The sequence below is a fragment of the Magnolia sinica genome, chromosome 11, assembly GCF_029962835.1.
Source record: "Magnolia sinica isolate HGM2019 chromosome 11, MsV1, whole genome shotgun sequence".
In the NCBI taxonomy this organism is placed as follows: domain Eukaryota; kingdom Viridiplantae; phylum Streptophyta; class Magnoliopsida; order Magnoliales; family Magnoliaceae; genus Magnolia; species Magnolia sinica.
The window spans coordinates 36,417,406-36,489,494 of NC_080583.1; the positions used below are offsets into that span (position 1 = coordinate 36,417,406).

At 40.6% G+C, this 72,089-nt stretch overlaps 1 protein-coding gene across 1 annotated transcript; it reads left to right on the forward strand.

The window, feature by feature from the left end:
- Window positions 1-24,864: 24,864 nt before the first annotated feature.
- On the forward strand, window positions 24,865-28,229 carry LOC131219036 (classical arabinogalactan protein 9-like). The gene is made up of 2 exons (XM_058214002.1): window positions 24,865-25,576; window positions 27,998-28,229. Exons 1-2 carry the CDS (start codon window positions 24,956-24,958, stop codon window positions 28,088-28,090), a joined length of 714 nt encoding a protein of 237 aa, XP_058069985.1. The 5' UTR covers window positions 24,865-24,955; the 3' UTR covers window positions 28,091-28,229.
- Window positions 28,230-72,089: the final 43,860 nt, after the last annotated feature.

Consider the following 72,089-nt stretch of genomic DNA (forward strand, 5'->3'; position numbering starts at 1 on the left):
AAAGGAAACTGCCAATCATACTACGGAATAATTTAGGATCTACATTTTTACCTGTAGAGGCCTTTGAGAGTCTTAAAGTTGTACTCATAGGAGTATCAAAATTCTTACCGTTCTCAAATCCGAACTTTTTGATTAAGTTCAAAGCATATTTGGTTTGAAAAATAAAAATACCATCAGATTGTTTTTTCACTTACAATCCTAGGAAATAATTCAATTCCCCAACCATGCTCATTTCAAACCTAGATTTCATTAAATCTGCAAACTCAACAGTCATGTTAGAATAAGTAGATCCATAAATAATATCATTAACGTAGATCTACACTATTAGGATGTGATCATTAAGTTTCTTAACAAAGAGAGTCTTATCTACACTTCCCATTTGAAAATCATGACTTAGTAAAAACTTAGTCAATTTCTCGTACCATGCCCTGGGAGCTTGTTTTAAACCATAGAGAGCCTTTTTAAGGCGATAGACATAATCAGTGTTTCGGTCTTCAAAACCCATTGGTTGTTCAACATATACTTCTTCATGCAGATCACCATTAAAGAAGGCACTCTTCACATCCATTTAATAAATTTTGAATTTTCTAAAGGAAGCAATAGATATAAATAGACTGATTGACTCAAGACGAGCTACTAGGGCAAAAGTTTCATCATAATCAATACCCTCAATTTGAGTGTACCCTTGTACAACCAGTCTAGCCATGTTTTGAATTATATTACCAAGTTCGTCAGACTTATTTTTGAAAATCCACTTAATTCTTATAATATGTTTATCTTTAGGTCTAGGAACAAGATACCAAACATCATTTCTCATAAATTGGTTAAGCTCTTCTTGCATCGCAACAATCCAATTTTCATCAGTGAGAGCTTCTTTTAAATTTGCCGGTTCAATATGGGATGTAAAACATACGTAATTACATGTCTTTTAGTTGTCTACGAGTACGTACACCAGTGAGAGGGTTTCCAAGAATCTGAGTGGTTGGATGATTTTTAACAGTCCTCAGTTTAGAGTCAGTTTGATTTGATGAAGTATTTGATTTGTCAATTAAAAGAACTTTATCATTATCTGAACTTGGGTAGGTGTATTCAAGTGATCGTCTATGACCACATTAATAGATTCTTGAATAACACCGGTCCTTTTGTTCAGTACACGATATGCGTGACTATTTAAAGAATATCTTAAAAAGATCCCTTCATTACTTTTAGTGTCAAACTTTTCCAGATTTTCACGGTCACGTAAAATATAGCACTTGCTGCCAAAAACTCGAAAGTATTTGATAATAGGCTTCTTATCAAACCACAGTTCATAAGCAGATTTATTATTTGACTTACTTGTATAAACTTGGTTGATAATATAGCATGCAGTTTTTACGGCTTCAGCCCAAAGATTTTTAGGGAGCTTTATACTATTTAACATTATATTAGCCATTTCTTGAAGCACTCTATTTTTTCCTTCAACAATTCCATTTTGTTGTGGAGTTTTAGGTGTAGAGAATTCATATAATATCCCCTGATCACTACAGAATTTCTCAAAACTGCTATTTTCAAACTCAAATCCATGATCACTATGGATTTTACTAACTTGAGAACCTTTTTCAGTTTGGATCCGTTTGATAATCCTCTTTACTTCATCAAGGGTTTCTGATTTATCCCCTGGGAAGACTACCCAAGTGAATCTGGTAAAATCATTTACAATTACTAATATATATTTTTTGCCACCTCGACTCTCCATCATGTTGGTCCTACAAGATCCATGTGGAGAAGTTCGAGAGGTTTAGATATGGCATTAGAGTCCACCTTTTTGTGAGCACTCCTAGTTTGTTTGCCAATCTAGCATTCGCCACATATTTTATCTACTTTTTACAATTTAAGTAGACCTCTTATTAGTTCTCTTTTGCTCTATCTATAGAGATTGCAGTAGTGTACATGTCCAAGGCGTTTATGCCATAACTCGGTCTCATCGGAATGGACCATGTAACACAGTTGATTAGATGAGCTAGAATCACTTACGATGTAGCAGTTTTCAGACGTTCTACGACTAGTTAATATTACTGAACATTTTTGTTTAAAACTTCACACCCTAGGTTAGAAAATTTAATACTATGATTTTTATCACATATTTGAGAAATGCTTAACAAGTTATGTTTAACCCTTCAACGTACAAAACATTCTCAAATAAGGGGAGGTTAGAAAGTTAAACAGTACCTGGCCAATAATCCTGCAGTTGCTGCCATCATCGAATGTGACTGAACCATCAGCCATGTTTTTGAGATCGGTGAATAAACCTTTATCACCAGTCATATGCCTTGAACATCTACTGTCTAAGTACTACTTTGAATGGCTTGATGCTCTGAAAGTCGTGTGAGCAACCAAGCAAGTAACCTTAGGAACCCATTTCATAACTGTTTTGGGTTTAAGAGTATAGTTGGTCTTCTTGTATTTGTAATTGTTGTAGAAATGACCCACTGAGTTAGATTTTAAGAGCTTCCTAAGAAAATCAACTATCTTTTCAACTAAAGGGTTTTTTATAGTTGATATAATTACTTTTAGGTTTGAAAGATTGAAAAGTTTTAACATTTTTAGAAAACTTTTAATTTGAACTATTTCCTTTTGAGTTTGAAGATTCTCCTTTCACAAACTTAGGAAAAGTATTCTTCTGTATAGGAGGAACACTTTTATTGTAGCCCAAACCAGATCAGTTGCCACATTTTCTTGATCCAAATAAAAGTTTTTCTAACTTTGGATCATCATGGGCATATCTCCATGTATCCTTTAAACTCAAAAGTGAATAGAATTCAAGTTTAAGTTTTTCATTTTCAGATTTTAGGTTTTCAATCAGGGAAGTTTTGAACTCTAAATCACAGTTTAATTTTTCAAAACAATCTGAAATATGGGATTTTCTATAACAAGTGATTCAAAATTTTCATTAAGTTTTAAAAACTTTTCTTTTTAAAGTTTTAGTTTTATGGCAATTTTACAACTTTCCTTGTATAGGGAATTATAAGCACCTTGAAGATCTTCTTCATTTTCACAATCACTGTTCAGATTTTATTCACTTGTTGAATCATCGTTATCTAAAAAAGTGAATTTGGCTAGAGTCACAAGGGCTTTAACTTCACTGCCCGACTCAGTTTCAGAATCTTCTGATTCAGAAGAGGCTTCAGAATCAGAGGATTCATCCCAAGTATCCAACATACTCTTCTTTTTGAATTTTTCCTTTTTAGGACACTTGTTTGCTAAATGCCTATATTCTTGGCAGTTGTAACAATGACTATCTTTTAAAGATTTTCAAGTTCTGATTTTTGATCTTTTCTTATCATTTGATTTTTGAAAGTCAACCCTCTTTTTACTTTTGAAAATCTTGTAAAACTTTTTCGCTAAAAGAGCCATATCGTCTTTAGAATTTTCTAAATCAGAATTTTCTTGAAAAATACATTTAAAAGATTTAAGAGCGATAGATTTACCTTTATGAGCTTTAAAGTTTAACTCATAGGTTTTTAAAGAACCAACTAGTTCTTCTACCCTCATATGGTCCGTATCACGAAGTTCCTGGATCGCGGTTACATTAGAATTGAACCGTTCAGGAAATGAGTGTAGTATTTTTGCACACACTTTACTTTCTGGGATTTTATCGCCAAGACCCCACATAGAGTTTACAATGTCATTTAATCTTATATAAAAGTCTAAAAACATTTCATTTTCTTCCAAATGAATTTCCTCAAACTTGGTTGTGAGGATTTGGACTTTAGATTTCTTGACAATTGAAGTACCCTCATGTGTCATTTCTAAAATATCTCAAGCTTGCTTTGCAGTATCACTGGATATAATTCTTTTGAATTCATCCGGTAATAGTGCGCAAGTGATTGCATTTAGTGCTTTTGTATTGGCACTACTCTCACTTTTCTGAACTGTGTTCCAAGTGAAATATGGTGAAACTTTTATTGATTTTGAACCATCGATACCAGTTACTTCAGTGGTAGGCGGTTCCATTCAGTCACTGTGGCTTGCCACACACTCTTATCCATGGATTTAAGGAAAATCCTTATCCTAGTTTTCTAATAGGCATAATTGGAGTCATCAAATGGTGGAGGCCTAGTGACTGGGAGGTCAAAATTTAACATCTTACCAATAGCTTAGATCGATTAACTCAGGAAATAAATCCAAATATAAAGAATTAGAACGAGCTATTAGACTTTAATATCACTTGAAAATGCCTAGCTATATGTCATAGAGGGGGGAGGGGGGGGGGGGGGGTGAATAGGACTATACCAAATTTAAAATAATAACAGCGGAATAAAACAATAAGATAGCCAAGAACAGGAAAGATAATAATTCACAATATAGAATGTAAAGCAATCACAAAATCTAGTTGTTCTAAAGACAACCTTTCACCATAAAAACCAAGGGTTTATGGTTGGACAACCTTACTAGAACAATTAGAAAATTAAAAGCTAAAACTATAAAGGAACATAAAGGAAATACCAAGAATTGAAATCTAAACTATTACAACATTCCCCACAGTGCTTGAAATGTAAATATTACAACATTCACATCCACACATACATCCCACAATTTTGAATGATAAATGATATAGAAATCAACAAAACATTCAAACCACAATACACAAAGAATTATAGTGGTTCACCTGTGTGTTCACCAACTATTAAACAACAGCCACACAGATTGCTACTCCACTCCTAATATCCTCACATAGGGGATATCAGCGTTTACTATGAAAATAGGTTTCACAGGTTCACCTAAAACCTTCACAATTGTGTCTTTCAATGGGCTTTCACAATTCAAAAACCCCACTTCTGAGTTTTCCTGTCTCTCCTCAGATAACCAATAGATTGAGATTTTTCTGGCTTAATCTCAAACAAAAACCAAAATAAAGGAAATTTACAATACGGTAAAATACCTGGATTTCTCCTTTTGTAGCAACCCGGAAGAATCAATCGGAGTAGAAGTTCAAATGTGGAATTTCAATGTCCACTACTCACTTTGAAATGATTCTAAGTTTTAATTGATTTTAAATTAAATCCAATTAGGGCTAGCTCTATTTGATTTTGATTCCAAGAAGTGGAATATCCAATTCCTCTTTCAAATTAGATTGGAATGCAGAAACAAAATCAAATAAGAAAAAGCTAACAAAAGAGAATATTAAATATGCACAAATTAGTTTAAAATGAACACAAACTTATCTCAAAGTGATGCCTTGATTTTACTTAAATTGTCTTGTAAAACTCTAAAATTCGTGTTCTATTTATAATTGCAAAAATCGCACCTACAATTAGTCTTGAGGACACTATGATTGGTCGTAGACCGAACAGATTTTTAAAATTTTAAGCGTGATTAGATAAAACCGTTTCATGACTGGTCGTAGGGTGTCCACGACTGGTCGTGAGCCCTCCACGACTGGTCGTGAGCATCCTATGACTGGTCGTGAGGCGCCTAATTTAATCATTGTAGTTTGAGTCGAAGGTGCACGACTGGTCCTAGAACGAGTTGACACTGTTCCTACGACTGGTTGAGAAGTCTCCAGGACTGGTCGTAGCTCAACCAAAAAATTCTGAAAAATTGCAACAACTTAGGACTGGTCTAGAAATTTTTTGAACTGGTCAAGCCAGAGCTAGGACTAGTCGAACAAAGTTCAGGACTGGTCTTAGAACAGACCAAACATCTATAAAATGATTCAATTTGAATTATATATACAAAATGACCTACCCTAAGGTCAATCTAAGGTCAATCATACCTTGAAAGTGAGGTATGAACATTGAGACTTCATTTCTTCAGATGATAGTTGACCTTTGAAGATTGTGAAGCTTTAGATCTTTCTACTTGATGTAACCTTAAGCTTGAGATCTTCTAGAGCTTGAATTACAATTCATCTTGCATTGTACACTAACTTGAGTCTTTGAACAAGATCACTTCATTTGTTGTATCTTGTACTTGCATTTCTTGAAATGGTTTGAAGTAGTTCTTCGTTCTTGACTTGAAGCAAAGTGTTTAGAGAGGTGATATAATGTCTTGAACATATATACCTATAAGCTACACAAGACATAGATTGAGGTTTTGGCACCAGAAAATTTGACAACCAAAGGAGCAGGAAACCATAGCACTTACAAGACTCTTGATAATCATCATATACATAAGTAGTTATCTCGACCATGTCATAGGGGCTCACATGTTAAAGACAGGCAGAAAATAGTTCCCTAATTCCCATCATCAGGAGAGGATATCCTCTATGCTGGGCATTGACTATAAAGAAGTCTACACCTAGTTCAAGTTCATGGTTGTGTGAGAGGTCTATTGTGGGCTATCTGCACCATAGCTCTTTAGTAGGCTAAATGAGAACTTTGCACCTAGATGAGCATGTTGTGATAGGTCTACGCCTAGGTCTAAAGCTTGATCTAATACTACCTAGTGCATGTCGTTAGAGCTTGTGTTAGAGAGGCGTTAACACGTGGCACAAAGTACTTTTCATTTTTTGGAGTCCCTATTGCATAGTGTAGGGTCATCCTAGTGGAGAAATGTTCAAACAAGTGAGGGTCTACACCTAAAGGTCTAAAAGTCCAAGTCCTCATTCATCCATGTACTTGTCTCTGTTTCTGTTTACCTCTAGCTATCCTCGTATGTATCTCTCTTCAAAATGAGTGTTGGAGGTATTTATATGCCTAGGGGCTCGATTTTTCTGGCACCTTGAGGCGAGGGCCTCTGTGCTTACCTTAGAAGTACTATGGTGTAAAGATAAGAGCCTTTTGTTGATTTTCTAATTATTCATCATGACATGATGATGTTGCGTAGCACGCCAACAACGCTAGTGAACCGAGATCCAATCTCCAATCTCACCCACAAACGATAAACAGAAAGAAATATAATTTAGAAGAAGAATCAAAGCATTCCAAACAAACCACAAGACAATATATGTGGAAAAACCCCAACAAGGGTAAAAAACCACAGATGCAAACTTCCACTATGAAGAAAACGAGATTACAAGCAATACACTAACCTCTTACCCTTGGATGTATAGAAAAAACCCTTTGCATACACCTTAAAATAATTCTCATTCCCTTAGAAAAGCTCTAGGGACCTTTATTTATAGTTTAAGCAACTTCTCATTCGCACCTCTGCGAAAACCACCTCAAAATTATGCAGTCCGTGCAAAATCCAGAAACGAATCTGCATAACCTTAACTGGTCGAGTAGGCTCCTCGATTGGTCAAGCAAACCCTCGACTGGTTAAGCATGGGCCTCAACCATTGAACACCTCAAACCCAAAAAACTGCTACTCACTGGACTTTGAATCAAGCTAGCCCTCTACCTGTCCATATGTGGCACCACATCTCAAAAGATGACACTATTGTTTGCTACTGGAGCTAAGATGATGTGGCATATATATGCTATTAGATGTGTGGGGGCCTATTTTGGCTAAGTATCAAAATAAATGTGTCAACAAAGATGTATCGTAACATGTGTATCTTATGAAATCCTAATTCCTTCATAAATATAAATGTTATCCTTGTAATAGAGAGCCCTAGGAGAGAGTTTGGATGTCTTGACCCCCGGGACATCACCCGTATAGAGAAGAAAAGAGTAAAGAGAGAGTGGGGGCATCTCGTCTTTCCCATCTTCCACATCCACATTCCACACGTGTGGGGTCTACTTATGTGGATGACTCTCCTTTAGCACACCCACTTTTTCATTCATCTGAGGTTGGGGAGAAATCACATCCTTTAGAGAATCAACATTGGCCTTTTTACATCATGAATTATAGATACCCTATCCAAAACAAGGTGATTGATCACTCCAGATCTGGATTGCACTAAAAAAATCTAGAACCTAGAAACCAAAACCTTAAAACACGGGAACCAAAATCCTAGAATTCAAAAACCTGAGACTTCAGCTTTGTAAAAAAAAAAAAAAAAAACATAAGAGGCACCATGGTAGGAAAATAATTTAAAATTACTCCAAAAACCTCCAAGTTCATCTAGTGTGATCTACTAGAATTTTGAACAAAAGCTGAGTTTTGCATTATATTCCTATTAGCCATTACATGATGAATGGATACGATGAAATATGCACACCACTAATTTGATAAAATATATACACCATAGGACTTGCATGCAAACCTATGGTTTGCATTCTTTCCTTGAGGTGTAGCCCACTTGAGTAGAGAATTTGGTTGATATTGGGTTCTAGGGCCTAGCATCGGGGAGAGCATAAGATGGATAGAATAGATATTTCCCAGACAATATGTTGGGCTAGCAAAGCTTTAGGGGTCGTTTGGATGTCTGTAAAGTCCTTAAGTTGTAAAGGGATTGCAGGTAATCTGATTGTAAAGGCTGTTTGGATGCATGTATTAGCCTGCAAAGGCTTTATAGGTTGTAAACATATTACAACTTTTAATTGTAATATGAAACATGGAGAATAGCCATGTTTCATATTACAAGTAAAGTCTTAATAGCTAAAAATGCATTATGCATGTTAGAACACAATGGCTGATATACATTCATGATATGTGGGGGCCATTGTAATGTGTATGGTATATCCAATCTATCCATCATGTACTTCTCTTGATGCTGCCCTATGGCCCTAAAAAAATAGCTCGTTGATTATCAAATAGATCACATGAGGAAAGGTTGGGACATCCACCATTAAAAACTTTCAGATTGCATTTGGGGCCCATTATGATGAGTGACATCCAATTTATTTAGTGTGTGCAAGCTTTAATGCTCTTTTATCTACCCCACAAAATAATAATAATAATAATAATAATAATAATAAAATCAAGTCCTTCTGTGATTTGCGGATTTTGGAAGGTTCATTGTTCAAGTGCGAGATGGATGAAGGGCTTGAACATAAAACATGAGTGCGGATCTCAGCGTTAAGGGCACAAGAAAATTCAGTGACATGGTTTTTTGTTGGTCCACATCATTGCCAATGACTATGGCTAACCAAATAAGGAGATTTCTCTCTCCCAAATAGATTGGGTGCTACATATCATGACTCTTGATGTGTAGAACTTCTCTGGCTCCACAATGATTTATGTTTTAGATCCACACCGACCATCTACTTTTACAGATCATTTTAGAGCATGAGCCCAAAAATGATGCACATCCAAAGCTCAATTGGACCACACCAAATAAAGAAGCTGAGATTGAACCACTATCGTTGAAACCTTCTTAGGGTCCACTATTAGGTTTATATGTTGTCTAACCTCTTCATAAGGTTACACAGACCTGAATGAAGGGAAACACAAATATCAACTTCATCAGAGCCTTATGTCACTTCAAGAAAACTTCAACAGTGAGCATCCAATTCTCACCGTTTCTATAGTGTGGCCCATTTGAGCCTTGGATCTACCTTGGTTTTTGTCTCATTCCATAAATTGGTATGAAAAAATGAATGGACGGTGTGGATATGATACATACATCATAACGCATACGAAAGCTTCGCATGTCAACACGTACGATTTTATTCTCTAACCTGGAATGTGCTGCATGCCTGCACCACCCGAGCGGATTAAGTGAGACCCCAGCCTCACCCAAGACAGTGTGGCACTTACCATGGTGCCCACCTTTACATATATATTATGTATCCACTCCATCCATTCATCCGTTTTTTTCATGTAATTGTAGAGCATTATCTAAAAAATGAAGCAGATCCAGTTATCAAGTAGACCATACCATAGGGAACATGGGTGATTGACCATTAATAGACCACAAAAGTTTTGTATCAAGCCGATATGTTTTTAATTCTTCATCCAGGAACTTATCAATAGATTTGATGAAAATTTTACTGAAACATTAAGGTGAGCCCTTTGAAGTTTTAATGATAGGATGTTCAATCACCACTGTCATGGAACATGGTCCACTTGATAATTGGATCTTCTTAAATTTTGGTATCATCCTTTAAAATGATCTGAGGAAAAGGATGGACAGAATGTATACATTATACAGAAACCAAGGTATTCCCGTGTGGTAAGGGCTGCACCATTTGGGTGAGGCCGGGTCTCACCTAATCTGCTCCCTGCACCACAGGGCTAGCAACGGAATGGCTTGGGGTGTGAAATTTACGTGGCCTCATGATGACGTATTTACTAAATCCATACCTTTTATTCATTTTTTAGTTCATTAATTCTAGAATGCTGACAAAAAAAAATAAAATGCAGATTAAAAGCAAAAGTGAACCACACCGCTAAAGACAATAAGAATTGACGCTGCTTTTGAAAACTTGTTGGGATTATAAAACGTTCTAACCAAGATGATATTATATTTTAACTTCATTCATGTATGTGTGATATCGTGAACAGGTCCGATGGAAAATAAGCCTCACGGTTCGCCTTAGGAAAGTTTCAGCAGTAGTTTATTCAATCGTGATGGACTTGAGCTTTGGATGTACCTCATTTTTAACGTGATGGACTTGAGCTTTGGATGTACCTCATCTTTAAGATTATGCTTTAGATTTATCTGAAAAATTGATTTATGGTGTAGATCTAACACAAAAATCATAGTGCGACTCAGAAAAAGTTTTACACGTTACAAGTGTCACGTGGTTAGCAATGAGATAGAAATCCGGCCTATCTTGTTAGCAGAGTCATGGGAAATGACGTGGACGAATAACAAGCAACCACACTGGAATTGCTGCCTTCAACCTAGACAATCCGCACTCATGAAAGAGAAACTTCCTACTGTACAACCCATTTATGGCCCACGAACCTTTTCAAGCCCACTTATTTTTAGCTCCCGAGAATTAGCCCAGCTGTACGGACTCATATTTACTGGACCAAAATGCCCATGGTTTTTCAGAATCTGTGCTCTCTATGGCTACGGATTATAACCGTAGCCATTAAAATTGTACTGCTCCAAAGAAACTTATTCCACCTACATTTTTCTCTAATACATATTTATATAAATATGTGTATATAAGCATATAAAATTTTTTCCCCTCATTTTTTCATTTCTTTCTTTATTCGTTTAACAAGAATATCTTCTAAACTAAAATTAGTTAATTAACATACCATATATGATTTTAGGGTAGGAGAAGCTACTTTAGCCAACCAATTTGGTCATTTTCCAAGATTCCATCAGGTCAATGGTTGAAAATTCATTTCATTCACTTCGTGGTCAATTTCAATCAGTTCGCAGTCAATTTCATTCACTTCGTGTTCAATTTCATTCACTTCGCGGTCAATTTCAATCAGTTCATGGTGAATTTCATTAAGTATGTGGTCAATTTCATTCACTTCACAGTCAATTTCAATCACTTCACGGTCAATTCCATGCATTTCATGGTCAATTCCGGCGATTCCCCTTCACTTCGCAGTTAATTCAATTCACTTCACGGTCAATTCCCTTCACTTCACGGTCAATTCCATGCATTTCATGGTCAATCCCGGCAATTCCCCTTCACTTCACAGTCAATTCCATGCATTTCACGGTCAATTCCCTTCACTTCACGGTCAATTCTGTGCATTTCACGGTCAAATCCCTTCATTTCACGGTCAATTCCATGCATTTCACGGTCAATTTCGGCGATTCCCCTTCACTTCACAATCAATTCAATTCAATTCACAGTCAATTCCCTTCACTTCACAGTCAATTCCATGCATTTCACGGTCAATTCCCTTCACTTCACGGTCAATTCCATGCATTTCACTCCATTCACTCCCTTACACTTAAATACACGTTTGAACTCATCTCTGTCCCTATTCCCTCAAATACACGTCCGAACTCATATCTTCCATCCCTATTCCTTCTTTTCACTCATTTTCTTCATTAAATCTCCATTCTACTATCACATTACATCTTCAATTTTTCATTCTACTCAAGGCTACATGCATTCGTTTTCTGAGAGGACGTGAATGCATTGATAAACATGAAATGTTGTAGGCTTTTCTCCGAAGAACGTGTTTCACATCAATGCACTCTTATTCTTTTTCTCGAACACGGATTTTACTGATACGGCAGCTGTGGGAGGTAAGGACGTTTAAATTCTAAAGAAATTACCTAGAAGTTTGTGGTCAATTTCACGTAGTCAATTTTTTGCATTGCTAAATCAATTTTACGTGGTTATCTAATAAACTTCAAGAAGTTCGCCAGGATTGACCGTGAAATGTATGGAATTGACCGTGAAGTGAAGGGAATTGACAGTGAAATGAATGGAAATGACCGTAAAGTGAAGGGAATTGACCGTGAAGTGAAGGGAATTGACCGTGAAATGAATGGAAATGACCGTGAAGTGAAGGGGATTGACCGTGAAATGAAGGGAATTGACCATGAAGTGAAGGAGATTGACTACGAAATGCATGGAATTGACCGTGAAGTGAAGGAAATTGACCATAAAATGAATGGAAATGACCGTGAAGTGAAGGGGATTGACCATGAAATGCATGGAATTGACCGTGAAGTGAAGGGAATTGACCATGAAATGCATGGAATTGACCGTGAAGTGAAGGGGAATCACCAAAAACGATCGTGAAATGCATGGAATTGACCATGAAGTGAAGGGGAATTACCAAAAATGACTGTGAAATGCATGGAATTGACCATGAAGTGAAGAGAATTGACCGTGAAATGCATTGAAATGACCGTGAAATGAAGGAAATTGACCGTGAAATGTATGGAATTGACGGTGAAATGAAGGGGATTGACCGTGAAATGAATTGGATTGACCGTGAAGTGAAGGGGATTGACCGTGAAATGCATGGAATTGACCATTAAGTGAAGGGGATTGACCGTGAAGTGAAGGGGATTGACCATGAAGTGCATGGAATTGACCGTGAAGTGAAGGGGATTGACCGTGAAATGCATGGAATTGACCATGAAGTGAAGGGGATTGACTGTGAAATGCATGGAATTGACTATGAAGTGAAGGGGAATCGTCGAAAATGACCGTGAAATGCATGGAATTAACCATGAAGTGAAGGGGAATCGCCGAAAACGATTGTGAAATGCATGGAATTGACCGTGAAGTGAAGGGAACTGACCTTGAAATGCATAGAATTGACCATGAAGTGAAGGGGAATCACCGAAAATGACCGTGAAATGCATGGAATTGACTGTGAAGTGAAGCAGAATCGCCGAAAATATCCATGAAATGAATGGAATTAACCATGAAGTGAAGGGAATTGACCGTGAAATGCATTGAATTGACCGTGAAATGAAGGAAATTGACCATGAAATGCATGGAATTGATCGTGAAATGAAGGGGATTGACCATGAAACGAATTGGATTGACTGTGAAATGAAGGGGATTAATTGTGAAATGAATGGAAATGACCGTGAAGTGAAGGGAATTGACTACGAAATGAATGCAATTGACCGTGTAGTGAAGGGAATTCACCGCGAAATGGAATTGACCGTGAAGTGAAGGGAATTGATCGCAAAATGCATGGAATTGACCGTGAAGTGAAGGGAATTCATTGGATTCACCACGAAATGCATGGAATTGACCATGAAGTAAAGTGAATTGACCGTGAAGTGAAGGGAATTGACCGCAAAATGCATGGAATTAACTGTGAAGTGAAGCGAATTGACCGAGAACTTTATTCTACCTACATTTTTCACTTCACAGTCATTTCCATGCATTTCACAGTCAATTCCCTTCACTTCGTGGTCAATTCCATGCATTTAACGGTCAATTCCTTTCACTTCACGGTCAATCCAATTCATTTCACGGTCAATCCCCTTCATTTCACGGTCAATTCCATGCATTTTACGGTCAATTTCCTTCATTTCACGGTCAATTCAATGCATTTCACGATCAATTCCCTTCACTTCATGGCCAATTCCATGCATTTCACAATCATTTTCGGCGATTCCCCTTCACTTCACGGTCAATTCCCTTCACTTCACAGTCAATTCCATGCATTTCACGATCATTTTCGGCGATTCCCCTTCACTTCACGGTCAATTCCATGCATTTCACAGTCAATTCCCTTCACTTCACGGTTAATTCCCTTCTTTTCACGGTCAATCCCCTTCACTTCACGATCAATTCCATGCATTTCAGGGTCAATTCTCCCTTCACTTCACAGTCAATTCCATGCATTTCACGATCAATTCTCTTCACTTCAATTTCATAGTAGAATTTCTGAATTATTTAATAGAGGATCTAAGCTACTTCAATTGCATTTGCCTTTCAAGAGCAACAAGAAGTCTCTTTTGGTAGAGAGAGGACTATGAATTGGCCCAAGCACGGCTTCTTTCCTGCTTAATAACTCATCTCATGCCCATTCATATGACATGGTTGAATTGTTCTAAATGACTAAACTGTGTGTAATTCACTACCTCTAATATATGGTAGAGATGTAGCACTGAATAAAAAAATGGGGTAGACAAAAATGCATCTTTTATTTTTTTTTAAAAGGTGAACGGAAATGCATCTATTATCATCAACCAATAATAAATAATACAAAGAATAACATACAATGAAACATATAAGATGAAAACTACAAAGAATCAACTTTGGCGTACAAAGCTCAGAAGTTGGCATGCACCATCTACTGTCTATGGACATCGAGTGGGAATGTCAAGTCTCAACATGCACTTCAACATAGGATTTCAGATCCCATCTTGAAACTGAGATGGGATTCCCACAATCCCACCACTGCCCAAGTGCTAAACCCCACACGGAATAAGAGATTAGTGTCAAGTTATTCTCATTGTACACAGTCTACACCATGGATTGACGACTTATCCAAGTTGGATGCAACTCATCCAAGCCAATTTGGACTCAGTCAAATCAAAGCCGATTCGGCACCATGATCAGCATTGAAAATACGCATGAGTTGACCCAACTAAGACAAGTTACTCCTGACTTAGTCGAGTCATGACTCAAGTCTAAATCGAACGAGCCAGTCTGAGTCATTAAATTAAACTTTTCCCATTAAAAATATTATCGCAAAAGAATTTATAATAAAAATGTCATAATATAAATGAATGTTCAAAATCAAAGCAAGAAATACTCCAACCCAAATTCAAGGGAAGCAACCCAACGTGTGTTTGCCACAAGATACAAAACCATGCCAACTCATAGATAAAACATGGAGAAATTTACCATTATGGAACCCACCTTTTATCCACAAGATACAAAATCAACTTGAAAATTGCAATGTAGGCCGAGTCATTGCAAAACTCGGCCTAGTTATGTATGTCATTTACATCTTATTCCAAATTATCACTGAAAAGACGTGAGTGTGTGTGAATATATATATATATATATATAGAGAGAGAGAGAGAGAGATGAAGGTACGGTTATAATCCGTAGCCATAGGAGGGCTACCAGATCGGCATGGCCCCGCCGGACAGCTAGCAAGTGGCGGGGGGGCCGTCAGTTCGATGAGCCCACCCTGATTCGGGTTTGATTTTTGGGGGAAGCCTCTATAGCTATGGATTATGGTATTTATGGCTACGGTTATAATCCGTAGTCATAGGTCTGACCGTAGCACAAGACATTACTATGCTACTTTGAATGTCTACCATTGAAACCCTTTTAGGGTCACAGAAGTTTTGGAACATTATGAAATTTGTTTTTCCTCTTCATCCAGGTCTTTGTGACCTTATGAATAGATTGGATGGAAAATAAATGTTATGGTGGGCCCTACAAAATTTTTAACGGTGAAAATCAATTTTCCCTCTGCTCTGTGGTGTGGTCCAATTGATCTTTGGATATATTTTTTTATTTTTTCTATAATGCTCCGAAATGATCTCGAAATATGGATGAACGTTGTGGATATAATAAATACATAACTGTGGGCCCATATAACTTTGATCTCTTTTGAACCGTTCGTACAACTCAGAGTTCGAGGAGCGTCAGCGCTCGTCTCTGAGCACCAGTCGATCCTCTTGCGGAAGGAAAAGCAGGGGCGTTTTCGACCTGTGAAAAGTCATCTGTAAAACTAGGGATTATTCTTGGGTTGTAAAAATAAGTGAGCTTTAAAAGGTTAGTGGGCCATAAATGAGTCGTACAGTAGGAAATTTCTCTTCATAAAACATATACATTATGGCGGATGCAGATAGCGTCCTACCCCGCCCCTCTCCAGCTGGGAACGGGTAGGAGCTTTAAGTGGCTACCGTATTGTATGGGTCTTATCCACACCATCCATTCATATTTTTGGTATCATTTTAGGAAGCGAACCCAAAACTGAGGCAGTTCCAAGGCTCAATTGGACCACACTATTGGAAGAAGCGATGATAATGATTCTCGTTGTTGAAACTTTTCTAAGGCCATGTGATGGTTATTTGCCATCCAACTTATTCATAAAGTTACTCAGACCTGCATGAAGAGAAAACACAAATATAAGCTCCATCCAAAACTTATGTGGGCCCTAAGAAGTTTTCAACGGTAAAATTTTAATCCCCGTTATGTAATCCAAATATGTCTTGGATCTGCCTCATTTTTTAGGCTTATATCCTAACATGATACTGAAAAAAATGAATGGACGGTGTAGATAAGACCCATACATCACGATGGCCAATCAAAGCTCCTGCCCGTTCCCAGCTGGAGACGGGCAGGGTAGGACGTAATCTGCGTTAGACGCAGATTATGTACTACCCCGCCCGTCCCTAGCTCTAAACGGGCAGTTCTGTGGGCAGGCCCACCGTGATGTATCTGTACATCTCAACTGTCTATCCCTTTTCTCGGATTATTTTAAAGCATGAACACAAAAATGAGGCAAATCCAACACTCAAGTGGACCACACCAAATAATAAGCTTAGTTGCATTAAAATGCACAAAGCATTAAATGTCAGTTGCATTAAATGCAAGAGTCATATGTGGTGTGGTCCATTTGATCATTGACCTGCCTCATTTTTATTTTGACGCCTTAAAATAATATGAGAAAAGGGCCGGATGGCTTGGATGTACAGATACATCACGGTGGGCCCGCCCATAGAACTGCCCGTTCGGAGCTAGGGACGGGCGGGGGTAGTACGCAATCTGCGTCCATCTGTGTCCGGTTTGGGCGACACGAACGGAAGCGGATTGACTGGTGTAGGAAGCGGATTGCTGGTGTATTGGTGTCAGTAAATTCTGTGGGTATGATCATGAGGTATGTGTTATATCTAAACCGTCCATCCATTTGGCTTAGCTCGTCTTAAAGCTTGAGAAGAAAAAAAGAAAGACTGATCTAAGTATCAAGTGGACCACACTGCAAAAAGCAGTGGGGGATTGAATGTCTACCATTAAAACTCTTTTTTAGGGTCACGGAAGTTTTGGATCAATATGAAATTTGTTTTTCCTCTTAATTCAGGTCTTTGTGACCTTATGAACAGATTGGATGGAAAATATACATTATGGTGGGCCCTACAAATTGTTTAATGGGACAGTCATTATCTCCACTGCTATTTGTGGTGTGGTCTACATGATCTTTGGATATGATTCCTTTTTTGGATAATGCTCTAAAATGATCTCTAAAAATAGATGAAGAGTGTAGATGTAATAAATACATCACTGTGAGCCCATGTAACTTTGATCTCTTTTAAACAATGAGGCATATAAAAGTCTCATATGTACCACATAAGATGAAAGAGTGGCGATTGAACACTCACCGTTAAAATATTTTTAGGGGTGACAAATGTTTTAGATTAAGCTGATATTTTATTTTTTTTCTCTTCATCCACATGTGCGACTTAATCTACCGGTTGGATGACAAGTAAGCATTACATTGAGATCTAGGATATTTTTAATGGTGGGAATTCAATCGCCATATTTTTTCTTGTGGTGTGATTGACACGAGATTTGGATGTCCCTAATTTTTCAAATCATGCTCTGTAATGATCTTTAAAAATAGATGGACGGCTTGGATAAAACACATATATATGATGTGGGGCCCACAGAGCACTGTCAGTAGTCTCCTGGCTACTGACGCTGTCAGTACATAATCCGTATGCAGGAGCTGGGCATTTCTGACCCGATCTGACCCGATCTGAACTGAACCGAAGGCCTGGATCGGTGCGGTTCGAGTAAGGCCAATCAAATCCGATCATTCATTGGATTGTGGTCAATCCAGACCAATCCTATCCAATTAGATTTAATTCGATGTGATCCGGTCATGTAGTATGAAGTTAAAATAGAGCCGTTGGATTATTTCTAGAGTGGTTCTGTTAGAATATAGGTGATTATTTTTGGAATAAATACGGGAGTTATTTGAAACTCTTGCTGCGTATGGAGCTTGATACGCAAGCACTTGGAAATATAATACCTATTACATGATAACTCAAACTGGACCGACTAAATTATGAAACCTTCTGTTGAAGAGTAAAAAACTAAAAATCAGATTTTTAGGACAAATGAAATATCTGATTTGTGGACACTTTTTTAGATGAAATAAAACCGTTGGATAGTTTCATTTTTAACTACCTAATAAATATTCCTAAATCTAATAGTCAGATAATAAACTAAGCGTAATTTTTGGTTAGTGATTCAAATAGGCTTATGACCAAAATTTGGACAGTCTAATTTGAATTATTTGCATTCCACATGCAATTCCAAAGTAAATTCTAAGTGCCTGTGTATTTGTCTACCAGAGTATCAAAGTTTATATGCAATAAATATTGGTAAGATACTAAGATCTGGCCGACACGGATTTCGCCCAAGGATGATGAGTGGGACCCACCGATAATTTTGTGAGAAATCCACTCTGTCCATCCGTTTCGCGGTCTCATTTCATGACATGAAACCACAAATCAGGAAAATTCAAAACTCAAGTGGGTCTCATGAGATAGAAAATTGGGGAAAGAAATTTCCACCGTTGAAATCTTCCTAAGCTCCACCTTGATGTTTGTATGTCATTCAAACTGGAAGAAGTAAAAACACAACTAACTTAGGCTGATACAATACTTTTATGGCCAGTAGAATATTTCAACTGTCCACGCTGAAAGCCGACTATTTCCTCTCGTGCAAACCACTTGAGTTTTGAATCCCGTTGATTTTTGGTCTCATGCGATGAAATGAGCTCGCAGAACGGAAGGCCGGAGTGATTCCTTAGAAACATAGCGGTGGGTCCCACCCAGCATCTTGCATAGGAACTTCCTACCAAACGCTTTCCCAAGAAATCCGTGAAGGAGACATGATGGATGACGATACGTTCTGTACGAAGACCACCGTGCTCCGAGTTGTACATATAACTCAAATGAGATCAAAATTACGTGACCCCTACCATAACATTTATTTTTCATCTAATATGTTAATAATGTTAAAAATACATGAATGAAGTGGAAAAACAAATTTCATATTGATCCAAAACTTCTCCGATCTCAAAAAGGGTTTCAATGGTAAACGTTCAATCCCCCATTGTTTTTTGCAGTGTGGTCCAACTGATCTTTAGATCTGTCTTATTTTTCGGCTCAATCCTTAAGACAAGCTTTCCAAATGGATGGACGGTTTGGATGTAACACATATCTCATAGCTTAACTCAAAAAACTTGTTGATGTTAATACATCACCAGACCATCCCTTTTCGATTTGGTATCACCCACTTCTCTCTCCCGATTTGAACGATACCCAACTCAATCCGATTTGGTTTTCTTGACCGAGTCGGACTCGTTCAAGTCAAGCTAGCAGCGCATCGGATCGGATCGAGTCAGCTGACCTGAACTAGGTCCGAATCAGATCAAGTTTGAATCACTTACTTGAAAATTCGGATCGAAACCGAGTTAGACCCAATTCAATCCGACTCAACTGGATGCCCACCTCTAATCCGGGCAACACCACCTGATCTGCAGCTGCCTGTTGTGGGCTTAGTCCAGAGCCCGACTGGTGGACCCAGCCCTGCCCATCGACAGCTTAAATGGTGTCAGATCCTTCGCAAATCTCTTAAAGCGACGTTAGAAGCGATGGCAACGGACGGATGTTAGAACGTAACAGTCACACATGTCCCATTCCATGTGAAAATATGACCGTTAAACGCACTTGCTGGCATTTTTTTCCCGTTTTTCAACCTAAATATGTCCCACCTACCTACTGGTGAGCTGTCTCCAAACATCCTCCACTCTCTTCTCGTCCAATGCCTACTCCAACGGCAGTCATTCAAATCCTACCCTCGGTACGTGGCACGCACACGCGTGTGAGATCTTGACCGTTTATCAAGTGGCTCCCACATCATGTCCTGCTGCATGAAAATTAGGCTGACCCATCATCAGTTTAGTCATATATCTGCTTTAAATGTGAACCACTGATCAAGTTTTATAACTATATCTTCTCTCTACACGATTACTTAATTACCGAACAGCAAAATTCTTGGACCAGGACCATATACATCTGAGCCAGAGATGAACGGATTAGATCTCGGACATACGTGCCACGTGCTAATGTTCTGAGAGTACGATTTGGATGCGAGTAGCCAAATTTGCTAGGAAGCCACCTAGAAAGAGAATTGGGACTTCGGGGGACCGCAACATCATAACAACCTTTGTATTATTTTGATTAAAAAAATAAAAAGACGACGGAAGCCAGAGAAGCGTAGCCTCTAGAATCCATATTTTACAAGGCACGTATGAGACAGTAACCACAGCTGGGCCCCACCATCCGTTGGTGACGCCACAAACCTAGCAACGTCCAAAAGAGCAATTATACCTCATCCGTGTGGAGTGGATCATACTCATGTAGAGATCCACGGACGCTGATTGCCTACTGCCCAGCCTGTACCAACTTCAGTGCAAGCATAACGTGCCAGAATTTCATTGGATGGCTAGCTATTGCCCGAGTCTTGCGTGGGCCCATCTTTGACGGTCCAATCAAATCTCAGCCATATAACAAGGAAAGTACTCAATCCACGTCGGAAGCGGATTGGCTAGTGTACCACACACCAGCTATATAGCTTAGCTGGTGCAGATACATGTGGTGTGAAGACGAGCACTGACGCTGCTCGAGCTCAAGTTGTACGAACGGTTCAAAGAAGATCAAAGTTACATGGCCTCCAAAATGATGTATTTATTATATTCACACTGTTCATCTATTTTTCGAGAGATCAATCATGATTAAAAAAATAAATCATTTGCGAAGCTTAACTGTACCACACCACCAATGGATAATGATTTTCACTTTAAAACATTCATAGTGCTCATAATATCATTTATTTTTCATCCAATCTATGCACAAGGTCACAAACACTGGGATGAATAAGAAAGACAAATATCATACTGATACAAAACTTTTATAACCCGTGCTGATGTCAACACACGGTCTATAAAGCTTATGGCTGGTACATCAGCCAATCGGCTTCCGTCCACGTCTGAACACGTGGCACACATTTGTCCCTATCACCCTTGAAATGATGGACGCGGATTGCCTGCCACTCCTTACCTCTTAAAGTTGCTACAGCTGTAAGTTAGCTAGGGCCCACCGTGATGTTCGTGAGACGACATGACTGGAAAAAGTTGAGATTCAGTGACCATCGTTGAAACATTTGTGGTGCCGCGGAAGTTTGGTATCAAATAAATATTTGTACGTTTTCAGTTCATCACTTTGAGAATGGCCTTATAAAAAGATTTGAATGACATATAAATACGAAGGGAGACCCTTTGAAGGCTTCAATGGTGGGCATTCCCTGCCTACCTTTTCCCCTTGTGTGCTTATATAAATTTTGGTTCCACCTCATCTTTGGGCTCGTGTTTTAAATTGAGTTGGCAAAACAAATGGATGTAATGGACTTCTTACAAACATTGAGGTGGCCCCCACTTAGACTCTGGCATCATGAAGTTTCTGCCATTGCGTCCCGGGCAATCTGCATCGTGAAATGATGGGGCACTGATATGGAGGTAACCTAACATTAGATTCTTATCCTTTTTTCCAAGTGTTGCCGGATACATGACTAAATTTGAGTTTCTATCTTGTTGAGTTAGTTCAGTGGTTGACTCAGCCAGTCCAATTTAGTCTAAATAGAGTCTGGCTTTGGCTCTCTAAGTTGGAGAGCAGTCTCGCCACCATACACTAGGTGGGTGACTTATCATTTTCGTCGTTCATCTTAAAAAATAGGATATTGTTGGATTGTGTTCATTTTTATCATCGTCAATTTTTGTAAAAGCCAATTAGAATCAGTTGTCTGTTATTTGGATGGTTTTGCATAGCGTATTTGGAGAACTTTAAGTATATACAAAGATGATTTACAATAATACAAATGGAGTGCATCGAGTTACACCACGTCATCCACTAAGTGGAGGATTAAAAAGCGATTGTGCAAAAGTGATTACTAAGATAAATGTCAAGAGCATAAGCAAGAAAGGTTAAGACAAGTTAAAGGATTATAACAACTGTCAGAACATGGGAAACAACCGAATGACTACATTGAAATTATAAATAGCAAATAAATTTAGTTAAAAGATTTGTCTCATACTAGCCTAATCAAACTCAATATATCTTTTAATTTTTTTTTTAAATTATCCATCATTTACATTTTTTAACATAATCACTCTACGTTTTTGCAAGTCAATTACATTTCTTAGTATAATCTTTTATTTTTTACTTGTGGTTTACATTATATAATGTAACTAGTAGTATAAATCAAGTAGCTCATAATCTTGGCTGTAATTTAAGTTACGCTCATACGTTGGATTTAATATATATATATATATAATTTATATTGAAAAGTTCTTTCATTCGAAAGGCAAATGTATAATCCATAATCAGAGGATGAAGTCTACCATCTGAATATCACTTGATTCTATTTACATATTGAGTGAGTAGATGAATAAGTGATCAATTTCATTCGATATTAGTTATATATTACGTATGTGCTTATCTCAATGCTTGGGGTTGTAGTTGTTCGTTTTGAATTAAGCAGTAAATTCAATTTTAGCACACCCGCACTTATCATGTGACTAAAACTGGAAATCAAGCACCAAATAATTATGGCCAAGGTTCTAGTTTAATTTTGTTTAGCTGGCCTTATCTAAGATGCACAAGGACCCTATGATCAATCAGTGGTCCTAAGGTAAGTGAAGGACAAGATTGTTTAACAAGTGCAATTTTATAGATGGGCCGCAGTGGCACAAGATCGTGCCAAAAGATGACTCGATCATATTCGAGCTCTTCGTCCTAACAATGTAGCATCTTTTATGAGTTTATTTTACTTATGTCACAGCTTAGGATCCAACGTTTACTAAGCCTATATTCTAAGTGGTCCAACAATCCATGTCGTCCATATCATGGACTCTGGAATATGAGTGCCACTTTCAAGCGCTCATGCACTCAGAAGCTAGGTAGGGCCAATTGTGAAGTTTGTGAAAAATCCACCTAGTTTATTCTTTTTGCCAAATCTTGTTAGAAAATGAGCAAAAATGCAAGACTTATTTCAACATTCAAGTGAACCATACATTTGAGAATTGAGTGGTGAAACATTTGTTGGGCTACAAATTTTTTAGATCAACCTAATATTTATGTTTTTAGTTCATCTTAATAGAATTGACCTTACATGAACAATTTAGATGACCTATAAACATCGTGATGGACCTTATAAAGGTTTCAACCATAGGTATTTATTTTCCTACCTACTTATTATTATTATTATTATTTATTATGAGGCCCATTTGAATTTGGGATCTGTATCAATTTAGACATGTCGGGACGTTATCCAGCAAAAATGGATCGACGAGGTGGATTTCTCACAAACGTTACAGTGGGCCCACATCCCATTCAGGCCAACTTGGATAGGTGAGAAATCATTTACATTGTCGTTGCAATTTCCTCTTTGTTTGATAGTTACTAGCTTTATTCACAATTAACGCTGTTTGTCTCGGTAGACAAACAGAAATCTATAATTTTCAAGAAAATTTATATAGTGAAGAAAAGCAAAATATAACTATTCTTCATGTGACTTCTTTCACCTCGGATGCCTCGTATCCAGACTGGCCTAAAGAAGCTTACGCAGATGAAATAATTATAACGGATACTACGTGTAGATGAAATTAGAATAATAAGAAAATTTCGATTGCTCTAGAAATCAAGGGCTGGGATTGAAGAGTAATAATGGGATACTGTCTTATTTGCGGTGGTAAATAGAACATGGACGGTGCGAGATTTAAATATCTGGAACATCTCAGCATGTATGCCTGTTGGGTGGCCACACACGCTGGAACCCGAATAGCAACAAGAATAACTCATCTGGCATTTGTTCAACCCGTGGCTGACGTGTACGGTTCTTTCTTGCAAATGAAATGATTCAGAGTAGCGGGCCTTAATGGGCTTACATGGATCCCACCTATTCTAAAAGTGCCAAGTACGCTAATAAACGAGAACCGTTGATCTGGTGGCCCCTACCATAGATCGGATTCATCTGGGGACATATTTCTAGCCATGAGATGGGTTATCTTAAAACAGACATTAAAGTTATAATGCTCAGCTGAGAAAGTGGGTAAGAAGTTTTTTACGAGATTCCCTGGTTAAAACATGATTGAATCATACGCCATCCAAAGCAGGCCAACCGTATGAACGGTCGGATCCCCCAACGCCCTTTCCACGTGTACGACGGTGAAAGCTCACACGAAAGATTACTGAAGACAGCTTCACCGAATAATTTCTCCTCCAGCAAATGCGTCGGGTGACTCGGGTCACATGCACCGAGGGGCCTGACAGACTGTGGTCTCAGGGTCCACAGAGCCATGCTACTTTGTCGACTTGCTCAAGAACGAACCTTCACCGTTAAATGCGGCCAGTCGTTTATGTCCAACGGCCATAATCAAACGGCAGTTAACCATTTAATAATTTGAAATTCAGTACCACCCTCCATCCACAATGAAACCAATGAAATGGTTGGGGTAGATTGGATATGTCAGTACCAAACTAGTGGTACATGGATATAGAAGTACTATTAACGGTACTGTTACAGAGCAGGGTACATTTCCAACCACTATTTAATTCCACACTGTCCTCCAATCTCATCTCACTCGTTTCAGAGCTTCTCCTCTTCCATTGGCGCAGGTTAAGTTCAGGTGTGCGCAGGATAGAAGATCCGCCATGGATCGCCCAGCTCTAATTTTCCTCGCCATCTGCTGCATTGCTCTAACATGCGCCAGTGGCCAAGCTCCAGCAGCTGCGCCCACTACCACACCGGCAACACCATCAACACCAGCAACCCCTGCATCTTCGCCAGTCGCTGCAACAGCTCCAACCACTCCTAAAACCCCAGCCCCGGCTACAGCCACAGCCCCAACCGCATCTCCACCAACCGTAGTCACCGCTCCACCTGCGGCCGCACCGAAAGCGGCCCCACCTACTCCCACGGTTCCGGCTCCTGTAACACCACCGGCATCTGCCCCACCCGCAAAGGCGCCTGCCGCGTCCCCGCCGGCGCCGGTTCCCGTCAGCTCTCCGCCTAAGCCAGTATTGCCACCACCGGTACCGGCTCCGACCACTCCGCCGGTGGCTTCACCTCCCGCCCCTGTCTCGGCCCCGCCGTTGCCGCCGCCCCCGGCGGAGGTGCCAGCTCCGGCCCCCAGCAAAAAGAAGACGAAGAAGAAGAAGCATTCCGCTCCGTCGCCCGCGCCGGCGGTTGCCAGCCCTCCCGCGCCGCCTACTGACGCATCCGCGCCCTCAGGGGACATCGGCGCCCCTGCACCGACGTCCGTCGCCGATCAGGTACGCATTATTTCTGTTTTCCGGCTGTGGTGTGTGCTATCTTGCGCCGTTGGGTGACGGCTTTGGCTGGTGCCTGCTGGTCTTAAATGTTTTCGTGAGGTCCTGAGCTTAGGATGTGTGAAATGTGTCCTGAGGCGCACTGTCGGTGCGAGGAGGGCCCTTGGTTGATCTTATGGCCCACACTATGGATTAAAGATGCTATAATCCAGACCTCTCCGTCGGTGACATTCGAATAAACATCTAAAAGAAAACAATTACATTTATCGGGACAGAGATAGTGGCCCATCGGATCAACGGTATGGGTCACAGAAGCATGGGCCCTCTACTGATGGGCGCATGATAGCGAAAACGGACGAAGATATCTAAAACGAGTAGGTTGTAGATCGGACACTTCCAAGGGCAACGTTAGATTATCGGATCATAGATCCGGCTACAGAATTTCTCGACGGGGAAACGTAGCCTCTACCGTCGCTTTCGGGGGCCGAGGTTTGCTAGCATCAAAGGCACCCACCCTACTCGCACCATTACCGGCTGTCCGTGTGCCAATTTGGAACGTGTGGGACATTCGACCGTGCGTGAGATACATCCGGCTCTGCGGATGATCTGGCGAGAAGATCAAAGTTCTCTACTTGCCAATGGACCACATTCAGCCTACACTTGCGGCCCACCTGAAGTTGTGACATGCCATCTTCACGGTTTGGTCGGCGTTCACGGTTCAGAATTCCAGCACAGGGGCCATTTTTGGCACGTGCGGCGCCGGAACTGTGCCCGTGGGGCTAGCAAAGCAATCTGTTCTTTTCGCATCCCGAGGCACATTTTAGCAAATGTGCTTGTCCGTTGGATGGCTGCCAACTGTCAGATCCGGAAACCAAAACTGCCTAAAATGACGTGTACAGATCTGGCTCAAAGTCTTGAAAAGATTAAAAATCAAGAGCATGAGATTCGACGCTGTGTTCTTCGCGATCCGCGTCCAAAGACTTACCCAAGTAGTACTTACGTGGACTTAATTGATACTCTGGCAGAGTAGGACGCTTGATAGGCAGGCGCTAGAAGCGTCATACATTTACTTACATTAAACCGACTGAATTGCAGAAATTAGGAAGCGGATTGCTTACTGCCCCCGCCTGGACGATAATCCGTCCACACCGGGTTCTGTGGGGCCCACTGTTATGTATGAATTTTATCCAGGCCGTCTACCCATTTTTCCATATCATTTTAGGAGAGCAAAAATGACGCAGATCCAATGCTCGAGTGGACCACACACGGGATTGAACGCCCACCATTAAATACTTCTTGGGATCCGTACAAATTTTGAATGTGTTTTCCCTTCATCTAGGCCTGAACCCAATCCGCTTCCCAGAAATTAATGGCCCTAACTACCATTCCGAAAATGCTATTGGTTGAACAATAATAACCTCTGAATACTGGACACTTATTTCTTGAATTTAGGGTGGTTGGATATTTTTCATTTGCAACTGCACAATAAATTTCCGTGAATCTGGTAGTCAGTCAGGTAATTAAAGAATCATTATTTTTTGTTAATTGTACATCCAAAATGATAGTCATTTTTATCACTGTTAACTTTTAAATACCCGCGTATCATCAATCACACTGCCAGAGTATCAAAACTTTCCTACAGTTCTCCCCTCCGATAGTCTCATTCCAACGGAGAGAACCATACACCCTTGGGCAGAAACGGTGACCTACTCGAGGACACACATCATCTTGGCACGTGTTTGCCAGTTCCGTGTAGTTCATTGGATCGCTTCCACACTTAGTCTGCTGGGTTGAAGAATAACAAGCCTTTGGGCACATCAGATGGACCATACTTGAACAATAAACCCAGGCTGTTGGGTTATCTCTTTTGTTTTTGTGCCATACGTGTGTGACCCACCTGATAAGCGAGCAACCTAACGTAGTGGCCAGGGCCCCTTCCAGGCCAAGAGTCGCGTGAGGCGAGAACGGTTCTTACACCGTCTACCAATGACAGCTCTTTATATGTATTGTCCAAGTAGGCTAGATCCTGGGGTCGTGCACACATGCGCGAATCCAGACCATCCAAATTGCAGGGCTCATGGTGGCCTAGAATGATATCAATCCAGTTTGGCCCAAATAGTGAGCCCATTCCCAGAAAAAAAAAAAAAAAAGAACAAATCTCATGAACAGATCTTTCAACTGTCCAATTTGTGGCCATATATAATGGATCATCGAAGGGAATTGCAATGACCAATCTAACTGTTAAAAATAAAAATAAAAAACACGAAAAGAAAAATAAAATCTAATGGTGGAGATCGTCTGATCTGTGCTCCATTGACAGTGGGCCCTAATATTAGCGAGTTGGCATAATGTGCCCAAAATGATGTTATTTTTGGGTGTACATAACAATAACAATGTTTGAAATTGGTTTCAATTGTGTTGCAGAATGGAGCAGAGAAGGCGTTGGGCATGAAAACCGTGTTTGGGAGCTTGATCTCTGGATGGGCTCTCTTCTTCTTCCTTGGCATTACTGTCTAGAGCTCCGCTTTTATACACGGCCATAGATAGTCTGCTTTCTTTTTCTTTGTACCCCCATTTGGATTCTTTGAGGAGAGCTTTGTATTGAACACGATTATTTGATTGATGGTATGATATGATATGACACGGAGCTTCGTAACTTCGCTTTTCTACTTCTTTAAATATCCATACATGTGAAGCATGCTGAAGCTTTAGGTGTACCTTCGAATGTCCTGGTGTTTTCTTATTATTTATTAGCCGTGCATTTGAAGAAAAGAATCTTGTAAAATGCAAGTTAAATGATGAGTTTAGCATCATTCTTAAATGGGGGTCCCTCATTCTCCTCACACTTTGCCCTGATTTATAGTTCTATCCAGACCATTCAAATTATGGGTCTCATTGTGGATGCTGCATATATCTAAAACACAATGATCAAGCAATCCTAGCCGTTAGATGGTTAAAAGCGAAATGGGGGAATGGTCTAAATTCAGAGGGAAAAATCAGATGGTTGAAAGTAAATGGGCATGTGGCTCCAATTTGAAGGGAAGGAAGTGATGGTTAATATTGTTTAAGATATATTCTATTTCTAATTAATGAGAGTTTTACTTGAGTTCTCTGGAATCCGGCTAGATTAGGAATTGAATTGAACAACACAGTTCAGGAATTGCATTAAGTTAATAGAACAACTATGTTGGGATAAATGGAAGAATCACAAGGGAGATGAATTGAATTGAATTAAATCAACATAGTTTAGGAATTGCAGTAAGTTAATAGAACAACTATGTTGGGATAAATGGTGGAATCATACGGAGATGAATCTAGGATTGCAATCCAAAAGCACCAAGGAAACATATAAAGAACACAACAATTTAATGTGGAAAACCCTTATGGGAAAAAAACCATAGCACAAAGTGACAAAAATCCACTATGAAAGCATTAATTACAAAGAAAAATGACTTACCCGATTTAAACAATCATTAAATCTTACCCTTGTTACCTTTTGAAACCCTAGAACTATTTAGAAACCCTTTGGAATAGTTTATGAAACTTTGAAATATCTTAGAATGACACATGGAGTATCCTAGGAACTCCTATTTATAGATTAGGGACTTTAACTTTCGCACCGAGTTAGAATAATTTGGAAACCGCCTCAAATTTACGCAGTCTGCACACAATCTGCGTAACTTTAGGCTGGCCGAATTAGAGCTTGGGCTGGCCGACCGACACTTTGGCTAGCCGAACTTGTCCTTAGGTTGGCCGAATTTTTCGCAAGTTCTAAAAGAATATGTTGCTAGATTTTCACCCAAGCCTTTATCGAGCAGGCTGAATTTCCCGCAAAATTTCACTCGAAGCCTGCTCGATGTCATCGAGCTTGTTTGACAGATTTAAGACATCTATCAACAACAATCTCCACCACGTCTTCAATCTTCAAACGTATAACTTCTTGACCTTTTCTTTTATCTCTGCCTCGCATCATAGCTTTATTAATGCTTCTCGTGCACACTCTATCCTCCTTTTATGCCATCGCCAAGCCTAGAGAAGTTGTACAAAACTTAAACTTCTCTGTAAAAATGACCTTGGTAAGCATGTCTGTCGGATTCACGCTAGTGTGAATCATCTCCAGTATTACGCCTCATTCCTCAAGCATCTATCGGATAAAATGGTGACAAATGTCAATGTGTTTAGTATGTGAGTAATAAGCAAAAATTTTGGCCAAATTAATAGTGCTCTCGCTATCATAATTAACCGGCACGGCCTCCTGCTGAAATCTCAATTGATTTATCATGCCTCTTAACCAAACACCTTCTTTAAATGCTTCTGTCACTGCCATATTCTCTGCTTCGGTCGTGGAAAGAGCCACTACAGACTGAAGTTCGACATCCGACTAATTGCTTCACTCGCTAGTACAAACAAATAACATGAAGTCGACTTTCTGGAATCCACACTGCCTGTGTAATCTAAATCCACATACCTTACCAACTTTGCTTATGTCTTCTCAAAAGTTAAGGCGTAGTCTTTTGTACCTCGAATGTATCAAAGTAACCATGTCATCGCCTCCCAATGTTACTTGTCGGAGTATTTGCTCACAACACTGATTGCTTGTGAAATAACGAGTCTAATATAGACTATAGCATGCACTGCCAACTGCCAACTGTATTCGAATAAGGCTCATGAGACATATCCTGCTTTTTCTCATCTGTTTTGGGATATTGTCCTCAAGAAAGCTTGAAGTGAGCCGCGTAGGGAATGCTTACTGGCTTTACCTGGTCCATCGCATACTTGATCAATACTTACTCAAGATATTCTGCCTAAGATAACCAAAGCTTACTCATTTTTCAGTCTTTATGAATATCAAGGTCGAGAACCATCTTTGCAGCCCCCAGATCCTTCATCTTGAATGTCCTTGATAACTGAGTCTTCAGTATGTTACTTTCAGACATGTAATGATTGACGATCTACATGTCATCAACATACAATTCTACGATGATGAACGTGCCATCACTCAGTGTCTTGCAATAGACACAGTGACGTATTCACTCATAGAAAATTTCTGAGTCACCATGAAGGAATCAATTTTATACTACTGCCTAAGCGACAGGTCGTACAACGACCTTCTGCAAACCTTATTCTTTGCCCCTTTAAACTTCAAACCGCTTTGGTTACTTCATAAAGAATTACTCTTCCAATTTCCTGTGTAGAAGTACAGTCTCCACATCCATCCGTTCCAATTTGAGATCACATTGGACAACCGACACCAATATGAATTTAATAGACAACTGCTATGCCGTCGGCGCGAATATCTGTGAGAAGTCAATCCCTTCTCTCTGAGTATGACCCTTCGCTACCAGCTTCGCTCTGTATCTATAACACCCCAAACTTTTCAATACCCGAGTATTGAAAAGTCTCAAGTGTTTCCATGGAATTCAACGTAATATATATATATATATATATATATAGTGTGTGTGTGTGTGTGTGTGTGTGTGTGTGTACGACACCAATCTAACAATCCTGACCTTACATCTATTCCCTGACACGAATCAAACCATTAGAAATTATCTCCATTCACAGAATAAGTCGTCTAACCATTGGTTTAAAAGGAAACTATCCATCAGGTGGGTTGGAGTATGTACTTTACCTTAAACGACTTGGCGAAAAACTCTTTATCCGTAAAGACTTAGATATAGGTCCATCTGGAAGAATTGTTTAAAAAGACACAAACAACCATGTAGAACCATTAGATTTCGTAAAACTTTTAAACCAGTAATAATTATGAAAATGCTATCAACTTAGATATTAAACTCTAAATCACATGGTTCTCCTGATCAGTTTCATACGAAACTTTATGTTAGGCCTAAATACCATAAATTAACCACACGTACTGAATTCTGGCCGTTGATTAAGCAAGACCAATGGATAAACCAGATATTGACTTGAGATGGCCCACCAAGGACCGACAACCGCCCTCCATGCCAACATGGACCCTAAAAGCAAGCCAACCAAGACAGATGAACGAAGTGGATTCACTCTGAACTGCACATGGACCCCACGTCAGGAACAAGGCATGTGCATAGGATATGCATGACTGCACCGCACCGTAACTCAAGGTCGATCAAAAACTCCTTGAGTTGATGAAATTTCAAGCAGGAAACAATCCTCGTTTCCGCCGGCTGCAGATGAACGTCCGCTGTAATGATCTTGGGCCCCCATCATCACCCCTATGGATGATCCGAATCGTTTATTACAACTGTAGGACAAAACCGATCGGACCCTAGGTTTCCTCGCACGCCTTTCAGACTTCCGCGTGCAAACACATTCTGGTGCGAACGAACAGCGTTCGGTTGATCCAAGTGGGCCACCACTTTAGCCAATCTGAGTAATCTAAACCGTTTATCGAGTCTGGCTGTCAACCCCGACCAAGAACGCAAGATCATTTAGGCCCATGCATGTAGGACGTCACGCAACAGCGACACATTCCCTTTCCGTAAAACCACCGTCCGAGAAAAATGGCCGCACGAAACCTATCTATGTAAAACACCGTCCCATCCTAGCCGTTCAAATCACTCCAAGGAGAAATCCGACCCCCTTCACATCGACTAAAGGGGAGGAGAAAGGGACGCCCCACTCATTTCGCTACACAAACGGGAAAGCTGCGTAAAAGCCTTTGTATTCACGACTGCGAATTGCGTACCGACCCCAAGAAAGGTCTGGAACCCTTAGGCTTATAAAAACCCTATATCCGACCAGAAGAAGAAAGGAAGAAAGAAAAAAGGGAAGAAACGGGAGCGAGAAGTCTGACGAGAAGAGAAGGAAAGAGAAAGGAAAGAAAAGAAAGAGAAACAAGAAGAAGAAAGCAACAAACCAAGGTGCTATGATCGTGCCACAGGGCCACTGAGCTGTCGAACTCGGGCCGGGCCGGGTTAAATTCAACATCTTGAGAAGTGAGGGTTTTCTCCTTTAAGATAACTGGATTTAGAGATAACAATATCTTGGCCTTTACCTAATTTCATGATGCTGCCAACTTTCCTATATTTGTTTGGTTTAGTAGAATCAATTATTTATCTTTTACGAATAATGATTAAGGTGTGAGAATAATCATTCATGGCCTCACATGGAGGTTTTATCCTTTAAGCTTTCTTTAATATTAGGTTGATACATTTTCCTGCCTTTCACATGCCTTTTTGTTATGCTATTATGATTCTTGTCATACATTTGTTTTATTTACCACCAATGATCAATATCTCTTAGGAATTATGATATGATGTTAATTACGAGGTGATCTTCATTATCCTTATGTGGGGCGATGGATACAAGCCTTGCCCTTGCCTTTATCCTTTTATTGAGTTGGCCCTTGCTGCTCTTCTCCTTATTGGGTTGGCCATTGCCACTTCCTCCTTTGTTGAGTTGGCCATTGCCACTCTCCTCTTTATTGATCTGACCATTTGCCACTCTCTTTATTAGTGAGTTGGCCATTGCCACTCTCCTTTTGTTGAGTTAGCCATTGCTATCTCTTCATTTTATTATCCTTGTGCTATCTACCTTTAAGGCTTGGCCATGGGTCTTGGATTCCAAAGCTCCCATAATTCAATCCCTCTATAAGTGCAAGTGATGTGTTAAGAGGTATCATAACTAGTGATTCAATTATCCTATCATGAACGTAATGCACTCTAGGTAGAGACCCTCTTGGTCGACACGTAATTCTATGGGTATTGGGTAGTGGTGCACTAATCGATGTAAGTAATTCACAATGCGTGTTACATCACTTCTGGGATTGGATGTTGCAAATAGTTGCTCCATGAACAGATCATGTCACGTAATTCATCCAATTCATGTGTTGTGCCGCCTCGAGTTATTCATGTAAATCCACGGTAACATTATCCATGTCGGCGAATATCTATAGTTATGGGATGTGGGTCGAATCGGGTTTTTTACAATTGTATTCCACATTGTGATGATTACTACATATGATAAGCCACACACTTTGCTAGGCATGCATCTCATCTAGGTTGTTTGCGCATGCTGATGCCCTCGTAGTAGTGGAGTACTGGACGTATCAGAACCCTATTGCTTTCATGAATCTCTTGAAATTACTATTAATCTTAAAGGATAACCATCATTATGAGTAAGGCATTGACCATCTCCAACCGTATAGATGATGCAAGTGACATACAGGTTGAGGACCCGGAAGATCCGTTCCCAATAGAAGATTTTGTTGAATAGAATAGGAATATAGTTTAAGATTTCTTTTATTTATGTTTCCGCTATGCAATTCAAATCTTGTAATAAGCACCCATTGAGAGAGCATTTGACTATTTATTTAATTATGGAATGAAGAATGTAGTTAATTTTATTCTTGTGAATGATTACAAATACGAATATAACTGGATGTGATCTAGATAAGGGAAATCTCAGGGATAGCCCCCGAGGCATCCACTTCTTGCATTATTAACACCCGATTTCCTTGCGCACGAGTATAAACTCTGGCTATAAAAATTCAGGATGTTACAGTATCTATATTGTATCCTTTTAAAGATCCACTTGCATCCAATTACTTTCCGGCCCACTGGAACCTCCACTAGCTCACATGTGTCGATCAGGTACAACGAATCCATCACATAGCCCATAGTCACCTTTAACTTCTCAGCATCAGACTCACCAAGAGCAATCTGAATAGTAGAATATCCCCCTTGTCTGTAACAAGAGCATATGAAATATTGGAGTTATTCATGTACCTTGACGATAATCTGTAATTATGCGGTGTGATTCTTCTCATACTGGCTTCTCCACCTGCTCCGTATCTTTGTTTGCACGTCTTGGCCTTCATGCCCTGCTCGCTCATGTGGCCATGCCCAGCATGCCACACTCGTGTAGAGGTAGAATCCGCTACAGCCTTTGCAGCTCCACCTGTTGAAGTGCTCTTGATCAACCTGTAAATGTTACCGAGTCGTTGCGCTTTTATGATTACAAGTGCCCCCTTAGATATTTTAAGGGCACAATTAAATCTGATGAACTTGTATCCTATTGTTTCAAGTGCATCAAGAGAAATTAGACTCTTCTTCATGTCGGGAACATGCCTCACCTCAGTCAGGGTACGCTCTGCCCCATCAAACATATTGATGCGCATCGTACCAACAGCCACAACATTATGGGCATTATTATTACCCATAAAGACATGTCCGCTATCGCGCTCTCTGTAGCTAGTGAACCAACTCCGATGAGGAGTCATGTGATAGGATGCCCTTGTGTCTAAAGTCCACTCATCTTTACGATTATCATATAAGTGTCTGATCATATACATAGACAAAACATCACTTTTACATCCACTCGTACTTTCATCAGACGTGGTAGTGTTGGCCTTCCTAGAAGGAGCCTCAGAGTCTTCACTTTTCCATTTAGGATTTACACAATCCTTCTTCATGTGTCTTCCCATTGTTGAAGGTCAAATATTGCATATTAGACCCCAATTATTACCTGATTTTACGTACATGATAATACTTAACGTCCTATTTTAATTGTGTTTTTATTACAAGGTGAATTTAAAGAGCTTGAACTAGAAAGGGTATTAAAAGCATAAATTTAACGCTCTAAAATCACCAAGGAAAGGGACAGACCTCAGGTGTAAGACCTGTATCCTAAACCGAACCATTCCATAGGCTTCCGCGGTCCTCCAGTCGAATTTTGGTAACCCTCGACCTGTATCCAACGTTTGCGCGCGATCCTAAGCCAAGTCCTACATACCGAAGTCAGCTCGACTCGAAACTTGTACCTTAGCGACCGCGCCGTCGTCGTGGTTCCAACGCTGTGACTCGCGCACTGATCCGATACCTGGGCCAGGAGATGTGGGCCCGCGTTCATTCTGAAGAATTGCCGCATGTTGTGAATTTCAAGAGAATCTCTACGTCAAATCAAGTACACCACCATACCCCATGCCACCTCACCCCATCCCAAGTACAAATGCCCACTCCCTCTTTTCCACAAGTCAACTCTCTCTCTCCCTACCCATCCCTCTTTTACCAAAATTTCAAACAAACCCATACCTCTCCATCCCTTTCCGTATAATACCCATCCCATATCAATCCATCACCTCTCTTTCTCTCTCATTTTCTAAGCAACATCCCAACTCCCCTGAGAGCTTCCAATGTCCAAGCTCTCTCTCCTAAAAACATGTGTGACCCACTTTCCCACCCTCTCATCTCCCATATCAACTATTCATCCTTCATCAACCTCCATTAAAATTGAAGGCACGGAGCATATGAGTCCAAGGAGCTAAATAAGGAGTGATATAGGTGGGTGATCCACTATTGATTTCGATTTATAAGGGTCCACTTATTGTGGGACCCAATTGAAGTATGCATTGTATTTGGGAGGGCCCAATAGTGGCGGGGTCCCTCCCCTTCACGTGTATCTCTCTCTTTCTCTATCTCTCTTTCATTTTTTTTTGTGTTAATGATGATAAGGTGTGTGGCCCACCTGGTGTGTGTGTGATGGCCCACCTTCATGGATGATCCACACGCTATCCAAATGGTGGGATCCACCGTGATGGATGCATTGTATCTGCACCTTGCTGCCATGTGACAGACCTGGATGAAGGAAAAACACAAATATCAGATGGACCTAAAGTGGGTGGGCCACACCACATGGACCCAACTTGATGCTATGGCCCCTTGACCGTCCAGATCATCGTCTAGATCCCTGGACGGTGTATGGTTCAAAAGCAGGTGTCTACCCAACGTCTAGCAATCTGGACGTTGGACCTTTTTGTTTTTAAAAAAATAATAAAAGCAGGTGTATACTATATCTGGAGACGGTTTGGTGGGCCACTCCCACGTGGAACCCGCTTACATGAGACATGGATTGGCTGGTGCGTCTTACAACAGCTAATCAGCTGTTGCGTTGACAGCACCAAGCTCTGTGGACCCCACCGTATATGTGTTTCATCCCACCGTCCATCTGGACGGTGGGATGTAATGACGTCACCAAGTTCTGAGGACCTTACCATGATGTAAGGGTCTTATCCACACTATCCACACAACATTACGGCGAGACCCACTGCTGATGGGCGTATCCCATCCAGACCGTCCATCTATCTGGCGTGCTAGGCTCGACCCCACCATGATGCATGTGTTGTATCCCTACCATCCATCCATTTATGTGGGGCCACCGTGATGTATGGGTCTTTGCTGCACCATCCAAATGGTTGGACGGTGGGCCCCACAATCTAATGTATATGTTACATCCTAACCGTCCATCTAACTGGCGAGCTTATCTCAGGGCTTGAGTCTGAAAATAAGATAGACTTAATATCAAGTGGACCACACTATAGAAAATAGTGGATTGAACACCCACCATTGAAACCCCTTTTGGGTTACAGAAGTTTTGAACCAATATGATATTTGTTTTTCCTCACTATTCAAGTCCTTGTGACCTTATGAACAGTTTGGATGGGAAATAAATGCTATGGTGGGCTCTCTAAATTTTTAACGGTGTGAATCATTATCACCACTACCACAGTTTGCATATGATTCATTTATATATATATATATATAATGCTTTAAAATGATCTCTAACAATGGATGAATGGCCCATTGATTCAGCCCATTTGAATCGGCCCATTCGACTTGGCCCATTTAATTTGGCCCATTGATTCGACCCATTTGAATCGGCCCATTTGACTCAGCACATTCGATTTGGCCCATTCGATTCGGCCCGTTTAATTCAGCCCGTTAATTCGGCACATTGATTCGGCCCATTTGATCGGCCCACTTGATTCGGCCCGTTTGATGTAATTGAGGCCCATGATGATGTATATTAGGCCCTTACGCTAGGCCGTGGGCCCCTATTCGATTGGCCCTATGAGCACCATTCCTTGGGAGCAATGTTGGTTAAATGACTACATTGATGGGCAATGATGGTTGAGCGCCCACATTGTGACCTTCCTTTAGGCCTTATTAGGCCCTTCATCATCATTCTCTCGTGGGTTAACCCAAACACTTAGGCCCCATTGATTTTAATTGGTCCATCATCGGCCGTCCATTTATGGACCCCGCCTTGCGTCGAGGTTGATTATCGATGCCAACTATCGGTGCTGATTGCCGATACTGACTACCATTGCTGATTATGAGTTTGTGATAGCATGGCATCATGATACATGCCCATACGCATCATATGTATGTTCGTTATGAGATGTGATTGGCCATTGCATATGCCATAGTGCAGGCATTTTTTTGGGACTCCTTTAAAGGCGGAGTTACCCCACATGAGCGCACGATATGCGTAGGATTGATGCATGATTGGACTGCGTGACTCATGCACATTTGCATTGTGTGATTGTGATTACTGTGTGCCCTAGCGACATCAGGGCTATGGCCTCCATAGACACATCGTGGGTGGCCGGATTGGATACCAGAAATACTGTTTCTAGCATCGAGGCGCCATAGATGTCCCTGAGTGAAAATTCCTAAACCCGATGGTAGTAGAGGATGACTCTAATGTCGAGACCAAGTGGATACATGACCGCATGAAGGCCGAATACCAGGAGGCCGCGTCTCCTACTGCGTCGTGGTCAGTTGGAAAGGGGTGTGCCCTTACCCGCCAGAGTGTAGTGGGCATTACTAGGCTGAGTTTAACCAACTCGTGAATAGGTCCACTATCAACGTGCCGGATAGGTGCAAACTATTGGCCAGGCTGATAGTGAGGTTTCTTACGCTCACTAGGACTGCACGCCTAGGAAAGGGGCAATGCCATTTGGAGTGTAATAAACCCCGGTAATTATCTAGAATGAGAATTATACTGATATTTGATGCTCTGGTGATGAGTTGCGTTGATATGTGGATTTGGATGAGGATTGACATGCATGATTTGCATCTCCCATCGCATGGTCTTAATATAGCCGATAACATTCATATCTTGCACCGCATAGCCTTGGTATGGCTGATTACATTCATGTACTCATCAGCATGATTCTACATTACTCTGATATTGCATTCTGAGCACGTTCACATTACGCACACACTTACACCACCCTTTAAGCTTTCTATAAGCTTATGCACGATTGATGCATGCAGGTGATGTCAGGACACAGCCGTAGCTTTGCTGCAGTAGGAGCGTGCAGTCGAGCTTCAGGAGTTTCCGTTATTATCATTATTTTGTATTTCCCTTCATACGCATTATACTCAAAGTTTTTGATCATAGTGGATTTTGTGATGGTGTTCTTATAGTTATTGTTCATGGGTTATTCTTATGGTTATGCTCATTACGAACTAAAATCATGTTAGAAATCCTCATTGTAAAATCCCAGGATCGGAACTTGGTGTATGGGTGTCGGGAGCGGAGAATGGGGTACTACGGAGGCTATCGGCGCTGGATTCGGCGATCGAAAATTTTGTGAGCTCAATTTTTTAGTCTGGGGCATGACATCAGGGGACTGAAATGGAAGAATTTACACGCCAAAGATCTGAGAAAACCAAGTGTTTGAAGTTAAAAAGGCCTGAAGAGCGTCTTGAATGCAAAATCATAGGGTTTCCACCATTCGTTTGATTCGAAACTTTATATCTGGCCTGAGGACCCTAAATTAACTGTACACGTCGAATTTCAGCCATTGGATCCTTTTGGAAGTGGCCCAACGGACATATTAGCCCGCAATACTCTGATTTGGGGCCCACCAGATATCTGGATATACTTCAATTTTGGTCTCAACCCCTTAAATGGGGTGACAGAATGGATGGACGGAACGGATTTCTCATAAACATCAAAGTGGACCCCAAGAGGGCTGTTACTCATAACGCATTACATCTACGATAAATATTTGAATCACTAGTTGTGATACCTCTTAGCACATCACTTGCATTGATAGAGGAATAAATTGAATTATGGTGGTTTTAAAAATCCAAGACACATGCCCAAGCCTAAAAAGAAAGTAGCACAAGGCTAATATAATAAAGGAGAAGAGTAGTAATGGCTAACTCAATCAAGAGGAGAGTAACAATATTGACTAACTCAACAAAGAGGAGAGTGGTAATGATCAACTCAAGGAGAGTAGCAAGGGCTAACTCAACAAAATTGATAGAGGCAAGAGCAAGGCTTGTATCCATCAGCCCACATAAATTCAGAAAGATCACTCGTAATTAACATCATATCATAATTCCAAAAAGGGTAAATAAGTGTTGATGGTAAACTAAACAATTGCAGAGAGAAAATCATAGTAACATGAAAGTAGGTAAGAGGCAAGAATAATCATATCATTTTAAAATAAGGTAAGCTTATAGGAAAAAACCCGCACATCTAAAGTTGAATAATTCTCTTCTGATGCTAGGTGTTTATACACACTCCTTCAAATCTAATCTTATCCTCATTCAATGTTTGTTGTCAGCTTGTTAATCCCATAACTCCACTAATGCCTCTGTCTCTCTCATTTCTTTCATTTTGTTTCTTTCTTCTTCTTTCTTTTTCCTAAAAAATTGGGTAGGGAATCTAGATATATTGGGCTAACAGCCAGCCCGAACCAAACTGAGTTCACTCAGTTTAATGTCTGTACTCTCTCTCTCTCTCTCTCTCTCTCTCTCTCTCTCTCTTTCTCTCTCTTTGTCTCTTGGAGTGGAGGCTCTCTCTTTCTCTCTCTCTCTCTCTCTCTCTCTCTCTCTCTCTTAGTCTAACCTTTCGTCAGCCTTCTTCAGTTCTGATTTTTTTTATAACATCAGACCTTTATGAGAGTAGAGTTATAATCGAACATCGTTCGACCTTTCGCACTCAGCTTATGCAGGTGGGTTTCGCAGTCGACTTGCATGCGAATTCAATACTGCGGAATGGGCGTAGGCATCGGTTTTATTCGGTTGTTGGTAAGGTTTTTCTTAAAGATGGGTCAGCTAATGGTCATCTATGATTGTTCTTAAACTCCTCCCTTTTTGGTCCTATCATCAAGCATCTGGTTGGGCAAACGATTACTATTCTTCTTGTGGATCGTTTTCCTATTTTTGTTGGATTGAGATGACCTTCTTGAATGGTCTGATATTGTTACTTGATGATTCTTGGCCGATGAGAATCTTGCTCCGATCGCGTTGCTTCTTTGCGAATGAGGTTTTCAGAGCTTTTGCAGATGAAACTTCTGGAGGTGTGGCTTACATGAGGGAGAACGGCGGAATAGCGAAACCTCTTCTTCCTTGCATCCTTTTCGGCTAGCTTAGGTAGAATCGAAACTTCATTCCCCTGTGTTTGAACGGTTCAGATTGGTGGAACCACTGGCATAAGCGGAATGGAAGGACCCTCGGTTTCAGGTTACTGCTTATTGTGCGGCATCTTGCTCGGTCGGCCTGGTGTGCAAGATTCCATTTCTTTGCGTCGGGTTTCATGGAGTTCTTCTAGTCGTGGGGGAGGTTTACGTCCAATGGACAGTTCAAAGTTGGTCCTAGTATTAAGATGGTGGGCCCCTTTCGCTTCTGTGATCGTTTGTGATTTCGGACGCCCGCACGACGTGTGTAAGAGGATTTTCCTCTTCGTAGGAATCCTGATCAAACACCGTTTGACTAGGTCCTTAGTATGGTGTGCTGCTGGTGTGCACTTCCTGTGCACTAGCACTTTGTTTAGATGGGTGGTCCATGTGGGTTCGGAGTAAATCCCCTCCAGTCATTCATTTTGTTAGTTCTAGGTACGGCTCATCTTAAAGTGTCAAGTGATCACAATCCTTAGGTGGTCCATATCAAGTAAATGTTTGTTTTAACTATGGATCTTGCGGATCTAAGGGTTGAAATTTGACATGTACGGTTAATTTATGATATATAGGCATGGTATAAGGTTTTTCATCAAACGGATTGTGAGAACCTTGTGATCTAGAATTTAAGGTAACACTTTAGAACTTTCATTACTTGGGTATTGAAAAGTTTGGGGTGTTACACCTAGAACTATTTAGAAACCCTTTGGAATAGTTTAGGAAACCTTGGAATATCTTAGAATGACATATGGAGCATCATAGGAACTCATATTTATAGATTACGAACTCCAACTTTCACATCGAGTTGGAATAATTCGGAAACCGCCTCAAATTTACGTATTCCACACACAATCTACGTAACCTTACACTGGCTAAACCAGAGCTTGTGCTAGCCGACTGACACTTCGGCTAGCCGAACTTGTCCTTAGGTTGACCGAATTTCCCGTAAGTTTTAAAAGAATATGTTGCGGGATTTTCTGAATTTCCTGCAAAATTTTACTCGAAACCTGCTCGATGTCATCGAGCCTGTTTGACAGATTTAAGACATCTATCAACAACAAACTATTTAACTCTAGACGACCAAGAGTAATAAATCACAACATATCGAAATATCAAAATATGATTTAGTTCCCGAGAAGCTTCAATTTAATTGAATAAGGTATGGTCTAATCCATTGTGAATGTGACAAATGTAGCATAAAGCACATGCACAAAGTGATAGATAAACACTATGAAAGTAGAAAATTACAAGAGATATAGATTACCCGATTCGAACAAGCCTCGAATAACCCAAGCTACACCCTTGAAACCCTAGGAACAAATTAGAAAGCTCTTTGTTGATGCAATAATCTGGCTCACCCTCCTAGACAGCTGGACCATCACGCACCTGAATAGGAAGTAGACAAAGGAGACCTTGGCTAGAGTAGGAGACCCTCCGTTGCCAAAGTCAGGCTAGGAATCTGGGTCTGATAGAATGAGGGGTTTTACGTGAGAGATTTTGTGTACCTTTTCATGTAGGTGACTCCTCTATTTATAGTGTAGGTACAGTAGGATAATTCATGATTTTAGGCACGATCTCGGTAGTTACGCGAGACATGTGCAAGTGTCGATAGTTACCCTAGAATCATGCGGGGAACGGTTATGCTGATATGCTGCCCTTATCAAATCATGAGTAGATCTTATCTCAATATATTGTAAGTGTCTTCCTTTTTCAAGGTTGAGGTCTTTTGTAGAGGATGACCTCCAAGGCCTAGAATCATTTGGTCGAGGCCGACCTTTGAGGCCCAGATCATTTGATTGGGGCCAAGGTCTTTGGTCGAGGTCGACCTCTGAGACTCCTCAAGCACTTCATAGTATTCGAATCTGTACATATGTTCAGTCCAATTTTACCCACAACACTCTTCATACCCTCTATCCCCGATTATACACACATATATGGCCTCTAGGTGAATCACAATTGAAATAGGAAACAAATTCCACACTTATGCAATTCTATGTAACTCCGCGCGATCATTCGATGATACATTCAATTACATCGAACAGCCTTCGATGGCATCGAACCTCTTCGATGTCATCAAATTAAACACCAAAACATTCTAATGACTAAACATATATTTTTCAGATTTTCTCGATGGTACTTCGACGTGACTTCGATGTCATCGATGACTCATCGATGGCATCGAACCTCTTTCGATGGCATCGAGCAAGACACCTAAAGTGTTTAGCAACCAATCGTGTAATTTCTAAAATTTTTTGATGGCATCGAGATGTCATTGATAGACCTTACAGATTGAAGACATCAATCAATGATCCCCACAATGTCTTCAATCACCATTCTTCATAACTCATTTTTCCTCATCTCTAATTCTGCTTTGCATCATAGCTCCACCATTACTTCTTGTGCATCCCTCGTCTTCCTTTTATGCCTTCGCTAGGCCTATAGAAATTGCACATAACTTGAACTTCTTTGAGGGAACCTCAGTGAGCATGTCAGTCAGATTCATGGTCATGTGAATCTTCTTTAGAGTCACGCCTCCTTCCTCAAGTACCCGTCAGATAAAATGGTGACGAATATCAATGTGTTTAGTATGTAAGTGATAAACATAATTTTTAGCCAAATTGATTACACTTTCGCTGTCATAATTAGCCAGCATGGCTTCCTGCTGAAGCTCCAATTAATTTATCATACTCCTCAACCAAACAACTTCCTTTAATGCCTCAATCACTGTCATATATTCACATTCGGTTGTGGAAAGAGCCACCACAGACTGAAGCTTCGACATCTAACTAATTACTTCACTCGTTAGCACAAACGAGTAACCGGAAGTCGACCTTTTATTGTCTACACCGCCCGCGTAATCAGAATCCACATACCTTACTAACTTGGCATCTGATTTCTCAAAAGATAAGACATAGTCCTGCATACTTTGAATGTATCAAAGTAGCCATTTCACTACTTTCTAATGTTGCTTTCTAGGATTAGACATATATCTACTAACAACACCAACTACATGTAAAATATCCGGTCTCATATAGACTATAGCATACATCAAACTGCCAACCGCATTTGAATAAGGCACACAAGACATAACATGCTTTTCCAGATCTATTTTAGGACATTTTTTTATTGGTGAATTATGGGATGGACAGGGGCAAAGACAGTCAGCATTCCTGTCTCATTGTATATCAATGTCAAGAACCTTCTTCGCAGCCTCAAAATCTTTTAGTTCGAATGTCCCTGATAACTAAGTCTTCAGTAAGTTGATCTTAGATATGCTATGACTGGCGATCAACATGTCATTAACATACAATACCAGAATGATGAATTTTCCATGACTCAGTGTTTTGTAATAGACACAATGATCATTTTCACTTTTAATAAATCTTTGACTCACCATGAAAATCAAACTTTTTATACAATTGCCTAGGCGACTGTTTCAGTCCGTACAATGACCTCTTCAACCTACAAATCTTGTTCTCTTCCCCTTTTATTTCGAATCACTCTAGTTACTTCATGTAGATCTACTCTTTCAATTCTCCATGTAGGAAGGCAATATTCAAATCCATCTATTCTAGCTTGAGATCTATTGGGTAACAAATGCCAACATGAATTTGATATATACTTGCTTTATAATCAGCATAAATATCTCAGTGAAGTCGACACCTTCTCTCTAAGTGTATCCCTTCACTACTAACCTTGACTTGTACCTATGTTATTTTTTTTTGAAGTTCCATTTAAACCCGATCGCTTTTTGGCTAACAGGAAGCTCCACCAGTTATCACATCTCGTTCCTGTACAATGAGTCTATCTCTTCGTTCATCGTTACTTTCTACTTTTCTACATCAGGCTCATCAAGAGCCTCTTGAAGAATAGACAGATTTCCCTTATTTGTAATGAAGGCATATGCGATATTTGAGTCATCCCTGTATCTCGCCGATAACATACGATCCCATGGTGGATTCCTTCTCACAGGTGGCTGCTCCACCTAATCCTATACCTCTCTTTGCGTTCAGTATCAGCCCAAGTGTCATCTGTGTCTACCTGAACATCCACAACCAACTTTTTTGGTTCTTCTTACTCATTTTTAAGGAACAAGGATCCTTTGTCGAATTTGATGTCATGACTAATGATGATTTTTCATGTGACTCGGTCATACCGCTTGTACGCCTTCACACCACCACCATAGCTAACAAAGATATACTTTTTTAGTCTAGCTTATCTCCCTTAATTAACGATATATGAAAGTAAGTTTCACAACCAAACACACACAATCCTAACTAGTCTACCTTTTAGAGGTGTGTATGAGTCGAACCGAGTTAAGCCATCCATAACTCGACCACTTGCTGACCCTAGCTCGAACTCGGCTTGGCTCGGTCCTCGAGCCTGATTGGCCAATTTAGCTTGGTTCGGTCAGCAACTCGGGCCAGTTCGAGCCAAGATTGAGCTGAGTTTGCCTGTGCAGCATTTTCACAAACACATGGACTGCACCTTCAAAATATCATTGTATGTAAAACAGCAGCAGTGGTTTTACAGGTGTTTCATCAAACACCTTCTAAGCAATATAAAAATTAAGAAAAAAAAGGGTATTTGTTTCATATACATACCTTCCTTACCACCAGCCACACTTCGTTGAGTCATTTCATCAAACACTTGGTGAGCAATATCAATATCAACGTAACCGAGTCTGGTTCAATCCGAGTCGAGTCGAGCTCGGGCAACCTCGAACTCGGTTCGAAATTTTTTCGAGCACAAAAAATTAACTCAACTCGGCTCGAACTTAGTTTTGAACCAAGTCAAATCGAGCATTTTCGAGTCGAGTTGAGTGAGTTAACCGAGTTAACTCGGTTCATGAATAACCCTAATCTACCTGCTGACCACTCTATACTTCCTTTAGAATTTTACAATAAATAGCCGTAGAAGGGGACCGATTCACCAAGTAACAAGTCGTATTAATGACCTCAGTTCACAGTTCCTTGCACAACCTAACATTATTGATCATGCATCAAGCCCTCTCCAAAAGAATCCGATTCATCCGCTCAGCCACATTGTTTTGTTTTGGTGTGTGGCGCACTGTGTTGTGTATCACGATCCTTTCATTCTTACAGTATTTATTAAATTTTACAAAAGTAAAATTTCTACCGTTATTTGTCCTTAGAACCTTCACATTTTGTCCTGATTGTTTTCAACCATTGCTTTCCACTTCTTGAAGTTGGTGAAAACATCGGATTTATTTTTAATAAAATAAACTCACACTTTCCTAGAATAGTCATCAATGAGCGTGACAAATCATGATGACCCTCTAGTGGAAAACATAGGTGCCGGCCCCCCCATACATGTTTTATAGATTTAAAAGATAAACTTGAATGATCATCATATATCAATGCTCGCATATACTTTAAAAAGGAAAGCTTAAAATGTCTTCAGGGGGTGAATAGGACTATGCTAAATAATCGAAATAAGTGTTGAATATGTAAATAAATTAGAGATCTCAATTTCTTAAGTATTAAAACGTTGATTCCAAATAATTCGTAAGACAACCTTCACTTAAATTTTTAGGCCGGACAACCTTATTTCACGAATTTCTTTAAAATCAAAACTTCAAACATGCAAGAGTAAATAAAAAAAAATATTATAACATTCACCATTCAACTTAAAATTAAATACAACCATTCACCATTAAAAAAATAAAAAATAAAGACATTCACCCCATAACACAAATGATTATAGTGGTTCGGTGCTTTAAAAATAGTCACACCTACTCCACTCCCAAAATTACTCTCCACGTAATTTTGTCTTTCACTATGAAAATGGTTTTCCCAGGGTTACCTTAAAACCTGATACAATTCTTATGATTTTCATGTGCTATCATAATCAAACCCCTTACTGAGATTTTCAGGCTATCTCAGACAAAACTTAAATTGAGATTTTAACTAGCTATCTCAGAAAAACCAAACAGAGTTTAGAAGGTATACTTATCTTCACCGTAGAAGACATATCAGAAGCTTGTAGCCAAAGAACCGCTTTCTTGAATGTAGATTGTTCCTTATTCAGTCAGATAAAAAGGGTCTAGGGTTCTATTAATTTTAATTAAGTTCAAAACAATGGCTACTTGAATCAATTCTCTTAAATCTCAAAAGAAGACCATACTTTACTCTCTTTATAATCAAAATAGAAAGATCTGAGATTAAGGAAATTGCAACATAAACCTATATAAATTAAATTTATAAATACTGTTTAAATAGCTTGCTAATAACTTGAGCTTCTCTCTCACTTACAGAAGGATTTTGATAATTTACTTGTGTAATTCAGAATGAGAGAACTCAATTTATAGGTAAAAAAGTTGAATCTTCGGCCAGGCTGAGACAATCTTCGACTAGCCCGAGCAGACCGGATTCAGTTCAACGGACTCAGATCGCGTGAGATAAGATTTATCCGAAATTCGACTGGCCGAACAGCCCATTTTGGCTGGCCAAATTTGTCCTTTGGCTAGATGAATTCCTGCGAATTCAAAATGTTGAAGTTACTGGAATTTTACCCGAAGATTATCGGGTTAACCGAATTTGCAACCGAAATTAGTTGTTGCTTCGGGTTTAAACTTAGGCTAGCCAAACCAAAAGTTAGGTTGGCTGAATTCCAAGCAAAATAAGCATAAAAACCCAATTTTAAACATTTTTGAAAGCACCTGGTCCTAAGGTCTTTCTAGGGTTTTATACTACTTGAGATGTATCAAATATCTGTTCTTCTCTATCTTGAAGTAACTCTTGAACTATATCTTGACTTTTGGGTTTGATCTTGTCTTGAACTTTAGTCGATCTTTTGCTTGATCTTCTCTTGATTGTGGACAGGTCTTGAGCTTAATCTTCTCTTGATCTTGAGCTTGATCTTTTCTTCATCTTTTCTTGATTATGGACCAGTCTTAAATATCTATTGTCAAGCTGTTTTGGCTATATGAAATTTGACAACAAAAGTGTGCTCAAACGATTTAGCACTTACATACTTAAATTAAAATTTTGAAAAACCAAGGGGACCTTCAATGTCATCGAAAGATGACTTGATGCCATCGAGATTTTCCTTGAAAAAATTAGTGAGGTCGCCGGACTATTTGAGTTTAATTTCGATGTCATCAAACATTCTTTGATGCCATCGAAGACATTTCGATGCCATCGAGAATAAATTGATTTTCCTTTGAAAACTCACTAGACAATTTTATTTTTATTTTTATTTTCTATATTTTGATGTCATCGAACAACCTTTCAATGTCATCGAAATTTGAATATCGATGTCATCGAAAGTGATTCGATGCCATCGAGAAATATATGATTTTCCTTGTAAACTCTCTAGACAAACTGGTCCAAGTATCAATGCCAAACCTTCTTCGATGTCATCGACGACTTAACTTCGATGCCATGAAGGGTAGTTCGATTGTATCGAAAATATCAAGGTTCCTTTAAAGCTTTCTAGAGATATTTGGCCTAAGTTCGATGTCATTGAAGTAAGTTCGATGCCATCGAAACTTTCCATTCGATGCCATCGACAATATTCAGAGTTTTTACAGTTTACTTGTTAGACTATTAGGCCATTGTTTCGTTGCTATCAGATAGGTCTTCGATGACATCGAAGATTTCTCGATTGCACTTCGATGATGTTGATAGACAATATGCTCATCATACATCCACATCGTCTATCTATTTTTATAGCTTACGGTCCCAAAAATGAAGTAGATACAAATTTCAAGTGGACCACACCATCAGAAATGCTCACCATTAAAAAATTCCTAGCATCCACCATAATGTTTATTGAACATCCAATGTAAGACCCATAACTCTGTGAGAATGACCATACATTTCTTTTTCAATGTTGGCACGTCGTAGACGGACTAGATTGGCAAGCTTCGATTGTAACCCTATTTCAGTGCTTCAATGGCCCGATACTTGTACTTTGGTGACCGCGCAGGCATTGCAATTCCAACACCGTGCAACATGTCCCATTACGACACCTAGATTAGAAGTAGTTTTTAGCGCAATCCGATGTGGATCGCCCAACACGTGCATAGTACGGGCCTCACTTCCCTAGGCAGTCCAATCAATTCATCAAGTAATCAATCAACCCATCGATCACACCCCTCTCTCTCAATTAGTCAAACAAGCCAATGCCTCCCATCAGTCACCCATACCCTTGCCCATGCTAAGTCACTCCCCTCTTTTTTTCCATCTCCCCATTTCGCTCCTCCATCTTTTCCTATTTCCATCCCTATCCAAAATTTCTACTATAAAGCCCCCAAACCCATCTCATTTTCACAATTTTTCTAGCAAATGAGAGTGAGAAGAAAAGAGAGAAAAGAGAGAAGGAAAAGATTAGAGGAAAGTTGAGAGAAATTAGAGAGGAAAGAGAAGAAATTAGAGAGATTTGAAAAAAGATTAGAGAGAAGAGAGAGTGCTTGAGAGAGAGTGTTTAAGAGAAAGATTAGAGAGAGAGCTTGCAGGGAAGTTTGAGAATTAGAGGAGTTAGGAAAGGAAGTAGGTCAATCTGAGCCGTTCGATCGCCGATCCAACCTTATCCTACCGTTCAACATCACTATGAGTATTAGGGAGGACAAACTCTCTATTTTTTCCTTGCTTTCTCTCATTTTGGTGGATCCCACCGGGTTGAGATCCACCTTATGTTTGTATGAAGTGTACGATCAACCCGATGGTGGCGGGGAACTCCAATGGCCGGAATCCCCTCTTTCCTTCTCCTTCCCTTCCTTTTCCCTTCTTTATCATTATGTATTATCGTGGGACTCACAAGCCATCTTGTGTGGCCCACCGTGTTATTTTTCTTTTTCCAATTCCTCAACCTCTTGATTAGATCACCCAGATATGAATAAAGGTAGGACGCAAATCAGTTTGGTTCGAAGCTCCTTGAGCCCACCATGCACTCGCCAACCTGATCGACGGAGTGGATCGTCCGCTTATGGACCCCACAAGGCAGAGGAAAAGAAACAGCTAAAAAACCCAAATAAAACGTCCAGACGCTGGATGTTAGCGCCTAGACTACCAACGTCATAGACGCTACTTGATTAGAGGTGAGAGTAGGGTCTCCACTCGTGGTAACCACCGTGATCTTTATGTATGATCCACGCCTCTCATCTATTTTTCCATATAATTTCAGTTCTAGGGCCCAAACCTCAGACATATCCAGATCTCGAGTGGGCCACACCATAGAAAATCGTGGTGACGATGGCACCTACTGTTGAAACCTTCTAAGGCCCACTATCATGTTTTTATGAAGTGAAACCTTCACTAGTAAGGTTCATGGAGCCCATCTTGATCTGGGAAACCCGATGGATGGATTGGATCTATCAAGTGGACCTCACCTAGATAGGAAAATAAAAAAATATTGAAAAAAAAAAAAAACCAGCCAAGGCGCTGGACGTTGATGCCCAGTGTCCGTGAGAGTGGCGGAAGCCCTCTTGGTTAAGGAGAGAAGGTCCCACTCATGGGACCCACCATGACGTATGGGTTTAATCTACACTGTCCATCAGTTTTTCCATATCATTTGAGGCCATGAAGAAGATTCGAATCTTCGTTGACCCACATCATGGGACGCAGTGGGGACAAGCATCCTTTACGCTGCCTCCTTTGGTAGCCGGAGGTGACCCAACTCGTGGGGCCCACCTTGATGCATTTATTTCATCCGTACCGTCCATTCTTTTCTCCAGGTCATTTTAGGTTAGGGACCCAAAAATGAGGGAGAATAAAGATCTCAGGTGGACCGCACTATTGGAGTTAGTGGAGGTAGGGCGTCCACCATTATCCCTTTTCAGGGGCATTGTTTGGAAAACAGCGTGGGCGGACCCCACTCGTGGGAATCAACATGATGTATATGTTGAATCCACGCCGCCCATCTGTTTCTCCATCTTATTTTTAGTTTTGTGCCCAAAAATGAGACGGATCCAGATCTTAGGTGGACCACACCACAGACAACAGTGAGGTCATTATGTCCACCGTTGAAAACTTCAGACAATGTGCATGCACACTGCAGACAATGTGCATGCACACGCTGTCCAGCAGGGGCCACCTCGTGGGGGCCCACCCTGGTGTGAGTCCAATCTAGATCTCAGGTGGGTCACACCCCATGATGTGTATATTTTATCCATACCATCCATTTGTTGCTCCTTGTCATTTTAGGTCACGAGCCCTTAGATCAGGCCAATCAGAGTATGTTGGTTGATGGGCCTTTCTGTTTGGGCTGTACATCGAGTCGAGTCGAGTTGAGGTGGGCCAAGCTCAGCTTGACTCTTCCATGCTATGCTTGAGCTTGAGCTTGCCCTCACGCTCTACATTGAAGCTCAGCTTGTTTGCCAAAACAGTCAAGTCGAGTTCGAGTCGAGCTAGTGGTTCAAGTCGAGTCAAGTTTGAGTTTGTTCATATATTAATTTATTATATTTTTGGTTATAAAATACAAATTAAATATCAATCATGTTAAGTCTAAAATGTTTTATATCCATATGCCACATTATTAAGACAAAAAAAGAGTGTCACATAAACTTCTATATATTATCATTCCACAAAACTACACACAGGTCCTCAACAATCAACATCAAATCCAAAGAGTTAAAATATATTACAAAATATAAAATATTAATGAAAAATTTTAAAGCTTACATTCCTTTAAGCATCCTGGTCCATGTCTTCACTTCAATTCTCCTCTTCATACTCTTCGGCATCGAATTTGCTACCACCCCAAACTGGATGTGACCAATCTTGTGTACATATCAATGCTTCAACTGTATTTGAGACAAGTAAGCTTTGATACTTTTTAACTACCTTGCTCCCGGTGCTAAAAGTTGATTCTGATGCCACGGTCGAAATTGGAATTGATAAAATGTCACATGTCATCACTGAAAGTCTAGGGTATTCATGAGCTCAAGACTTCCACCACTGCAAAACATTGAAATCATCTTTTTGTAACCTTATGAACGACTCCTTCGGATACTTCTCTACTTCGGATTTAGTTTTTTGTGCCTCTATTTCTTCTTCATCTAAAAAAAATATAAAGTTATGAAGTCGCTTGCCTGCATAGAAGAACTACCCGTAGTTTGAGAAGTACCTATTGCACTTGATGTTTCGGCTGAATTATCAACATATGAAGTGAACAACTCTTCAATTGCAATATTAATAATGATGATTTCCGCTAAAACCCCTTCAGAACTGGAATAAAGTGATCTGAAAATAAATCTAACCATTACTATCTTGTACCGTGGATTTATGACAACTGCAATGGCTATTAACAAGTGGCATTTAGCCCAATACTTATCAAATTTCAACTGCATTCCTATAGCCATCACTTTTAAAAAATCCGGACCATCAGCGGCACACTTTCTTGGTGCGTCCATAATGGAAATAATTTCAGGAAGAAATTGATTTACTGTGGGATACTTATTTCCTGAAAAAATCTTCGTGCAGTCGTAAAAAACTTTAAGAAATTGATGAACATTTTCAACTTTCTTCCAGTCTTCATCACTTAGCACGTATGCGTACATTTTATCATGTGCCATAAGTTCAGGGAATGCAAGTTTAAATTCTAAAGCTGTATCCAACATTTCATAAGTGGAATTCCAGCGCGTGCAGACATCCAACTTCAACTGCTGTTTAGATTTCAAATCCAAATGTTGGATTATATCATTCCACATACTCGGTCTTGAAGGTGATCCCCTTATATATTTAATGTGATCTCATATGTTGGTAGTCATTGAATCAATTTTTTTCAGCCCTTCTTGCACAATCAAGTTAAGTATGTGAGCATAATGTTTAACTTGGAATATTTTACCTTTAAAGAATAAATTTCCGGCAGCCTTGAACTGAGTACATAAGAAAGAAACTAAAGTATCGTTGGACGAGACATTATCTAAAGTAATAGAAGAAATTTTCTTTTCAATGCCCCACTCAACAAGACAGTTGTAAATGTAGTCAGACAATAGCACACTAGTATGAGGAGGAGAAACGTAGCGGAAGTTTAAAATCCTCTTTTGTAGTTTCCAATTCGCATCAATGAAGTATACGGTCAATGACATATATCCCTTTCTCTGATTCGATGCTGTCTACATATCCGAAGTTAAAACTTATTCTGGATATGGATGCCAAGAGAGCTTTCAAGTTAACTTTCTCAATAGCATACATCTTCATGCACTCTCTTTTCACAATAATACGGGAAGCCTTCTTACATATGAGATTTATAAATTTACAAAATTCCATGAAAACCTTACTTTCTATCATGCTAAATGGCTTCTCATTGACTATCACCAATATTGTAAACAACTCTTTCAGTTTATATGGATCATACTTATATGTTGAGAGTGCAGCTTGTGAGTCGTCGTCTTCAGAAATAGTAAATGAAAGCAGTTGCTCGACTCCACCCTTCAATATTCTTGGTCGCTTCACACATTTATCAAGATGCCTCTAATAGTGAGTTCTAGAAGAACCAGAATGCTTGTTGTAAAGAGTCTTACAAAACTTGCATCTAATCTTGACTGAACCATCTGGTTGTGTGATCTCATCAAAAGATTCTCATATCGTTGATCTTTTTTTCCTTTCACCGAACCTGAAGCCATTTTAACCTTGTTTTATAATTTGTCTCCCTCTACAACAAAAGGAGATGTGATTGATGCACTAGGGCAAGGAGTACTTGGGTTTTCTTCACTATTCATCTAAAAATCAAAAGATAACAAGGGTAGGGTAAGATTAGGGTTTTATAGGTTGAAGTAATCAGTCAATCACTTTTATACGTATATATAAATATATAATACAAATAATATCGGACCCCTCTATAAACTGCGAGACACAAGTGTCTCAAATAGTCCCTTAATAAATAAATCCACCAGGATACATACATATACATAACTAAAAATTGTCCATAATTTTTCAAATTTTATTTACTAATTGTCTCTAAATATCTTATTCATACTTGTCTATATCTAAAAGTGTTAATTGTCTCTATCCCATTCGGTGATATACCATGCACCGTCTCCGTACAATTTACATGCGAGCCGAAATTTCGGCAGCACCTCCCTATATTCTTTAGATATATTAAAATTCAATACTAATTAGTTTTCACACCTACATGTAATCCATTGCACATGTAGTGGAAACTAACTAGTAAAGAACCACATATCTGGAGAAAATATAGGAAAACATTACCGAAATTCCAACTACATGTAAATTAAATGATGACAACCTAAGTACATGGTATGGTACCGAACTATCTAAAATGGGACAATTAGGAATCCATAAAGAACAAGTATTTTCAGTGGAATGATTGTACTTGTTTAATATAAATTCCTAAACGGGGGGTATATTGCTAAACCACTAGGTGACATAAATATTAATTAACAACATCAGATGACAAATAATCATAAGCATCAATATTTAGAGAACAAATATCAAAATATATAAGAAACAGTTTTTCCATATAACTACAAGTCTACAAGAAAAAAATTTAAGAACAAATAAGAAGATAATGCATATTATGGTAGGCAAGTTAGAGCATTATAGTAGGAAAGTTAAGTCAATGTGTTTACTCCATACAAGTACAAGTACAAGATTACAACTAAAAACTTAATACATCAAAGTTAATTTTTAATATTCTCCTTATTCTACTCTAGATCAGATCCATAATTTTTGTCATTCAAACTCGGGCTGGTGGTATCCTCTCCAATATGATTATTAACCTCCCCTGAATCAGAAGGTGGGGAGACTGTTTCACTATGCTCTTGTATAAATTCAACTAATTTTTTCAAACTATTTTTATGAGCTGATTTATACGGAATACCTAAGTTCTTATAGAATGAAGCGAGTTTGGAAATAAACTTTGATGACTTCTTGCTTGTCGAGCTCGGTCATGTTTCTGCGTCATGTTATCGAGAAGCACATCGTTAATATCTTGATGCATTTACCTCTTCCTTGCTTAACTTCAAGGCTGATTGTAATTGCTCTTCTTCCAGTCTTCTTAATCTAGCTTCATTCTCCTCTTCCTCTTCCCTGCTTATTCTCTTCACCCTCTCAATTTCAGAATATTCGTTGATTATAATAGGTCTACTATTGTATACCTTATAGCTAGTTGTATTCGGTGTGGTGGATAAGGTAGAAGGTTTCTTGTTGGATTCTACAAGAGTCTGGTATAAAAATCGTACCACCTCTGATGTTTTGGGACATAATTTTACATCTCCCCCTGACCCGATAAGTGTAGTTTAAGCCGATTTGTTTTGTTAACAAATCTGGCCCCACACAATTTACATTGGATTTTCATTCTTCCAGAGTTTGGGGAGTACACTTGGGATCCATAATCCCAAATATCAGTGGGTGGATCATCTGAAGACATTGCTGCATACCATTTACAAACAAAGCATATTTAGCGAATGTTTTATTTTTCTTCCAAAAATTATGCAACTAGACTACTAGAGCCGCTTCTATCATAATTAATTTGGACTTCTTAATTTATTCAGAAGGTCTAAAGTCCAATCAGTTGGATTATAAGTTAAGGTCCAACCAATGTATAGCTTATAAGCTTCCATGTGCATATAAAATCCAACCAATCCAATATTTTTTCACAATAACATAGATCAGCTTATAAGCTTCCATGTGTATATAAAATGATTAAAATCCAACCAATGTACCTATTAAACTTCCCATGTGGCAATGTGTATATAAGTTAAGGCCCCCCAACCCGACTCAAATCAGCACCACCTGACCCAACCCAGCCCCTCCAACTCGACCCAGCACCCAACCTGATGCAACCCAATCCCCTCAACTTGACCTAAACCCCAACTCGACCCAACCCAGCCCCCCCAACCCAACCCAAACCCTAACCCGACTCAACCAGCCCTCCCAACCCGACCTAAACCCCAACCCGACCTAACCTAGCCCCTAATCTACAATAAATCTATAATAAATCTATAATCATATAAATCTACAATAAATCTACAAGTTAAATAAATAAAAAAAAGTTAAACACCTACCTTGGAGAGATTGGGAGAATGAGCGAGAGATTGGGCCGAGTCAGGATTGGGCGCGGGTTCGCTCGGAGCCTCAGAGAGATTGGGAGAATGAGAGAAAGAGAGAGATTGGGTGATTGACGGGGCCGGGCAAGTAGCATGCTGGATTTCTGGAGTGCTGGGTATGGCGGGCTGAGCGGCCATCGACTGAGGCCTGGGAGGGGTAGAAAGAAAGAGAGGAAGGTGGGGTAGGAAAGGGTAGGGCCGGTTGGGTGCTATTAAGGTTTTTTTTTTAATTTTTTTTTAAACTTTAGTATTTATATATATTATATATATTTAATATAAATATAATATAAATATATATATAATATTAAATATTTTGAAATTATTACTCAAGCTGAGTCTAGCTCGAGTTCGAGCTTCGAGTCGAGTTGAGTTGAAATGCACCATGCTCGAACTCGGCTCGAACTCAACTCGATCTTCATAAAATGAGCTTGACTCGACCCGAGTCGGCCTTTCAAGCCGAGTCAATTCGAGCTAACTCGAGGCGAGTCGAGCGAGCTTTTCAAGCTAGCTCGACTCGTGAACAACCCTACTTTCTGTAGATAATTAGTGTCATGCCCCAAACTCGGAAATCGGACTCACATGAATCCCGATCGCCAAATCCTATGCTGACAGCCTCCGTTGTACCCTATTCTCGACTCCCAGCGCCCATATGCAAGGTTATGATCTTGAGATCATACAAGGAGGATTTTCTAACATACAATTTTCTCGCAAGAAGCATAACCACAAGTTTACCCAAATCACAAAAGCAACATCATCATCACATATCGACTAATATAAACTTTGAATACAATACATATGTCAAAATAAAATCAAAGCTCCAGAAGACAGTTGCACGCTCCAAGCTCAACACCGTTGCGACCAACGTCACCTTCACGCATTTATCATGCATAAACTTATAGAAAACTTAGAGGGTGGTGAAAGTGTGTGCACAAGATAAGTACCAAGCACACAAATACAACATTATAATTATACAATGTTGAAAATATTGGCAAAATCATGAATCATACGATATCAGAATAAGCAGAAATACTGACAAGTCCATGAGTCATACAATATCAAAGTACGTAATACAAATCAGCTATGAAAATGAGTAGTCATAAAGAGTAGGGTATCAGATACTGAAGATGCAATGTAATTTGCCGTGCGAATGACTATGCAGGAGTGTGAAGTCGGGATGATGGTACGTGGTATCGCAAGCTATGGGGTCCACCACAAGGGACTTCTATCCAAACCAGTCCCATACCTAAATTTAGATAGTCAGACTCAATGTAGTAAATTCCTAATCTCAGGTTAGTCACGTGCCCTTACCGAAATCCTTGCCATTACGAAGGTACACGTAACAAATAATTATGCACCACCAGCCCGAGTGGATAGTGAATGAATGAATGAATGAGTATGCAACTCTTTCCCCACAAATCAGTACTATACATCTTTGGGATCATCACCGGGGTCTAGTACACTCTACATGTAATCGCTGCCCACTAGACGCGCAACCATACAAGTGGAAGAGACCTCACTTTCCACCTGTTCAGTAATCAGCCAATATCTACCCGACACGTCGATGGCGGACCGAATCACGATATGGTCAAACTCAGCCTAGCTATGCCCATTACCCTTGGGCCGGTAAGGCCACATCCCCTCCCAACCGACCACGATACAGTGGGAGACGCAGCCTACTGACATACGGCCCTCATGTGCTCATATATCCACTCGGTTTCGATGTTGGGGCGTCTCCTATCCTCGGAGGTTTAAGGATTTTCACCCAGGGCCATCTATGATAGCCCGATGCTAGTAATAGATTTTCGGTATCCCATCTGGCCTTCCATGACATGCCTATGGAGGATACGACCCTGATGTCACTAGGGCGTATAGTAATCACAACCCACAATGCAAGATGCATGAGTCATATAATCCAGTCATGCATCAATCCTGCGCATACCATGCGGTCATGTGAGACAATCTCCACCTATCAGGGAGTCTCATAAAAACCTGCCCAATGACATATGCAATGATTATCATGCCCCAAACTCGGAAATTAGATTCGTAGGAATCCCGATCACTGAATCTGGTGTCGACAGCTTTCGTAGTACCCCATTCTCGGTTCCTAGCGTCTATATGCTAGATTCCGATTCTGGAATCCTACAAGGAGGATTTTTTTTGTATATTTAAATCATAATAAGCATAACCACAAGATTAATCAATTCATAAATGCAACATCATCATCACATATCCACTAATATAATCATTTCAGTACAATGCTAAAAAAGGAAATACATAAATTAAAAATCAAGCTCCAGAAGACCACTATACGCTCCAAGCTCAACACTGCTGCAACCTAACATCACATGCACGCATCTATCGTGCATAAGCTTATAGAAAGCTTAGTGGGTGGTGAAAGTGTGTGCACAAGGTAAGTGTCAAGTATTCAATACAATGCCATAGTCATCAATACCGAAAATACTGGTAATCCATAAATCGTACAATGTCGGAATAAGCAGAAATACTGACAAGATCAGGAATTATCAGAGTAAACAGAAATACTGACAAGATCACAAATCATAAGATAACAGAGTAAACAGAAATACTGATAAGTCCATAAGTCATACAATATTAGAATACGCAATACAAATCAACTATACAAATGAGGAGTCATAGAGCGCTAAATATCAGGTGCAGAGGATGCAATGTAATATACATTCCTGATGAGTAACACAAATAGCGTCAGCCGTATCTAGACCATATAAATGTAGAAACACGATAACCCAAATTTCCATATGCCGCAGATATAATGCAATATGCGGTGCGAATGGAGTGACCATGCTAGAGTGTAAAGTCGGGATGATAGTACGTAGTATCACAGGCTATGGGGCCCATCACAAGGGACTTCTATCCAAACTAGTTCTATACCTAATTTGGATAGTCAGTCTCAATGTGGTAAACTCCTGATCTCAGGTTAGTCGCGCACCCCAACCAAAATCCTGGCCATTGCGAATGTACACGTAACAAATAGTTACGCACCACCAGCTCAAGTGGATAGTGAATGAATGAATGAATGAGTATGCAACTCCTGCTCAATAAGTCCACGTATCAGTACAGTTCATCTCTGGGATCATCATTGGGGTTTAGTACACTCCAAATGGCACTGCCGCTCTCCCAGCTGTATAGTGCAAGTGAGCGTAAGAAACCTCACTATCCACCTGACCAATAGTCTGCCAATACCTATTCGGCATGTCAATAGTGGACCCATTCACGAGCTATTCAAACTCAGCCTGCTCTCGGGCGGGTAAGGCCACACCCCCTCCCAACCGACCATGACATAGTGGGAGACGCGGCCTCCTGGTATTTGGCACTTGGGTGCTCATGTATCCACTCGGTCTCGACATTGGGGCATCCTTTGGTACTAAGAGGGTTTAGGAATTTTCATCAAGGGCCATTTATGGCAGCCCGATGCTAGAACAAATTTTTAGTATCCCATCTAGCCATCCACGATATGCCTGTGGAGGTTACGGCCCTGATGTCGCTAGGGCGTACAGTAATCATAATGCAAGATGCATGAGTCATACAATCCAGTCATGCATCAATCTTGCGCATACCGTGTGCTCATGTGAGATAACCTCCGCCTATCAGGGAGTCTCATAACAACATGCTCAATGACATATGTAATGATCAACCACATCTCATGATAAACATGTAGATGATGCGTATGGGCATGTATCATGATGCTATGCTATCACATACTTATAATCGGTATCAATAACCGGCATCGACAATTGACCTCGATAATGTGGACATTTAACCAACATTACCCCCGAGGAATGACCCTCATAGATCTTAACATATAGTGGACCCATGACTTCACATAAGGGCTAAATATACGACACCATGGGCCTCGCTCAAGAGCTTAATACACATTACAATGGACCTTTCACATGGGCCTAACATACATCACAATGGGCTCCATCGCCTGACCCTCAAATGCATCACAATGGGCCTCATCACATAGACCTCATATTCATCACATTAGGCTTAAAACACGGGCCGAATATACATCACATTGCGCCTCAACTACGAGTCGCATATACACCATATAGGTCTCGACAATCGGCCTCGACAATTGAAATCGGCTTCGACAATTGGAGTCGGCCTCGATACTTGGCCTCGACAATCGGGATCAATCGATAATTAGAATCGACAAATCAGTCACGTCAATCAGAATTGACAATTGGCCACGATAATCAGGATTAATCGATAATCAGAATCAGTAAATCGGTCACGACAATCAGATCGATCGATAATCAAAATCGACAAATCGGTCACGACAATCGGAGTCGGTAATCGGTCACGACAATTAAAATCAATTGATAATTAGAATCGGTAAATTGGTCATGTTAATCAGAATCGACAATCGGCCACGATAATCGAGATTGATCGATAATCGGAATCGGCAAATCGATCACGGTAATCGAAGTCGGCAATTGGTCACGACAATCGAGATCGGTAAGAATGGGCCTAACAAAGCCTAATGTAAGGTCACAATGTGGACATTAAACCATCATTGTCCATCAATGTGACCATTTAACCGACATTGCTCCTAAGGAGTGGCTCACGTAGAGTCAAACATATAGTGGGCCCATGGCCTCACACAAGGGCCTAATATACATCACAAAGGGTCATATCCATGGTCCTCTCATACATCAGGTGGGCCGCATCAATGGGCCACACCAACAGGCCTCGTATACATCAAATGAGCCATAATACATGGGCTGAAAATACATCTCAACAGGCCTCTTCACATGGGTTGGAGATACATCGTAATGGGCCTGGCCTATGGGCCTTGAATACATCACAATGGGCCACAACCCATGGCTCTGAATTAATCACGATGGGCCTTACCAAATGGGCCATAGATACATCAAGGTGGGCCGCATATACGGACCGCACCAATAGGCCACACCATCTACAAGTGGGCCACATCAATGGGCCACAAATACATCCGGGTGGGCCCCATGGATGGGTCATAAATACATCAGGGTAGGGCCCACCATATTCTCCATCCAATCTGGTCATAAGGTCATAAAGACCTGGATTAAGAGGGAAAATAAGTTTCATCTTAATCCAAACATTCTGTAACCCCAAAAAAGGGTTTTCAATGGTGGACGTTCAATCTCCACTATTTTTTGTAGGGTGGTCCACCTGATAGATTTGACTCATTTTTCTTCTCAAGCCTTATGACAAGCTTGCCAATTGGATGGACGGTTTGGATATAACACATATATCATGGTCCACCGTCCATGGACAGTGTAGATAAAACACATACATCATTGTGGGACCCACGGATCTTGCTGGCGCGGTACATCAGCTATGTCACATGTGGGTCCCAGGTAGATGGTGTGTAGGAACACATAAAGTAAAGGTGGGTCCCATCGTTAATGGGCGGTATGGATTAGGACATCCATCAAAGGTGGGTCCCACGTGGACAGCCCTGGTGAAACCCATACATTACAGTGGGGCCCACACTCTGATGATCTGAAAATGGATGGATGGTGTGGATTGAACCCATACATCATAGCTGAGGTCCACGAGTCCAAAATGGACGGACAGTGTGGATGATACACATCATGGTGCATAATACACAGCACCGTCTAGATGGACGGTGTAGAACATAAACAACAAGGTGGGTCCCACCATATATGCATATGATATATATAATATAATATTATATTATTATATTATATATTGTTTCTTCTTTTTTTTATGTTTGAAAAGGGGATCCAGCGTCCTGGAGAAGGACGCTGGACAGATGGCTGGATAGAATACATTCATCAGGGCGGGTCCACCCCACACGTGTGGCACGTGTGGGTGCGTCCCACGAATGCCATAACACAATCTCTTCAATTGGTTGGATGGTATGGATTTAATACATTCATCATGCATGGGTCCCACAGTATCGTCCAAGCATGGGCGGCCTAGATAAAGCTTATATCATGGTGGTCTCATGATTTTAACACTGTGGATCACCACAAAAGCATGACAGGACCCACACGTCCTATGCTGTTTTGGATGGCAGGGATGAATACATGCATCAAGGTGGCACCATGTGGGTGGGCCACCGGAAATTGAATCAAGCTGATATTTCTGCCTTCCTTGGTACAGTCCAGCAGTTGCTGCTGGACGCTCCAAAGCTTGGATGGCCAGAGTGCTATTCGTCCATCAAGGTGGGGTCCACGTACACGTGGCCCACCAGCCACACATATTAAGGTGGGGTACATCTCGTGGACGGCATGGATCAAGTGGGCCATACAATCATCATGATCATTAAGAACGAGAGAGAGAGAGAGAGAGAGAGAGAGAGAGAGAGAGAGAGAGAGACGTCGGATGGTGGAGGGACCCCGCCACTATGGGCCCCTCTTTGAATAATGCATACATCAAGATGGGTCCCACCATATGTGGCCCCTCAAATCATCAAAAATCAACAAATAAGATCACCCACCTTAGATCTCTTCTTCCTTCTTCCGCCAATGTATGATAGAGCTCCAAAGGTACAACTTCAACGGTTGAGATGATCTTTGGATGGTGGAGATGGGAGGTAGGAAAGTGGGCCACACAAGCTCTCTCTCATGGAAGCTTGCTTGGATGTGGGATGCTTGCTTGGAGAATGAGAAAGAGAGATGAGAGAGAGGTGTAAGAGAGAGAGAGAGAGAGAGAGAGAGAGAGAGAGAGAGAGAGAGATAGGTGTGATGGGTGTGAGTGAGTGATGTGTACATGTGTAAGAGAGAGTTGACTTTAGGGGAAGGGTGGTTGTACTTGGGGATGGGTGAGTGATGGAGTGTGATGTGTACTTTGATTGATGAGATTGATGAAATTGATGTGATGGATTCTCTCACGATTTACAATGAGCGACGTTTTCCTCGAACTGAACGCAGGCCCACATCTCCTGGCCAGGGTACCGTATCGGCGTGCAAGACGCGACATCGGAACCATGGTGACGGCGCGGTCGCACTGGTACAAGTCTCGGGTCGCATCGACTCTAATATACGGGACACGACTCAGGATCACGCGCAAATGCTAGCAACAGATCGCGGGTCGCCGAAATTCGACCGGGAGGACCGCGGAAGCCTACGGAACGGTATGGTCTAGGATACGGGCCTTACAATGGTCAACCACATCTCATAACAAATATACAGATGATGCGTATGGGCATATATCATGATGTTATACTGTCACATACTCATAATCGGTATCGACAACTGACACACTATACAATCGACCTTGACATAGGAATCAACGTCGATAATTGGAATCATCCTCGACAATTGGACTCGGCCTCAATAATCAGAATTAGCCTCGACAATCAGAATCGGCCTCAATAATCGAAATCGGTCTCGATAATTGGAATCGGTTTCGACAATTGGAATCAGCCTTGATAATCGGAATCAGCCTCGACAAAGGGCCTAAGGGAAGGTCACAATGTTGACATTTAACCATCATTGTTCATCAATGTGGACATTTAACCATCATTGTTCCCAAGGAGTGGCCCACATAGAGAAAAACATAAAGTGGGCCCATGGCCTCACAGAAGGACCTAATATATATCACACTGGGCCATAAATACATCACATCGGGCCTCATTAATGGCCATAATTACATCACAATGGGCCCCATACAATCTCAATGGGCCTCGAATACATCACAATGGACCTCAACCATAGGCCTCTCATACATCACATCGGGCCTCACCATATGGGCCGAAAATATATCACAATGGCCCACGACATATGGGCCGGAAATACATCACAAATGACCTCATCATATGGGCCGGAAATATATCAGAATGGGCCGCAAATATGCATCACATGTGGGCCTTGCTAAATGGGCCACAAATACATCGCAATAGGCCACATCACATGGACCTCATAAATATCATAATGAGCCGCATCATGTGTACCGCACCAATGGGCCCCATATATAACAAGTGGGCCATATCAATGGGCTGCACCAATGGGCCTAAAAAAGTGGATGAACCGTGTACATGCAACACACATATCATGGTAGGCCGCACAAATGAACGACATAGATATACAATGCATACATCATGGCGGGCCGCACAAATGGACGGTGTAGATATACAATACATACATCACAGCGGGTTGCACAAATGGATGGTGTAGATATATAATACATACACCATGGTAGGCCACACATATGGACAGTGTAGATATACAATACATACACCACGGTGGGCCACACAAATGGACGGTGTAGATATAAAATACATACACCAGGGCGGGCCGCGCAAATGGACGGTGTAGATATACAACACATACACCATGGTGGGCCGTGCAAATGGATGGTTGGGATGAAATAAATACATCATAGTGGTCCCATGCTGGCAAAATAGAAGGGAAACTTGGATGATCAGATGAACGGCATGGAGAATACATATATCATGACTGGCCCCACCATCCTTCCACTTGACGGTAAGGACAAAACATCATGGTGGGCCCCACGTCCATGTGTGGACAGTGTGGGTGGAGCACATACATCACGTGTGGAGCTCCACAGATGGACGACGTACATCAATACACATCACAGTGTGATTTCCACTTCACCGTCCAGACATCTCTGGACGGTGGGAATATAAAATACATGCATCTAGGTGGGTCCCACCCCCACACGTGTCACACGTGTGGGGTGGGCCCACGCCTACACATGGGTGGACGGTAAAATGAAACATATTCCTCATGGTGGCCCACATACCACGTGGTCTCAGACCCATAGAACTTGTTGATGCCAACAACAGATATAGCTGCTGGGTCTCCACATGGCTGGAAGTGGACGGCCAGGGTAAAACAAGTATACCAAGGTGGGCCCCACCCCTTGGACGCATAACATAGATAAAACACTACATTACGGTGGGCCCTACGTAATCTAGACGGCCTGGATCATTCATCAGGGAACGTTCCACAGCTTGCTAGATGATGGAGATACAACACAGAATTTAGGGTGGGTCCATGTCCCTTAGCTGGACGGTTGCTTCATACCCCATGATCAGGGCCCATAGAACTAGGTGATGAAATGTAGCAGCTGATGCTGCTGGCCGTCCAGATGGATGGCCCAAATACGAAATACAGATGGGTGACATTGATAAAACACATGCATCATGATGTAACCCACATGATGGACAGCTGGATAGTCCACAACATTAAGGTGGGCGGCACGTCCAGTAGTCTGGATGGCGTGGCTAAAACATATACATCAAGGTGGAATTTCCACCATCCCAGACAGTGGATGGTGGGGATGAATGGTCTGGATATCACGCATACCCCGAGATCAGACCCTCGGCTGACGTCATCACATCAGGTAGGTGGGACCCACAGAGTTCACGTCAATGCAACAGCTACACAGCTGATGCGGGGTACACCAGCTAATTCGGTTCCATGCAAGTGGGTTCCGTCCAGATGGACAGAAGTGTGGACAAAATCCATACATTAGGTGGGTCTCACCGTCCAGACATCTCTGGACGGTGTGGATTTCTTACACACACTAAGGTGGGCTCCACTGTGATGGGTGGTATGCACGCATTAGGTGAACCACACGTACCATCAACACTACAAAAAAATTGAGAAAAAAAGGGAGAGAGGGAAAAGAAGGGAGAGAAATCGGTTGAGGGAGGGACCCCGCCACTATGGGCCCCTCTATACATACATCAAATGGGTCCCACCACGTGTGGGCCCTCAAATCATCAAATCTAAACAAAAAAATACTCACCATTAGATCTCCTTTTCCTTCTTCCGCGAATGGATGCTAGAGCTCCAATCGAGGGACTTAAACAGTTGAGATCAATCATGAAGGGTGGGATTGGATGGTAGGAAGGTGGGCCACACCTAGCTCTTTCTCATGGTGAGCTTGGATGTCCACCTCCCATGGTTTCTTGGGAGAATGAGTTTAAAATGAGAGAGAGAGAGGATGGGATGTAAGAGAGAGAGGGATGGGTGAGTAAGTGATGGGTGATGGGGAGAGTTGACTTTAGGGTAGTTGTCTAAGAGAGAGGTAAGGGTTGCTCGTACTTGAGGATGGGATGTAGTACTTGACATTGATTGATGGATTGATGTGATGTGGTAGAGATTCCCTTGGTATTTGCAACACGCGGTGTTTTCCTCGAATTGAACACGGGCCCACATCTCCTGGCCTGGGTATCGCCTCAGTGCGTGAGACGCGGCGTCGGAACCACAGTGACGGTGCGGTCATTAGGGTTTAAGTCTCAGGTCGATCAAACTCTGGAATATGGGATACGACTCAGGATCGTGCGTAAATGTTGGTTACAGATCGTGGGTCATCGGAATTCGATCGGGAGGACTGCAGAAGCCTACAGAACGGTCCAAGCTAGGATACGGGTCACACAATTAGGGGTATAAGTTCCTTTTTTTTTTGCTTGTCTTTACACACATGTTTATTCTCACTAGAAACTGTGCCTTAGTGATACTGATTTTTTCCCCTTGTATATGCTTCAACTTTTGAGATCCAATATATCTTCACAATACTTAATTTTTCTCATCCAAACCAACCATTAAAATTTCTACCCACCGTCATACCATGACATCCAACCTTCCATCTTACTTTGGAACCCCCGGTATTTATAAACCAAACTTCTAATTTTCACATCTACTCATGCATCGACCTAATTGTGAATCTAGACCGTTCATCTACTCCTTAAAATCTTACCATTAATTCTAAATAAAAATTCTTATGGTCAACCAATCGAAAATAAATAATGGAAATCGGTCTTCATCAAAATCCAATTCACATGACAAGTGGACCACTTGACTTCTATAACACCTTGAAAATCTCGGGTTGAGCAGAAGCTTAACTCCCAAGTTCCAACGCATCACTTATGCAACATAGATAATGTTGATAAAATGTTGTTCATATTAGTGCATTAAACATGAGTGGGATTATACTAAAACAACATATCATACTCCAGAGATAGTTAACTTTCGCAAGTGGAAGACTGTGATAAATATATAAAATATATAAACTGTTGTAAGTCTCCAGAGTGTGAACATGATTCTAGGTTAAATATATACATGTCTACTCTAAAAATGAACAAAATGAAGATACATGGGTGCTCCAAAGGTGCAAAATAATAAGTGTAATAGCATCTAATCAACATCCCTATAACCCCATCGATCAGAACATGGTCTACATAGACCCGCCTGATAGCCGCATATAGGAGAAACCCTCCTCATCATCATAAAAGTCCGGCTCTGCCTCATACCCATCGCCATCATCTGAAACTAAAATAGGGTCTGGTGGGTGTTTAAAACACCATCCCGTAACGTGGGAGTGAGTGATCAACTTAGTGGAACAATAAAGTAAAAGTTAACATGTTATCAATTCAGTCAAGCAGTAATGATAACGCAATACAACAATCAAGTCCTAAGTACTCTTATTAATGCAAGAATGATATGAAATAATGATGCATGCCCTCGCCTACGCTCCCTCAGCAACTTCATCTCACGATCGCGGCATGCAACCCTTCCTCAGTGCTTGACCTGATACGCCAAACGCACACGTAATGTGGTGCATGCACGTGATTAGCCAGGTTCTTACTTAGGTTTATCCATACAGAAGGATTGGGAAGCTAAGGTACCTCCCTTATATCAATTCCCAAACAATCATCCATTCTAGGGTCGTCAGTCCTAGCAAATCTCATACGATGTTGTGGGTCTAGGTCACTACAAAGGGCTCATCACTTGATTAGTGTAGGCCTAGTTTGTACTCTGGTTGCTACGGAAAGACTCGTCGCCTCAACGCAATCTCAAAGTACACTTAAGGTCACTACCACCCACATCCTACCAACTGGTAGTCTATTTTTAAAGGCTCGTCACCAACCCAACTGGGGACCACAGCTAGGCTGCATAAGGGTAGGCCGACAGCTCGAATACAGTGTCTCATACCACCGTATTCGGATCGTGAGTTTGGGTTGCTCACTGGTCACTATGGGGCAGCTCGTCACCCTAACATAGGCTGATAGCTCGACCACGGTGTCCCATACCATGATGTTCGGCTCATGAGTCTTAGCAGATCAAGGTACCTAAGTTAAAGGGTTTTCACTGGTGAGTTTGGTACCTTAGATTCAAGCAGTAGCATCCATACATGGTGAACATGCATTAAGCAAATCAGGTTACTTGGCAAGTTCGATTGGTACAAGCGTACACTGAATTAATTGACATGGAGCGCTTACCATAGTCGACAATCATCGTACGACTCGGATTCACTGAACGTATCAATTATAGTGAGACTAGCTTAGCTACTCCAACAGGAATTGTTACCGATTGCCTGGACTACGTCGTAGTCCCACTCACATTCCAAACAATAACATTCATATATACTAAGCCAAAATAGCATGTGGCAACTGAAATCAAATACAAATCTCATATGAGCATTTCAACAAACACATAGGGTACATGTTAGCATACATAGGCATTTCAACCAAACAACATGTTGTAGCGATGTAGGTTGCATAAAGGAAACTATAGCCATAGTTAAAGGAATTTAGAATCCTATCTCAACACCCTCATTACATGCATTTTAACAAGTATTTCCTCATTGAGGCATTTTATCAAACACTTAGACTGCACATATTACATATAAGTAATAACTTAGTTAAAACACATATTATAGCAAATCCTTTCACAAAGGAGATGCCACGTATACAACAATCATGTATTTGAAATCAATAGTCATGGCATGCACAAATCATAATTCCACATTCATTCAAACATTTCAACAAACACTTGGAATGCATTGAAAATAACATAGTTTTACATATATATGCAATATATGGAAGACATCGTATCTAAGCAATCAATTCATTCATAAATCATTAATTGACATTGAAAGCCTTGAAAACCATAACCTAAATATTTATAGTCTGCACCTTTCGCTGGTAGACTCGTAACGAGCTCAGTTTGAACACGATGTCTTTGTTTATGGCAAAAGGACAACCTACAACACGAAATAGGTTAGCTATTTCATCCTTTACTCTATTTAAATTCCTAAAACCAATTAGGGTTAGGGTTTCTCACCCAAGTATGGAATCAGAATTGCTGGTATAGTGATACAAACGTGGTGGTTTAGCACGTGGACCGGCAGGGATCGAATTCCAGGAGCAACTCCAACTCTCTCTCACACTTTCTCTCTCTTTCCTTCTCTTTCTTCTCTTTCCTCTCTTTAGGGTTTAGGAATTCATATGGCAAGGGAGAGAGAGGGTTTAAGGCCCTTATATAAGCCCGGAACTGATGGGAATGGCCCCATGGCCAAGGTATACTTAGGTTATAGCCAAATAATGTCTGTTCTAATCTAACGGAGCACTTTTAGATGCCCCTTTGATGAATACAGTTAGACTTAAGCTCCTTGGCCATGGATCTAGGCTAGGCTAATTTTTCGGTCTGATTGGATTTACAGATTGACCGTGACAGACTAGTTTCAGTTCAACAGTCACCAGTACTCGATCTGGGCCACAAGTACACTGACATGTGTTGGAAATTTTTCCTGATCCGAGGGTGTAATTGGGTCAGATTCTGACGGTCTGAATCCTTAGATTTGGCCTGCAAGTGAACCGACTCAATTCACTTAAGTTTCAGTTCGCTTTCTAAAGATATTCGCGTTTCTCACACACTTCACTCCGGGCTCAAGTTGTGCGTTTTTGGATATAATTAGGACTTGATTTCTGAGGTGGTTTTCAAGTCCAGTAAGGCGGTCGTAAGCATATGGTTTCACGTTAATCGGACTTTTGACGTGCTGTCCAGTTCCAATACGGAGTTTTGGCATGCTCCTGAGAGCAACCAGATTTAGAGATTGATCCTAGGTTTCAGGGTAACGTAGCGTCAACGATCCTACTAATTTTGGGTCTTGCAGTTCGTATTGAAAGTTGTCCAAGGTGATTTAGTTAAGCACTTAATTAATCTTCCTCTAATTTTTAAAGGATTTGTTCCTTAGTGATTTCTGCTTGAGGTGGTACTCATGTCTTTGTATGGATTTTTCTAGGACGTTACAATCTAACCCCCTTAAAGAACAATTTCATCCTCGAAATTGCCTAGGGTAATACGTAAAGGTTTTATTATTTATTTTGCTTAGTCTTGTTGGTTTCAGGTTTATACACGTGTTAGGGTATATAATAACTACATCAGCCTAGCTCATATTGATCTACCCCCTTAAAAGTTTCTACCTTTAAGGTTTCGAAATAAATGTCCAAATCATTATTATTGTGCTAAGTGTTTGATGATAAAGTTTACCTAAGGGTGGTATAATCTACTCTTTATGATTGGTATAATACGGAAAGACAGTTGTGGTAGGCTCAAACCCGATACGTCAATTGCCCGCCTGACCAGGGCAGACAACTCGTTGTATCCCTTCCTAATCCTGATGGATCCTGGTCTTCTGCTCGGTCAAAGCAGTGAGTCCTTTGGTAATCACCCAGGATTGAGAATTGAGTTAAGCCGCGAATGCCTCGTAAGGATATGGTTTTGAAATTCTGAAACCTAATAATCCTAATTAGTTGAGGAGTATTATAATTGATTAGGAGGTTTAAGCTCATGTTTATACGATTGTCAGTCGGGTCTTGTTCAACGAGAGCTCTTGTTTAACCTATGTTTAACTTGGTGGATAATAAGTTCTTCCATGAGGCTCATAGTCAAAAGACTATACTAGAAGGGTTTTTAATCTCCTAAAACTATATGTGTAGGTCACCATTTCGATTATACGGTTAAGGAGTTATGGGCAGATTGCACTTCGGTTTCATTAACTTCGAAAGGGAAGGAAGAGTCGAGAGTTCTAAAATATTTTAGAAGTTTGGAATGTTAGTGACATAAGGCCGCGGAAAGGAAAGAAGAGGGACATCCCCTCGACACGGTGTGAACCTTGAGTTCTCAAGGGAATAAGAAACTTATAATATTTTACTGTAGTCCGCCACAAACATGAGCCTACGGAGTATTAAACTATGAAACTCAACCCTACTCATGGGTCCTAATTTAATTGTACAAAAATAATTAAAAAATATATATATATATAAAATTTGAATTTAAGCATAGGATGATTCCTAGTATGATTACAAATAATTCCTAAATAGACACCAAATACTAAACTTTAATATGAAAAGATATGACCAGTCTATTGGTAACTCGAAGTTGTAGAAATTTTTCATTTCAACCCTTCTATTATTTATAACATATTTGTCACCTCTAGTTACCATATTATTTTTATAATGTGTATAGTACTCCATTGTTAGGCCTATTTTTTCATATGACTTGGTTTAATAGACCCAATTATAGGTGTACCTTAAATGTGGGCAGTGACTTCAAAGGCTAAAGGCGCTGCAGTTGCTGACTCAGGTGTTTCAACTGCAAGTGCATGCACAAGGGCTTGTTGAGGATGATTTGGTTGCACTGCCATAGGTCGTTGAGGTGGCCTATTCTGAGGTACATGCGAGGTAATAGGGCTGTGCTGGTGGTGCAGATCATAGGGGTGGAGTCGTTTTACCACGTGATGGCTGACGATCGATCTTTTGAGGTGGCGTGACATTGTTATCTTTCATCTTGGTGAAACAGAAGAGGTCAGTGTGTCCGGCTTTGCCGCAATATGAACACCAACATTTCGCTCGCCTTTACTTGGTCTGCGGAGCCACGAGCCTGGGAGGTAAGTCTACATGTGGCCTCTTACCTTGGACTGGTCAGTGCTGTGATTCGGGCTAAGGCCTTGGGCCCATTAGTATACGTGTCTAAGAAACTCTGTCTCCATCTTGTTCAGCTCGTAGATACACGTTGACTAGCTCGGCGTAATTGGGAATGCTAGCGCAACACGTCTTAGTGCGGATATCGGGCCGCAACCCATTTAAAAAATGCCGCATTTTCATCGGTTCATCTGTTAGTATCAAAGGAGTGCATCTGGTTAGCTCTGTGAATTTGTTCTCATATTCTGAGACAGTCATCCCTCCTTATTGGAGGTGAAGGAACTCACCCACCTTTTCATCATGGTAAGTGAGGGAGAAGTACTTCCCATGGAAGCGTGTCTCAAATGCATCCCACGTCCACACGTGTCCTGTGGGAGTTGTTCGTAGGATGTCGTCCCACCATAACCTAGCCTCCTTCTCGAATATATAGGTGGCTAGCTCAACTTGTTTTGCCTCAGTATAGTGCAGCGGCTTCAGCATCTTAGAGATGCGATTTAGCCAGCAATCAGCCTCCTCAGGTTTGTGAATACCCGCAAAAGTGGGAGCACAGAAA

Bases quoted from the DNA above. Each gene is read 5' to 3' on its own strand.
- LOC131219036 (XM_058214002.1), top strand. From the start codon at position 24,956: ATGGATCGCCCAGCTCTAATTTTCCTCGCCATCTGCTGCATTGCTCTA. The intron at 25,577-27,997 runs GTACGCATTATT...ATTGTGTTGCAG, and splicing joins CGACGTCCGTCGCCGATCAG to AATGGAGCAGAGAAGGCGTT.